General features: G+C 46.1%; 2 protein-coding genes, 1 non-coding gene and 1 pseudogene across 3 annotated transcripts in view; 2 read left to right on the plus strand and 2 right to left on the minus strand.

The window, feature by feature from the left end:
• Positions 1-802: 802 nt before the first annotated feature.
• LOC149328984 (atlastin-1-like) lies at positions 803-23951 on the plus strand. Its single transcript, XM_089562028.1, has 10 exons — positions 803-863; positions 14862-15189; positions 15246-15458; positions 15531-15749; positions 15799-15963; positions 16014-16070; positions 16126-16197; positions 16258-16404; positions 19367-19861; positions 23729-23951. Exons 2-9 carry the CDS (start codon positions 14869-14871, stop codon positions 19847-19849), a joined length of 1677 nt encoding a protein of 558 aa, XP_089418154.1. The 5' UTR covers positions 803-863; positions 14862-14868; the 3' UTR covers positions 19850-19861; positions 23729-23951.
• A 2796-nt stretch (positions 23952-26747) lies between these two features.
• On the minus strand, positions 26748-26897 carry LOC149328985 (U1 spliceosomal RNA; annotated as a pseudogene).
• Positions 26898-36775: 9878 nt separating this feature from the next.
• Positions 36776-36849, minus strand: TRNAT-AGU (transfer RNA threonine (anticodon AGU)). The gene has a single exon. It is a non-coding gene; the product is annotated as a tRNA-Thr (tRNA).
• A 32528-nt stretch (positions 36850-69377) lies between these two features.
• Positions 69378-71834, plus strand: part of LOC149328987 (phosphatidylinositol 4-kinase alpha-like) — a 22475-nt gene continuing 20018 nt past the window's right edge. The window contains exons 1-2 of the mRNA XM_089562029.1: positions 69378-69473; positions 70660-71076. Coding sequence (XP_089418155.1) covers positions 69378-69473; positions 70660-71076 — 513 coding nt within the window. The remainder of the gene's footprint in view (positions 69474-70659; positions 71077-71834) is intronic.

Below are 71834 nucleotides of genomic sequence, written 5' to 3' on the forward strand. Positions count from 1 at the left end.
TACCTGTGAAAAAAGCCCACTTCACGGGATATTATGCATAATAGTCTCATTTCTAAATAGCTTACAAGCAAACCTGTTGGCCTGGGGTATTTAACACGAGGGTTGTACAAAGTATAACTACCTTTTCTTGACAGGAAACAGAAATAACAGCAAAACAAATTGAGCCCCACACGTTGCCTCAGCATCCCCGATTATGTTCCTTCTGCCTACACTTACTGCATATGAAAATCATGCGCTTCAAGTGCAGGTTGAGTTGTTCGCCGTATGCGCATAGCAAAAAAGAATCATATGCATTTCAGCGGCACAGCCTATTGCCGCCATGAGAGCTGTTCTAAACATACACTCGCATATCCGGCATTGGGACACGCTATGGAGGCTCTTGATATCTGCCTGACCTCCCCCCCCCCCCCCCCCGCTTTCTTTCTTCACTCTTCTGCCATCTTTTTTTTCCTAAGCCGAACAGAATTGCGCAAATCTGCTCCTTTCGTGTTCGCGCGCCGCTTGAATGGTTCCCTGGTATTTTCATATCCTGGCATGTAAGCGCGTATGAACATGGGGAATTGTTCACTCTCTCCTTTCCGTGAAATGAGAGTCACTGCTTCCATTAGCATTCTTCTTTAATTTTGAAGGAGTTGTAGATTGCTTTAAACCCGTGATTTTAATTAAGCTGGCTACAAGCCGTATTTATGAACTTTACAGAGAACTATATCCTCCAGCGGAATATGGCACCGCCTAAGGTGCACAAAACTCGCCTCTCTTAAGCACTAACCCATCGGCCCCGGCTTGCACAGTTGCCGCCTGCTCTTCCAAGGAGTCGTCGCCAAGTGCGCGTGCTGCCGCGGCTGCGTCCATTGCAGCTACACGTAAGCCAACGCTGGTCGACTTTTGAACTATAGCTGGGCACCCTTGGAATGCTTTGGAGTGAACTTTGCGTGTTTTATTTAAACCTTGAGCCGAGTGAGGAGCGCTGAGATTTGGATGGGTGGAAATAGCTCGATTTTAGCTCTAATTTAGGGAAGGGGGAGGGGGGGAGATTTTACGAACTTTCATATACTGAGCGTCAGATTTAACTCAAGCGATGTTTTCAGTCTAGCATTCCCGCGAAAGCTCCGTCCTGTTAAGGACCTCAAAAGCGAGTGAAGTAATTTTGGAACTCTACAATATCCAAGATATCGAATATGTGAAGCTATAGGGGTAACACGTTGAGTTGTTACCCTTGCAAGCACGCTAGGAACGGGCGTACTTTGCAGAGCGTGCGATACGTAATTAGTACTCTCCTTTTTTTTTGTATTCCGCATTGTGTCAGTTTTCCAACCCCCACCCCCACCCCCACCCCCCGCATCAAGCCATGTGTGTATAAGGATGCTAATTGGAAGGACAAAGGTTTTGTTAGCAAGCGCTGTGTGTGTGTCTCTTCTGTCTGTGGCCGTGTCTTTGCGCTGCTTTTATTAAGAAGCATGCACCGCCAACTATCTCTCACGTCTACCCTTGTAAGCTGTTTTGTCGTGCATTGTAAATGGTGAGGTAATAGTCTGCAAAACCATTGACAGTATCATTTCCTCGAAGAATACGTGGGACCTCTGGAAGTTCCCGCAAAAGAATAAAAAACAGGATGCTATCCTATATAAGGCCATACAGCATTTCAAATAGTGTGCTGTATGATGTATAGTATTGTATAGAATAGTATTCTGTATGATATTGTGTTGGCTTAACAGTATGAACAAGGCTTACCATGTGCCACAGTGCAAGGCTGTATGCGATGCCGAGCATTTTCGCCTCCTATTCTTAATTCCTAAGTCTTAGCTGACTTTAGATCGCAGGAACTGTTCTCACGTTGCCATGGGGTTTTAACACTCGAAAGGAATAAAATACCTTAGCAAAATAAAAACTTCTGAGCGACTAACGCCTTCGGCTAAGAGATTTGTTGTATCAAAATAAATTGGGTTCACTCCATGCGTGATATCAGTCTTAAGGAAGAAAATCGCGCCGGAGAACAAAAAAAAAACAGGAGAGCTGAATAGAGAATAAATCCTATTTGTCACGATATATCAATTTTCTACTCCATGGTACTTTCTAGTCCAACCTTGTTCCAGTAAGTTTCCCGCGTACGTGTAGGTATCTCCTTGTGAAATCGAATGCCGCATCCATCCGATGATTATATGCGCCAGTCGAGCGTTGACTTTTCCTCCTGTTCTTAATACTTTTCATCTTTACGAAAGTGCCTTTGAGACACTTCAAACTTCTGTGCAGAAATAACCCCGGTGTTCATTCTTATGTGCAAACTAACTCTCTTATTCACATTAGAGATACTTGCACACGTTTAGACGCCAATCCTCTCGCCTTAAGGCGTAAACAGCAGCTAAACCGTGGTGTGTGCGCTGTCTGAAATGAGTTGTTTTTTTTTTTCTTTTCACCGGTCATGGGTAGGCCTATTTTGGTTGCGTACACGAATGAATGAAGTGCGTCAGAGTAGAGCTATTAGTGTGAAATGCTAGACCATGCGTGGGGCAAAACTAGCTAAATTGACTATCTGCTATCTTCTCCTATTTACTTCACTGCGAACTGTCCTCGCCGCGTCCCACCTTCTAACAAACGTAACGACCCCAAGCCATTCCCTGTTACTCATGCGTAACTGAGTTCAGGTGGTGAGCTGTCAGTGTCTTTATTGCGCTAAGCACTCATCGCTCATTCAGAAACAAAGCGCTATATTAGCCCTGTTTTCGGCTATGCATAATTACTTCGCGTTGTAGACGAAGCCCTTTAAACCAGTGCTCTTAAAGTTCTGAATTAGCCTACAGCATTACTGCTCTGGTCCTACAATAATTTTTACATTCCAGAGGTATATGGGATTAATATTATGGCGCTTTTCAAAAATAAATTACTGTTACATAACAGCACGTTCTACAGACAGCAGCTCTACGATATAGTGATCACAAAGTTATCATCTGTATTGAATCGTGTTCACTAGTAAAATACAGTTAAACCTGAATTTAACGAACCTTCATATAGTGAATTCCTTGATATAACGAAGTTTCTCAATTGCCCAATGCCGCCCCAATTGAAGCGCGTGTATTTGAGGCCTCCATGTAACGAATGCCTAGAGGTGGCTGATCTTGATATAACGAACTCGCTACGCCGAGTGTCTGTTAGCTTGTGCTGAGTTAAGAAATTCGTTTGAAAACTAAAACACGAACTGACCTGAGAGGAGCGTCAACAGTCGTAACGAGCGGCCGCAGTTGATACATGTCCGTCAGCGCATCTCCTTTGCTTTCGCTTTCGTAGAGGTCCTCGGAAACATGCGTTGGTGCGACCAAAGAACAATAAGGCTACAAATTAGCCTAGGCTTAATGAGGGAACAGAAGGGACTAGTAAAGCGGGAGCCCATTAACGAGTTAGCGTTAAGAGGGAAAGTAGGGGAATTCAGGGTATCCTTGCAGAACAGATAATCGGCTTTAACTGATGAAGACGGCCTCAATGTTCAAGCAATGAGCGATAATTTCGCAGCTATCATTTGGCATTGTGCAGTAAATGTTGGCGGTAGGCTGTTCCGGCAGGATACCGGCAAGCTATCTCAGGAGACAAAAGATCTGCATAAGAAACGCCACAGCATGAAGGTGTCGAACACCAGAGATAGTATAGTACTGGCGGAGCTATTAAAATTAATAAGCGCAAATTAGCCGGCATAAGGAAGTTAAATAGGGAGAGAATCGAGCATGCTCCAAAGAACGGATTCAGCCTAAAGGCAGCGGAGAGTAAGCTTAGCATAGGCAAAAATCAGATGCATTCGTTAAAAGACAAACACGGCATTGTAACCCCAAGTAACCCGCCATTAATGAAAGAGCGAGTAATTAAATTCTCAAGAACAACGAATAGAGAGAAATTTTCCGCTGAGGATCAGGTAAAAGCAGATCTATCGAAGTGTAGTGCGAAGAGTGTGCTGGGAAAAGTAGCCGCCCTGCACAAGCAGCATGTTAAGACCTCGAGCGCACCAAGCAAAGCCTATAAGAACGCTAGCTTCATCTTAATCCTTAAGAAAGGAGATGTCAAGGACTTAAATAATTTCAGACCGATAAGTTTACTGTCCGCTGATTATAAGGTATTTAATAAGTATATAGAGTCAGGACTACCTTAGACATCAATCGACCAAAAGATCAGGCAAGCTCTCATAAAGGGTTCCCGACAATAGGCCATATTTACACTATCAATTATTTGATATAGAAATGCGCGAAGTATACCCAGCCCTTATATATAACCTTTATAGATTACAAGAAATCATTTGACTTAGTGGAAACTTCAGGAGGCAAGCAGGCATTACGAAACCAGAGTGTAGAAGAGCCTTATAAAAAAAACTAGAAGACATATATATATAGCGGGTGCACAGCTACTATTTTGCGCTGTGTACACCTGTACATCTAAATTTCAAACATATATTTTTGCACTCCTCTTAACACGAACGGAAATAAGGCAAGGTATAATTTTCTCACTGACAGTCTGTTACCTGTGTTTTGATGCAACTTCCTACATTACCCCAATGAAGATGTGGTCTCGGTGCAAATACCCAATTCCTTCTCTTCAATTTTAGTTAATAAGGACAGAGAACTGGGCGAGTTGGTGGGGAACGAGGACACAGCGGAAGAGAATACGCGACAAATACACGAAATCCTCATTTCTTCGCGCAGTTTAAACCATTAATCCTTCTCTTCGGTTAATATCTCAGTCACGAATTTTGTTTTCTCGCTCTCTCGTCGTAGAGTCGATACAATGTTATCCCGATGAAGACGTGGAGTGGTAGAGAGCGGGTCTCGTGAATGACCCTGGGGCGTACTTCGCGACTAGTGATTTCAGACAGGAGTGCAGGTCTTCTGGCGGTGAGGCAGTTCGGATGCTTCCCTCAAGAAGTTATTTATTACAATATGTCAAAAAAGTATAGATCGAGGCATAATAAATGAATAACAAAATGAGCCTCTCCCGCACCACTACTGTATCGCGGGTTCAATCCAATCAAAATAAACGAATTGGCCCGTAGGCAATTGTAATTTCACCACCGAAGGTGGAAAGAAATCAATAAGGGATTTATTTATTTATTTATTTATTTATTTATTTATTTATTTATTTATTTATTTATTTATTTATTTATTTATTTATTTATTTATTTATTTATTTATTTATTTATTTATTACCTCAAAGGCCCCGGTTGTAGGGCATTACATGAGGGATGGGCGGATTACATGCAGATTATATAAAGATTACAGAGTACATAAAGATTACAGGATACATAAAGATTACTGATTACATAAGGACGGCCTCAATCTTTTTCTTGAAGTCGATGCAGTTGACGATGCGTACGGCTTCCGGCGGCAGATCGTTCCAGTCCCGAGATGATATGACAAAAAAAGAACGGAAATGAGATGTAGTTCTTGCAGCGGGTGGGTATACGGTCTTGATGTGGTTGTTGCGGCTAGAAGGGCGATGAGCTGTTGATATGATAGATGATCCTAAAGGTGAATGATAGAACTTGTCGAATAGGCATAGTCGAGATATTTTTCTTCTAGTTTCAAGGTTAGGCAAGGATGCTCTGGATTTTAAAGAGTACACGATGGTATAGTAAGAGTAGTCACAATGAATAAAACGGATAGCGCGGTTTTGAACTTTTTCAAGGATTATAGGAAGGTTAGATTGATGAGGATCCCATACTGCTGATGCGAATTCTAGTTTAGGTCGGACGAATGTTTTATAAGCTAATAGTTTGATAGAAGGGGTAGCAAAACGAAGATTTCGACGTAGGAAGCCAAGGGTGCGGTTAGCGTCGTTAGCGATGTTCGTGATATGCGAAGACCATGTTAGGGTATGAGTTAAGGTGATGCCAAGATACTTACAGGAAAGAACAGATGATACTTCAGAACCGAAAAGAACATATTTTGAGGGAATATGGGATTGCCTGCGATGAAAAGAAATAATACATGTTTCAGTAATATTAAGGGATATTAGCCAATGCTTGCACCAAGTTTCGATTTGGGTTAGATCAGTTTGGAGGGTGTCAAAGTCAGTTCTGCTGGTAATAGGGCGGTAGATTACACAATCGTCGGCAAATAATCGGATGTTCGAGTTGACGTTAGAGGGAAGATCGTTAATGTAGATTAGAAAAAGGATGAGTCCAAGCACTGCGCCTTGTGGTGCATCTGAAGTAACGGGGGGAAGAGTTGACGATGATTTGTTAGCGTAGACAAATTGCTCTCTGTTGGTCAAAACATTTTGTAGCCATTTTAACACCAAGTGGCTAAGGTTAAGACGAAAAAGTTTTAGTAGTAATTTTTGTGGGGTACCTTATCGAAAGCTTTTTCAAAGTCAAGGAAGAGCGTGTCAATGGGAATGTTTAAGTCAAGATGAGAACTAAGATCATTAATAAAAAGGACTAGTTGGATGTCACAGGAAAGTTTTTTTAGGAAGCCGTGTTTGTTAGGATGAAAAAACTTGACCGAAACTAAAAATTTAACGATGTGTGAATAAATAACATGTTCCATTAGTTTTGAACAGATGCTCGTAAGAGAAATAGGGCGGTAGTTTTTACATGAAAACGATGAACCTTTCTTGGGGACTGGAACGATCTTACCGATTTTCCAGTCTTGCGGAAGCACGCCTGATGATAATGACTGTTGAAAAAGATGGCACAAAATGGCACTAACCACGTTTTTAGTATTTTAGCACTTTAGAGTTCAAGCCATCAATGCCAGATGACGATGACACTTTCAATGATTCAATTAGTTTCCTAATACCATTGCTATCGAACAAAATGTCTGGCATAGCTGGATGGTCGAAGACAGGGAAGTGCGGTAATTCGCTGTCCGGTTCGTTAGTAAAAACTGAACCGAAAAAAAGAATTTAGAACGCGACAGACACCATGTTCCGGAATGAGATTATGATCCTCATCATGTAAAGTAACAGGTGTGTTGCATGAAGAATTAATGGATTTCCAAAACTTGTTAGGATTAGAGCGAAGCATACAAGGTAATACTGATGAAAAAAAGGAACGTTTAGTTCGGTTTACCAGAGATTGAAATGTTTTTTCAGCACAATGGTACTTTTTCCATGAGCAGTCAGTGTTCACACGTCTGGCTGTACGGAAAAGCCTTTTCTTCTTGTTATTAAGGCGCTTCAGATCGTTGTTAAACCACGGTGACGATGATTTTTCTGTGATCGTGATAGTGGGGATGTGCTTATCTATTTGTTGATGCATTTTGTGTATGAAAAGGGACCAGTTAGTCTCTACTGACCGGCTTGAAAAGTCATGGACGAACCACGCCCCAACATCGGCTAGTTCTGTGTTCATGGCAGCGTAGTTACCTTTGTCGTATAATGTAAGTGTTTTTTTTTTTGGTTTTCTTCAGGCTTGGGACTTGGAATTAAAATGTGCTTAGTGTAATGGAGTGGTCACTAAGTCTGGGTAAATGAAGTGGCGTAGAAACTTTATCAGCGTGGGAAGTGAGAATGAGATCGAGAATGTTGGAGGAATGATCAGTTTGCCTAGTAGGTTCTGATACGACTTGAGACAAGCCAAAGGTTAGGCACGTGTTAACAAAGTCACTTACAATGTTATTATTTATATAATGGTGGGAACATCGGACCAGGTAATGTCAGGAAAATTGAAGTCACCATAAAAAAGAATGGGTATGTGCTGATAGGACGTAGTTATCACGCGGAAGGCTTCGTGTAAGTGAGCAACAAAGGAATCAGTTAGATCAGGGGGCCGATAGCAAACACCAATGACAACAGGAGGGAACGAGGCATGACACTTAATGAAAAGGAGTTCGAGAGGGGAATCAAGTTTAATCTCGGAACAAGGATATGAATGATGAACACCTATTAGTACACCTCCTCCTCGCCTATTAATTCTGTCGCGTCTAAAGATATTGAAATCAGGAAACATGGAAGTTATTTACGAGTCCCCTACTGTTGAATTTAGCCATGTTTCGGTTAGTACAATTATGTTGATCTCCGTAGTGCGTATGAGACTTTCGAGGGAATCTAACTTCGGTACAAGGCTGCGAATATTAGTGTAAACAATGGACAAAGGGCGGAGGTTTGGCTTTTCGGGAGGATTACGTAGTAGCTATGGGGTGCGGGGAACAACTTCATTTGAAATATGGTCATAAATGTAGGTAGTGCTGCCGATGATTAACTTATTGTAGCGGAGTTTGTATTTTTCACTTTGTGATTTACCAAATGCAAGTAGCTGTTTCCTGGCAGAGAGGGTAGTTTTCGAGTAATCTTCCGATATACTGTAGGAACTGTTCTTTAGTTTGCTAGCAGAGGAAAGGATTTTCTCTTTTGTTTTGTAGTGAGCAAAGTTAACAATGATTGGTCTGTTTTTGTTGGCATCAAATTTTCCTAGTCTGTGAGCTCTTTCTATGTCTTTGGGGCTGATTGTTATATCTAGTTTTTCTTGGCATACCTTCGTGATCAAGTTTTCTGATTCAGCCCATGTTTCAGGGTTAGTGTCTTTTAATCCAAAAATAATACATTAGAGTGGCGCGCCCTGTCTTCGTAATCCACCAGCTTAGACATAATGTTTGATATTTCACCGGCATTGTGCTCCGCAAGTTCCCGAACATCGCTGATATCGGTTTTTATTGCGGAAATGTTACGCAATCATCTTCAATCTTCGCTAGTCTGGTTCTTATTTCACCCAGCGCTTTGTTGTTTTCAATTAACGTGCAACGAATTGTTTTCATTTCTGACAACAAAGATGCTTGGCCAGATCGCAGTTCTTGCAAAGCCTCCATTATGTCAGAGGTATCTTGCGGAGCAGCGCCGCGGGTGTTGGGACCAAGGTTAACTTCAACGTCATCCGACAAGATCAGCAGTTGACGTATGACGCCAAGACATTCAAAGGCAATTGCGACACAACACTGTGGGCTCGGCAGCATTAGCGGCCGCATAACGCGTACGCCGCGCAAATAGCGATTGATCATGCCTCACCTGCACGACAAAGAGGCGACGTAGGTGAGTGTACGTTGGCATCTTTGCAGTGCTGCCGAGCCCATTCACTATAGCGAATGGCTGTGGGTCGCTACTATAGCTACCCACAGCCGCGGGAACGGGCCCGGGGAGACTCGCCTGATCTCCCCTGAGAAGTAGCGGAAAGAAAAATGGGACATGGGAGGGAAATGGGGACAGCGAGGTTTTTGCTCAGATCCTTCGATTGTCTCGACTCCATTACTGGCCTGCCTGGCCAGGACAGGGAGAGCGTCGAGTTGCCCAATGGTGCGGCCCCACTCACGGGATGCCCGACCACCCACCATACGTAAAGGGCTCCGGCGCCGAAAACAGGAAAACCGAACACGGGGTCTGCAGCTACTCAAGGGCCCCTCCACTACTGGGTTTGTTCCCAACATGCCGGCTACCAACCGACGAGGGCTTTTCACGGTTTTTCAGACTCCGGAAGTATGTGTGATAGGTCCGGCCAGTAGAGGCCCCAGATCGTCGACCTACAAGGCACCACCGGCCCTCGGCCTCGGATCTGACACACTCCGTGGGGCCCATCTGTGCTTCCTACCATCCATCCATGCACTTATTTCCTCCCCTAGCTTGCTCGTCTCCTACTGAAGAGCGAGTGTTCAAGCCCGGGCGACCGGGCCACAAACCAAGAACGGGGCTTAGGGTGAGAGGACCGGGCCTACTCCGCCGTTACTCCACCACATCGCCGGAGTCACCGGACTGACAGTCGTACTCCATCCCCATTCCTCGGCGTCCCGCAAAGGCCATGACAGCCCTGCGGCCGGCCGTGAGGCTGCTTCCCCGAGGTGTCGCTTCAGTGCCTGGCTACTGTAAACACCCGCGCGGACCGGACAGAGTAACCGGTTTCGTTCCTTGGTAAACTATCTGTGTGATAGGCAGTTTCGAGCGGTGCAGTCGGACAAAGAGGGGTTTTTTGTTGTCTTATCGGAAGACCTTTATGCCGAGAAAGCCCGCCATACAGGGATGAAGAATTTCAGGACCGCCAAGGTAAAACCAGCACGTTGTAAACAGTTGCTCTGCTGCTTAAACTTAATTTAGAAGGGCTAGCAAAGAAGGTGAAAGATGCTGAGCTTGGGGTTCTGGAAATATTCTTCGCGGCCAAGACACATAAGCCGGAGATTCCGTTCAGGGCAATAGTTTCCGAGCATCGCTCTTGGAAGTTGGTGGTTTCCACGTACCTAAACAGACATCTTTCAACACTGCATGTGAATGACCCGTTCCTGGTTCGCAACTCAGAGGCAATTGTTAACTTTCTACTCAATGACAACCCTGGAGACTGTTCTGGTTTTAGCATAGATGTGGAAGATCTGTTCTTCTCCCTACCGCATGTGCCTCTCCTGCAATATGTACAGCAGTCCATTGAAGATCAAAATGACGAGCATGCTTTTCAAGATAAATGCGGAATTTCTACCGCATCCTTTCTGGAACTCCTCACCTTCGATCTCAAGAATACGTACGTCGCTTGGGAAAACCAAACAGTCTTGTAAATGGTCTGGCGTGTGTATAGGATCAGAAGTAGCCCCGGTGCTCAGCAGCATTTTCCTTAGTCATGTCGAAATGGAAGTGGCGAATGAATTGGCAGGTGGTTTTATACGCATTTTAGGTATGTTGATGATTATCTTGTGGTTGAGAAGTCCCCTCAGGCAGAAACCGTGTCAAGTGTTTTAGATTGTTTTGTAAAGAACGGGTCCGGGATGAAATTTACGCATGAAATTCCTCAGCATAACACATTACAATTTTTGGACTTACTGCTGGTCTTTGAAAAAGACCACGTGTGCTGGCAATCCTCCGCTCGGAGTGAGAAGCCCCTGTTGAACTATAGGTCTTGCCACTCGAAACTAGTAAAAAGCGGGATAGTAGCAGGGTGCATGAGTATGGCGTTAAAGAAATCCTGTTCTCACAAAATGAAAACTAGCCTCTGCGCCCAGGTACACCGCTGTAAGCAGGCCGGTCGTGTGCGGAAAAGATCCTGAAAAAATTGAAAACCCCGAACGTGACTCTGAGCATCGCTCCAGTGTGGACGATAGAACAAAGAATATAGCTGTAATGCCGTACGTACATTCCTTTTCACATAGATTTAAGAAAGTGGGGGCCAAGTATGGTGTCAACGTTGTGTTCTCGGCTCCTAATAAGGTAGGCAAGGTGTGGGCAGCTGTTCAAAGGAAGAGAAATGGAATGGGAAAGAAAACAGGGCGTAAAATTAACCATGCAAACAAGTTCGTCTCGTGTAAGGTTGCTGTGGTCTACCAGATTCCTCTGTCCTGTGGCCGTACTCATATTGGCCAGACAGGTCGTTGCATTAATGTACGGCTTTTGGAGCACCAAAATTCTTTGGTAAAGTGCTCAACAAACTTGGCCAAGCATTGTCACGAGTGTAAGTGCACCCCGTTTTTCGTTGACATCGAAGTCTTGTTCATACATAACGATCGTAGCACGAGGGAAGTAGCAGAGGCATTTCATATCTTGAGAAAAGGAAACAGATGTGTAAGCCAGCCTTTAGTAGCATTGTCCTCTAAGGAAATGAAATTGCTAAACAGTGGTTAGCACCGATAATCACACGTGCGATTACGAGACATTTTATTACCCGACAAGTATATTTTTACAAAGCGCATGCGCGCGCTTTCTTGACGCCCTGCCTTGAAAAGCAGCGCGTTTTTCCAATAAACGCAGTTGCAAGTTCAGCGCCGTGTGTGTCTTCTCTCCGTTCTCGTCCTGTGTCCTTGCGCTGTTTTATTACAAGACTATCAGAAAGTTTAATGATTGCTCGTTCTTTGGGCCTGATACCAGAACTTAGATGGATTAGTAGAAAGGAGTGATGATAATGCGTTATGTAGGAACACGCGCTTGGCTTCGTTGATAGCTAGTCGGTAAGTTCGGAGAACATCACCGTATGCGGACCAACGTTCCGCAGTGTTAGCACGTTTTGCAAGGCGAAAGAAGCGCTTCTTCTTAGTCAAAAGTCGTTTCATGGCGACGGTGAACTACGGTGATCAGGATTTTTTTGAAATTCGGTGGATTGGGACGTACTTATCGGCTAGTGACGAGACTGTATTCTTAAATAAAGCCCAATTTTGGTCAACGGTTCTCTCGAAAAAGGTAGACATGCAGTTATCTATGAAGAGTGCTAGTTCGTTATTAATTGATGTGTAGTCACCCCTGGAATAGTTTCTAATTGTCTTGATGCTACTAACTGTTTTAGTAGTAAGCGCCGTTATTTCGAAGTGAATAAGACAATGATCCCTCAAACTGGGCATGTAGGTTACACGGTGTAGAAGATCAGGAGCAGTAGTAAGAATTAAGTCTAACAGGTTAGATGTACCAGAACCAAAACTTGCAGGCTCTGAAACAAGCTGTGTAAGGCTAAACTGCATGCATATGTTGAAAAGGGATTGGCTGACTGCGGAAGTACCTCTGATAATTGGAAAGAGACCGGATCAATCAATTTGGAGAAAATTAAAATCACCCAGAAGAAATAAAGGCAGTGGAGGGAATTGTGTAACCAAAATATTCAGTGCATCGTGTAAGTCATCACAAAAAGATGGTGCCGCGTTTGGCGGCCTGTAGCACACACAGAATAAAGCATTTTGGTAGTGAAGGTTTTTGCGCACACAAAGCATTTCTAAGGCAGTAGGGACAATGACGATGTCTGATACGAGATAATCGGCAATGGCAATCAGTACACCCCCTCCGTGTTTTGCAGTCCTATCGTGGCGGTAGATGGTGTAGTTTTTTTCACAGTCAGGCAATTCTGTACTGCTTATCATGTTTGAAAGCCAAGTTTTCGTTAACACCACCAAATTGGCAGCGCATGCATCAATTACAGACGACAGATCATGGCGTTTGTTTGCAATACTCCGGATGTTTGTGAAGAGAAACGATAGATTCCGACGGACGACATTAGGGGCACGTTTTTGGGTTAGGATAAGCATGTATCTGCGTCGGTGCGGGTAATGCCAGACGAAGACCCAGCTGGACTGCTGTCGCTGAAAGGCCCTATTTCGCACACGCTGTCGGTGTCCGCTGAGTAAACATTACATTTATTGCCAATGTGAAGCTTGGTATACCGTACTGAAAATTTTTTTGCCGCTTTGACTACCAAAATCGAAAAGCTTTTTTCTCACATTTCTTGTCGCTTTGCAAAAATCTTCACTCTCGGTTACCTTGGAAGCTTTTAACTTGTTTCTTTTTAGGCAAAAATAGTTTTCCTACGTTTAAATGAGACAAATTTAACAATAATGGGCCGACATTTGTCGGGGACAAAGCGGCCTAGTCTATGGGCTCGGGATATGCGTTCGTCGCTCTCATCCAAACCGAAGTTAAAACTGGCATTTAGAACGAAGCAAATTTTTTGTTCGGATTCGGCCCATGTCTCCTGACAACTATCGCCGATACCGTGGAATATCAAGTTCTCTCGGCGTGAACGATCTTCTAATTCGTTCAGTCTCCGATCAAGTGCTACGACATGAGCAACACTTTCAGCCTGAGGCGCCTCAGAATTGAGAATACTGTTTTCCACTGCAGTGAGACGACCATCAATATCTAGTTGTGAGGGAACGGCACTTGTTCCTTCTGCGCTATCTTTTCATCATGAACGTTATCTAATTCGCCCAACTTTCGGCTTTGCTTTTCTTGTATATTGGTTTTGATGTTTGTAGTGCCGGTTTTGCACTTCATGTTTCTTTTTGCCTGTGCCCTTTGTATGCAAACCTGGATATGTTTACAGAATCCGCGTTTTCTTACAACTTTGGATCGTTTGAGACTGATGTACAGGACGGTAAAATTTTGCCTTTTAAAGAATTGTTTACATTTTTTCCCTGCTACTGGCCGAAGTATTATGCCTGAGTTCTGTTCGTTGATGCAAAAATTTGTACAAGGGGCCAAGGCCTCGTCAGGCTCTTAGCCTTTAGCCTTGGCCTCCTCTTAGAAACTGTCTGAGGAAGAAATATCTGCAATCTGCAGCTCCATTGAATTTTGGGCCACCTTAAGTTCATTAAATGCGGTCATAACTTTGTCGTGCCTAGAATCCATTTTATGATGTAAAGATTTTATTAGTGAGACTAATTCAATGTATTGCTGGGAAGACTCTACCTCAGGGGGTCCAGGATTCAACTCAACGTCACCGGACATTATTAACAACTTCACGACGTGAACGCAATCACAAGTCAAAGAGAGCAACACTTGTGGGCATGGAAGTACTAGCAAAACAATATCGTCAGATTTTTTTCAAAAGAGTTCAGGAGTTGAACCCACCTGCACCAAGAAACGAAATGGCGTTTGATGCATGTTCGCTGTTGCCGTACTTCCATGCCCACTAAGAGGATTCCAGGGGCGCCGACTTCTTAACTAGTGTGCCGGAGGTGATGCATCAGTCGATGCCGATGTCTTCTCCAAAGAGGGCTGCGGTAAGTAGTCTTCAAAGAATGGGGCCGTTCCCTCGCAGCGAAGCGGTCCGGCTGGCGATGAATCGAAAAGCTGGAGGCTGTTATCCGGCGTCAGCAGCAATGGACGCAACTGCGCAGTCGTGGCGCCGAGACAATGATTCCACGGGGCAAGCAGGATCAAGATCTGCACCAAGAAACGAGCGTTTGATGCCTGTTCGCTGTTGCCGTACTTCCATGCCCCGAAATGCTTACAATACGTTCAGCATCCTAGGCAGATTTATTCCTCATAATGAAAGACCCCCATTGCTGTAGCTATAAAAATGTAGTTGTCACGGGCAGCAGTTTTTAGTTTTTTTTATTTTCAGCGACAACTATTACTGCGGCATTATTGTTAATCTGTTGGTGGAAATCGTAACTTCTCATGCCCACTCCCTAATATCTTCTCATGCGAGTGTATATTCCCAGGTGCGCAATGGAGGAACAACCGAAAATTTGCCTTGAGGTAGGTATCTTCAATTCCAAGGACCATAAACAGCTGGAGCTCGATGTGGCAGCCTTGAAACGACTGTTACTGGACGAACGAGTCAAGGAGAAGCCCGTGGTTGTGATCTCGGTGGCTGGGGCCTTTCGGAAAGGGAAGTCCTTCTTGCTCAACTTCTTTATACGCTGCCTGCGAAGTCAATGCAGGGACAACTGGCTTTGCGAGTCCGACGGGACACTCGATGGTTTCACCTGGCGCGGAGGATGGGAACGAGAAACGCTGGGAATAAACCTCTGGAGCGAGGTTTTCCTGGTAAGCAAATCAGTCCTGCTAAAGAATGTCCGAAGAATGACTACGTATCTGTGCAGGTTCCTACACCTCAAGGCGAGGAGGTGGCTGTGGTCTTGATGGACACCCAGGGCACTTTCGACGGGAACTCCACGATGAAGGAATCTGCGGTTATATTTTCTCTCAGCACAATGCTGAGTTCAGTGCAGATCTACAATCTTTCGCAGTGCATTGGAGAGGACGACCTCCAGCATCTGCAATTCTTCTGCGAATACGGAAAGTTGGTGCAAAAGGTGCGTAGCATGGGGAAGAATCTCACTGGAGGCCACTAAAGCACTAAATTCACGAAGCCTGTGTTACTGCAGGAAGTGACTGACGCGCCATTCCAGAAACTGGTGTTTCTGATCCGGGATTGGAGCTATTCGCACCAGTTGAGCTTCGGTGAAGAAGGGGGCCGAGAATACCTAAAACGGTACCTAGAGATTTCGGAAGATACGCCTGAGGAGCTACGAAAATTGCGCGAAGGTGTTCAGTCCTCCTTCGAAGAGATGACCTGCTTTCTGATGCCTCATCCAGGAGCTAAGGTACGTCGTAACTCTTTCATGTGCATGCAGTAATCCACTACTCACGCAGGTGGCGGAGGACCCGAACTTCAAAGGATGCCTGTCGGACGCTTCGCCCAATTTCAGACAGAACTTAGGGGAATTTGTATCCAGCCTCGCGCACCCTGAAAACTTGCATCCTAAAAGGATCAATGGTTTCAGCATCACTTGCAAGCAACTATTCGCCTTAATTAAGGTATAGCTATGCATGCTGTTTGCGCGTGTCACAGTGAGCGATTGGTGCAGGTCTACGGAGAGGCTTTCAAGAAGGGTGACATCCCCACTCCTCAGTCTGCGCTTGAGGTGAGAAATTATATTTCGCACGTGGCAGTTTCAGAACTTTTTTTTCTATTTTTAGGCGACTGCTACGGCAATGAACGCTGCTGCTCTGGCAGAAGCTGGCGCGTTTTATGTGCGCGGCATGAGAGAGGTAAGCGAATCAAAGGAAAGTTCGGGAGGCTTTAGGCTCACACTCTTACGACGCTCTCAGATGTTCTTTGGGGGTAAGTGGCTGAGCGAGGAGGAGCTCAACAGATGTCTCGAGGAGCGACGCAAGGAAGCTCTTAAAATGTTCGACAGTGCCTTGAATATGGGCGGCGAGGACCTGAAGGAGCAATACAGGAAGACACTCCTAAAGGTAGGCTTCGATTTAGGCTTTTTTCCCCAACATGTTGCTGTTTTTTTTAGAGAAGGTAAGACGTGAAAATGTCATTATTCTGCAGTTCGTGATTTGAAACAATATTGTAGCGTCATATGAAACAAAATTTAATCAGCCATTAGCCGACCAACGTTGATGAAGAACAACCCCTACGTGCCGGTGAGACCTAACCAATCTTACCAACTAAATAAGCATATGTCTAGAAATATATACAGGGATAAATCACTTTTTAGGCTTTACTTCGGTTTAGAAGCATTATTCCACTATACAGCGCAAACAAATATACCATAGGATGTATTGTTCGTCTTTCACATATTTTTCCCTGCTTTAACAGTACTCACTGAAGGGCTGTTTTTTTAGATTTCCGCTGAATAAATATCTGTTGCAATACAACATGGCAGCATATGCATATTTTTGCACAGCTGAGTGCCAACCTCATAGCACAATCCCGTTATCAAGCATGGACAGTAAAATCTACCCAGGTTTGAGACCGTAAAAAATTATTTAAATGACAATGAGTCGTGAACAGACATGGCTTGGGGTATGTTTAAAAGGAACGTGAAAGCCGGTGTTCTGAGCCGCTCATATTCCACGCAGTTTGTCGCTACAGCCGCTATCATTCACTTTCCCTCAGTCGTAATAAGATGTAAGGAATGATTGCTTTATTTTGTTCATGTTATCATGAACGTCATTATTATGAACATCGTTATGTTATCATGATCATGTTATCGCCTGTGCTATTCACTGCCTGTTTACAGACGGTATTCCGGTGCTTGAGATGGGAACAGTTGGCATAAGAGTTAATGGAGAATGCCTACGTAGTCTGCGATTCGCTTATGACATTGCATTGCTAAGTCACTCAGGACATGAACTGCAAAGCATGATCAATGAGTTAGACAGGCAGAGCAGAACGGTGGGGCTAAAAATTCACATGCAGAAGACCAAAGTAGTATTCAACGGTCTAGCAAGAGAACAGAAGTTAGCAATTGATGGCACGGTGCTGGAAGTAGTAAGAGAATATGTCTACTTAAGGCAGGTAGTGACAGCTGCTCCGAATCATGACAGGGAAATAACTAGAAGAATAAGAATGGGGTGGAACGCATATGGCTGGATCTCTGAGATCATGAATGGCAGTTTACGAATATCCCTCAAAAGAAATGTAGACAACAGCTGCATCTTGCTGATACTCACCTATGGGGCAGAAACTTGGAGGCTAACAAAGAGGGTTCAGCTTAAGTTAGGGACAACGTAGCGAGCTATCGAATGAAAAATGCTAGGGGTAACGTTAAGAGATCGGAAGCGGGCGGGGTGGGTGAGAGAACAAAGGCGGGTTAATGACGTCCTAGTTGAAGTCAAGAGGAAGAAGTGGGCTTGGGCAGGGCATATAATGCGAAGGCGAGATAACCGCTGGTCCTCAAGGGTAACGGAGGGAATTCCAAGAGAAGGCAAGCGTAACAGGGGGCGGTAGAAAGTTAAGTGGGCGGATGAGATTAAGAAATTTGCGGGAATACGATGGCCGCAACTGGCGAAGGACACGGTTAATTGGAGAGATATGGGAGAGGCCTTTGCGCTGCAGTGGGCGTAGTCAGGCTGATGATAATGATGATGATGATGACTTTAGCTTTTGTCACTAGCAGAAGAGGAGGAAAGGCGGGTAAGGAAACCAGTTTGCTACACTGCACTGGGGGAAAGGGACGCATGGATATAAAGGTCAGGGAGAAAAGGGAGAGATAAGAAGAAGCAGAGGTGGAAAAGACTTGGGCAAACTGATAGGCTGTCGTGCAGGCTCAACACTCTTAAGAACTGCAGGACGGCCTGGCAGGCCCTCAACGCCGACGATCGCCGCGGCCAGTGTCCAAGAATCTTGAACTTCACAAGCGGGCACGAATCGATGTATTCCAGCGCATGGCGTAGGGGATGTCTCGAAGAACAGTTCGCTGGGCATTCACAAAGAATATGAGATATGGTCACATCGCGGCCGCATATGTCACATGCTTTTTATCAGCCATGCCGATCACATTAGAGTAATCATTTCTGAGTACGACACCAAGTCACAGGCTACACAACAATGTTGTTTCACGTCGTGGTAGGCCGGATGGAAGTCACAGCATCAGGTCAGGATCCAGAGAAAAAAAAAGAGTAAAAAGTATAAATGAATAATGTTTATTGTTCAAATAAATAAAATAAATGAATAATGTTTATTATTCTCGCTTAGTGGATTCCAAGGGAAGCTATACTAAAGATTCTTAGTCGAGGAATGAGCCGCCGTGGTGACGCAGTGGTCATGCCGCTCAGCTGGTGACCCGAAAGGCGCGTGTTCGATCCCGGCCGCGGTGGTCGAATTTCGATGGAGGCGAAATTCTAGAGACCTGTGTACTGTGCGATGTCAGTGCACGATAAAGAACCCCAGATGGTCGACATTTTCGGAGCCCTACACTACGGCGTCCCTCATAACCTGAATTGCTTTGGGACTTTAAACCACCATAAAACATGCACCTTAGTCATGAAACCCTGCCGTGTTCCAACTCGAATTGGCTACATCTACGTTGGCGAAGAAATGTAAAATGAAAATTGGTTTTGAGGAATGCAAATGACGCCGTAACTGCCTCACATATCTGGATGGACGCCGGAACAGTGTCATAAGGGAAGGGATAAAGGCTGGAGTGAAAGTAGAAAGCGAGAAAGGGATGCGGTAGTGGAGGGGTCCGGAATAATTTCGACCGCCTGGGGATCTTTAATGTGCACTGATATCGCACAGCACACGGGCGCCTTTTGCTGTTAGCCTGTATCAAAACGTGGCCGCCGTGGTCGGGTTCGAACCCGGGTACTCCGGCTCAGTAGACAAGCGCCTTAAGCTCTGAGCCACCACGGCGGGTAAGAAATGTGCAACCATTCCGCTTTGCAAACCAAAGCCAGCTAACCTCCACGAATTTCCTTCCAGGCCATCGAAGAATACTCCGCCGGATTTGTCGAAGCTAACACCGAGAACAGGAAGAACTTTGAAAAAGCAGAGAGAGAGAAGAGAGAAGAAAGAGAAGCCTTCGAGATGATGATTAAAGAGCAGAGGAGAGCCTTAGAGGAATCCCAGCAAAGGTGCAGAGAGGAATATGAAGCATGTCAAGCATCCGAGAAAAAGAGGAATGAGGAAAAAGCCCCTTATGAGAAATTGAAGCAAAAGATGAGAGAACAAAGGGAAGCCCTCGAGAAGAGGCTCTCACTACAAGTGGTCGCCTTCGAGGAAGCCCAGAAAAGGAAGGAAGAGGAAAGAGCACAGTGCGATGGAGAGACCAGAGGCAACACAGTTAAGGTCCTAAAGACCAACTTCGCGAGTATGAGGAAATTTTTGGAGTCATTGCCGTTTCTAAGCCCCCTCATAAAGTATGGCTTGGATTTAGGCCTCAGTTTGCTCGAAGAATGGATATGAAATCTCTCCATGGTGAGTACCAGTCTTTTGCGAGGTATTCCTTCAGTATCACAAGCATTGTTACCTGAGAGCATTTGAGCTGTTACAACTTAAGACAACATTTATCACACGTCTTAGAAGTTGTCCAACGTGATCTCTTTCGGAATCAGGTTGTGAACCTAAAGGCCAAATTTCTAAGGCCACTGAAAGTGTCTCGTATTTAAGTAAAATGTCAGTCAATTTGGGTAATTAGGCCAAATTTCGGATGTGTGCGCTAAAATGGTGTGTTTTGGTGCTGCACTGAACTGCAAGGTTACGGTGGTTGTTGGTATGTGTGTTCTTTCAGGCAAGAGCGAAAGGAGGACACGGCAACAGCTGCAATAGCACCTGCCTTGTGCCACTGCGCTATTGCTAAAAAGTGTTGGATGCCTAACCTGATGCACCCAGAAATAAAAGAAAAATCGCAGTACATAGCGCGGCAAAACTCCCGCTACAAAAGAATAAATTACGAGGACACTTTGGCAACTAAACTGTTGAGAGGCCAAAGCTGAGGACACTATGCCATGATGATTTCCGGTGAATAGGACGTCATACCGTTCCCGTGGCTGTATCGATACCCAAATTATACATCTTTCGGAGATCCCAGGTGGTAATTACGCTTAATTACACATCTCTCTACCTAATTTGGCACAAATGCAACGTTTTTCCGACCATCCTGTGTTAACTTTCACTATGCCGTGACGACTTCCGGTGGATGTGACGACACACCATTCCCGTGCCTATGACGACGTCCGCGCTATTTCGGCGCAATTTCGACATTTTTGCCTATGATTAATTAACTAATTAATGTACAGTTATAAAACTTGACTTCTAGGTTCATTTTTTTCATCCCGCATCTGAAGCAGCCATTGGTTTTCGTCTATCATTTTTAGTTGCAGAGTTAAACGCATGTGTCACGCTTTGTTAACGGACGACAGTATGCGCCATTAAAGGCTTTCGCCTTGAAACAGTGTGCTGCAGCTCCTTATTTGCCCAGCGCATGTGGTTCAAGTGCCATCGCAGAAAACTCTGTGGAAGATTCAGGACCACAAACTACTCATGAAACAGTTCACAAAGAAAGTCACAGCTTCTGGATTTGTGGAATGGTCTCATACGTTTAACACAGGGAAACCTGAGTAAATTACCATTTAACGATTCAGTAAGCTAGAGGGCGTCTTCCAGTTACAAGTCTGAACAAGCCTGTCTACCTCGCCCTTCACGAACACGGCCCATATTGCCTCCAATATTGAACCTTTCCTATTTAACTCGGCATTTTACGTTAGTGTAAAAGTTCAGTAAGCCGTAGCTGGCAACTTTGAAGATGGAAATGAAGTACCTAAAAGATGGTAGCAGCAGCGTCGCCGAACAGGCTTCGGCGTGTTGCACATACATATGGAGTAAGGTAAACCCCGAAATTTCTTAATCTCATCCGCCCACCTAACTTTCTGCCGCCCCCTACTACGCTTGACTTCTCTTGGAATCCACTCCGTTACCCTAAAGGACCAGCGGTTATCTTGCCTTCGCATTACATGCCCTGCCTAAGCCCATTTCTTCATTTTGATTTCAACTAGGATGTCATTAACCAGCGTTTGTTCTCTCACCCACTCCGCCCACTTCCGATCTCTTAACGTTACACCTATCATTTTTCTTTGCATAGCTCGCTGCGTAGTCATTAACTTAAGCTGAACCCTCTTTGATAGCCTCCACGTTTCTGCCCCATAGGTGAGTACTGGTAAGATAGAGTTTTTGTATACTTTTCTCTTGAGGGATATTCGTGAACTGCCATTCATCATCTGAGAGAACCTGCCATGCAACAAATGACATAATATTCCTTTCAAAGCTTTAATACCTCATTCCTGAATCATGAGCCCCATCTGAGAGCAGCTTTTTTAAGTGCATGTTGTAAGACCCAAAAGAGCAGTAGAAAAAATATCTTCGTCACACAAAAAGCGCCCAGGGCTTACATTTCCAGCCGCAGCTACGCTAGTTGATCGTCCAAGTACAGTGTTACTGGGCATCGTTCTTAATTGTGAGGAAACTGTGATATAATGCAAGATCCAATTGAAAAGTATTGCTCACAGTGGCCTAAACTTCCGATGCGTTGAAAAATATTGCTTCCAAATTTGGTCCTTTGCTCGCACCGAGTAGTTGATCACCGCAGAAAACCAATGGCTTGCGTTTATAGCAATAATTTTGAGTCAAATGTGGAATTTTGTCAGAAGTTGTAATGGTGATATCGAAAGGAGTGGTCTAATGTTCCAATTCGTAACAAAATCTTGCGTTTAAAGGTGGCTCGGCGCTTGAACCGAGTAGTTAAGGCTGGCACAGAAGCTGCAAGCTTGTAGTGGGTAGATATGCGAATATATTAATTGCTCCGGTGTAATCTTAAAGCGACAATGAAATAGTAAATACTTAGATTAGAAAAAGCGCGCGAGCGATCGCTATTTCATCACTCCTCAACGCACCGCAAAAATTTTTAAGCTACCTAGTAGAATCTAGTAGAAGTCGCGCTCGATATTTGCATAAAAATGGGGAGAGTTCAGGCTAAAGCGGTCGCAGTGCAAACCTTACAATAATATAGTTATAACCACTTTTTAACGGTGCCATAAAAATTGTACAGATCTCTGTATGGGGCATTTACGGTACAATGAATTTCTTCATGACATAATGATAATTTCATTTTGTCGCTGTTCTCCCCACTAAGAGTGCTTACATTAGCTATGATCAAGGAGGGAAGTTTTGAGTAGCACTTCTACGCTGAGGTATTTGATCCGAAGCTTTATTTTTAAATACTGAAATGATTTTCACAGTTATTTTAGGAGCGCGGTATTTCAAATAATATAGTTAAATCAATATGTGAGCGGTGTAGTAATCATAATAAACATGGATTGAGTTCTATTCATTTGACATTGAATGGAATTTTCGGTGTGTGTTTATTTTTCATTTAATTTCGATTTTTAAGTATTTAATTTGCGAATAAAAGTGCGCAAAGACTTCCTGTGAGCGCCACCTTTGGCTCTCTAACAGGAGATGGCGTACTTACCGTCATTCCTGATATCAAAGCTGTACTTTGAGACAGTGATACCAGCAATTTCATTGTAATAGTGTAGGGTAGATTTAAATGCTTTTACAGTGAACTGCATGCTGTACAGGTACTAACATGCTTGCAGTCAGTAAACGCAGTTACTGTAACAAAATTTAAGAAAAAAATATTTGGCGTTTAGCTGATCTTAAGAAGTGCAAGTGGTTCTCGTATGTGTACATCTCTGACCTGTTGTCGCTACCATTTTGTTTTCTTTGCTGACAGTAAAGAATGTTCATGGTCCTTCAAAGATTGGTCTATGCGGAGACTCTCTTTAACACTTCTTAGACACTTATCCGGAAAAGAAAGTTGGTGTGGAAAAGTGGCCCAGCGAGACTTTTGGAGCAGGGTAGTCGACTGACTGAGTTCCTGGGGCTAGCAAAATCTGTTCCTTGTCTCTGGCGTAACTTGCCATCAGTGGCTTATCTGATACATAAGCGGGCATCTTTCAGTATATTATTTCTAACCTTGCCTTACTGGAAAGACTAGGAAGTCCACAAACATAAATCGACGACTTTGTAGTCGCATGTTGGTTCTGTGCTTCAAATTCTGGTCTTTAGACTGGCGCGGTCGGGGGCAGACCGATTGCTGTACTGCACCTTGTGGAGGTCTATAAAAGGGCTCTAACGTCAAGAAAGGTGAAAGGTAGTTTAGTTTTCAGGAAATATATATTTACCTTCTAGACCGGTACCATCAAATAGTCAGGAGGCTCGCAAAATGGAGTGCCTGTCTTGTGGCCGGAGGTTCATAAGGTGTTCCTGCGGGGCGGTGTCTTTCAGCGACGGGAAATCCCTGCTGACTCCTGCTACAAGACGTCGACCACACCCACTTTTGAGAAGCTACTGCTAAACCAGCCTGCTGCACCCGTGCTTAGAAGAAGGAAGACAGCGTCCTCCCATCATGGCCATCGCTGGATGAAGTCAGCCCTTGCTCTAAGGCTTAAGCACGTTCTATAAACCCAAAACATTTTGTTTTTGAAACGTAACAGTTTTTACACCCTTTGCACTTTTTCTGCTTCTTTCGTTTATTCTTTATGTATCAAGTATCCTAATATTCCTGGTACAATTAATTAGTGTGGTGTTTTCAATGTATTTTTATGCATGCTATCCGTCTGGGGTACTGGTGCACTTCAAGCAGTATATGACAGTACTCTCCATATTACTGTGTATGTTAGCCTTTATCTGTAATCAATAAATTTGATTTGATTTGACTGTGGTATCTTTTCTTCCTGCTCTTATTCATCCATATGTGCTAGAACATATGTGCTAGAATATTTTCGGTATTGCAGTAGCTATATTGTTTGTGGGAAATGGTTGCACATTCTTTTATTTTAAGGAAATAGTTTAACAGAGAGCAAAAGTAAGCAATATGTTTTACCCAGTATTCTCCTACACACTTAATAAATAATGGTGAGGAAGGAGCTCTTAGGAGGGATAAATTGGCAAGCGACCTAATTTGGCTGTCAGAGATGTACAGAGAGCAAAATGCTTGTCTAGAACATGTTCTTGGTGTGTTTTGGGCTGAACACGCGATATATATCGATAACATTTGGTTAAAAACGCTCTGGATGCAAGGATGTGCAGTTAAAGTTATAGAATTTCGTTGTATCCTAGTTAAACGCCTTTGGGAGGTGCGGAACAGACAGTTCGCTTGTTCTAGACATGCGTCTTGCCCTCTGTACATGTTTTTCTGCACAAAAAAAAACGATAATACGGAACGAAAAATAATACCAGCAGTTGCGATTAAAATCTTCTTTATTGCAACTATATGCAGTTCTAAGTGCTGCCTCATGAAACATGAAATGATGATTTCTGTTTTTTTCGAATACATGCAGGGGATCGAAATTTTTTTAAGAGATGCCGCGGCGCAAGGTTTATAGTTTGAGATGCAATGGCCCACGCCATTTGTATATAACGTCCCGTAGTGCTTCAAAACGTTCCCAGTGGTCTCCTCGCTGAACTTCCCATTTTCCAGTGTTATTCCAGCCTGCTATACGGGTAAGACCTGGAGCATTGATGACAAAGCACTAACTTTCAACAGGTGCTTTCTCGTAATGACTTTTGTTGACTTGGTCATTGGCTTGCTCTTTGCATGTCGCCCCTCGCGTTCGTCACGGCGTGCCCGGTCTTGCACCCGTGATCAAAAAAAATAGGCAGTGGTTTAGCTCTGGTTAAACCGGGTAAATTGCGTTAGCAATGGTGCGTGCGTTCTTCTGGCGATTCTTCTGCGCGTTTCCTTCGCCTGGTAGCATTGCGGCCTTCAAAGACGTTCTTTACGCTGTTCTGGCGTCTCTTGTGCACGTTGCCGCTTTCTCGCTTCTTCCTGCAGCTGCTACTTTTCCTTAAAGGACTGCATAGCAAAGCATTCACGCCAAGTCAAGCGAGCATTTATAGACGCTTTACAGCGCGGGAGCATGGCCGCCGCCATATTTGGCCACGTGACCATTCCGCCACGCTGCCAGGGAGTCCACAGAACGCCATCGCCCGTTCGGCTGTACGCCTTGCTCGTCGGTAAATTGGTTTTTGAGGAAAGGAAATGTATCTGTCTCGCATATCTTGGTGGAAACCTGAACCTCGCCGTAATGGGAAGGAAGATGGGAGTGAACGAAGACACCGTATTCACTAGACGCGCCTTTGTTCATTCCAAATCATCGAGCTGGCATGACGGAGTGGTTAGTCTGCTCGTCTCGCACACTGGAGACCCTGGTTCGGTTCACCAAATCGACCAATTTCCTCCTCGGTGTTATTTATTTATGCGGTGTGACTACAAATTAGGCTAATTGCTTAACCGATATCATTCCAATGTCATCGACGCACTACGCGCCAATGCTGCTAACGCCGGCTTCGAAGGCCAGAACTGGCGGACCTGCTACTGGCGCCATCTGTCGCAGACAGAGCAAACTGCTCATAGCCGCTGCCGCGCGACGCGCCGACGGCGCTGCCATCTGGCGGAGTGTGGCTGAAGCAACGCTGTTCAAGGTCATCCGTTCCTACCGACCCGGGCTACGCGACGAGGCACAACCTACAGTAGTATTGCTAACGCAATAAAAAAAACTTCGGAAGAGACACTTAAGACTGCTTACTTGTGAGAAGGCGAAAGCCTGCCCGCTCACTTCGTGAACGCAGTCGGTCACTGTCCATAGCACACGATCACACAAGTGGTGCTGATTACTTGCTTAGAACTGACGTGGCAGAGGGAACCACGTTGCCACACAGACGGCAAAGTCCTACCTCTACATTGCTGTTCGAAGCCACCGCTACGGCGCCGATGCACCCCTCCTGCTCCACGTACTGCGGCGTGAACGGAGAGAAAAAAACTTTATTTACACAGGTATTCGGGGCACGCCCCAGGGTCCCCGCACGACCCCACTGCACTTAAGTGTTTATGTTCCTGAGGTCCATAACACTGGCAGCACGGCCGGTGGCGATGGTCTGCACGGCCGGGTCCTCCGAGCGCAGCAGGGTCTCCCAGTCCTCCCAGGTCTTGAGGTTCTCTAGGTCCCGCGGGGGAGGGTCCGCCGGGCAGAGGGAAAGGATGTGGAGGGAAGAAGCGAAGGGTTCTGGGCATAGGGTACATGCGGGAGTGGGAAAGGATGGATGATAGTGGGCTAGGTTAAGGGGTCAGGGTAGAGTGTGTGTCAGTAGTCTGCGCCACAGTGTCGCGCGTTTGTTATCTAGGGAAGGGTGGGGCGGGGGGTAGAGGTGGCGTGAGGCTTGCCACGCACGTTTCATCGTCATCAGCCTTTAAGACCCCTGAACACCTGGCGTTGTGTGTCTAATTTTTGAATTCGATAAGGTTTAGGGGGATGCGCGCACGCAGTCCCCCACTACCAAAAATTACATGCCCCATCTAAGTGGCAGGGGTCAACACGGGCGCAGTGCAATGCCCGCGTCTCACCCTGGAGGCTCCTCCATCCTGACCAAGGATGCCCCGGCACCAGGTAAGTATGCCGAGCAGATGTTCAAAAACAAGATCCCACGCACAGGGGGCCTCGCAATGTTGCCAGTGAGAGTAGCTTGAAAAATAGACAGGGAGGTATATTAAAGCGTAAATATCGTGTGATGTTGAGTTCGTTCGTTAGTGTGACCCTTTTACTACGGAAGTGTTAATTACTCCACCGCTTTACATAAAAGGTACAAATCGTATGACCGTATTTTTAAAGGTTTAACATCTCATTTTTAGAATCAGTGTTTATTTATTTATTTATTTCAGGTTCCTTCATGGCCCTTGGATGGCATTAGAGAAGGCAGTGAGCAGTTTACAAATGCGTACAAAATATATATACAACGGGTTATTTAAAACAATAGCTAACGCGCGTATTTAGCAGCATCATTACACAAGATTTCGAAGTTAAGAGAATACAAGTAAACAATATTGCAAAAAGTATGAAACGCGAAAAAACTTTAGGTTTGAGAAACAAAAGTATACAAAGTAGTGTTAAGGCATAAGGTCATTTAGAAATACTCATAACACAAGCTATAATACAAAGCAATGACAACACCGTTAGCAGCAGTAAGCGGCAAGAATAACGAAAATGCATTTTTAAAATTGGCGAAATCGCTGTATACAGGATAGCAACGTGAAAATAAATAAAATGACCATTTTATCTAATCTACGACAAAATGATCCCGCTACCGTTTTTTAAATTCTTCAATGTTGTTAGTAGTAAGTAAGGCTGCAGGTAGGTGGTTCCACTCCGATGACGTCCTGGGAATGAAAGTTGCCAAGCAAGCAGTAGTGCGGCAAAGTGGGATGCCGACCTTCTGCGGATGATCAACGCGTGATGAAATGTATGTAGGTGGTGTGAACAGTGCTCTTTTTAGGTATTCATTCTTGTGAAAAATTTTAAAGAAAAGGCTCAGTCGTGACACTTTTCTGCGCGTCTCAAGGGGTGGTAATGACAATCCATTTTTCATGAGTGTCACGCTATGTGAACGATTATAGTCTGAAAAAATAAAACGGGCTGCTCGATTTTGTACAGCTTCAAGAGCTGTTATCAATGATTTAGTTTGCGGGTCCCAAATTGAAGAAGCATATTCTACCTTAGAACGCACCAAGGATTTATAGAGTGTTAGTTTGACAGAAGAAGCAGCAAGAGAAAAATTTCTTTTTATGTATCCCAGCATGCGATTAGCGTTGGCGACAATGTGGCTGACATGATCATTCCAAGTGAGGTTTGGGGTTAGATACACACCAAGATATTTAAACGATGTAACTGGTGCTAAAGATGTACTGTTAATAAAATAGACTGGAGTATTAGCCATTTTACGACGTGAGAAGCGCATCACTTTGCATTTAGTTTCATTAAGGGTCATTCGCCATTTAGAGCACCAGATAGAGACTGCGTCCAGGTCAGTTTGTAGCAATTCAACGGCGTTAGAATTATTAATCACATGATAAACAGCACAGTCATCAGCAAAAAATTTCATAGAACAGAAAAGGTTGGAAGGTAGATCGTTAATATAAACAAGAAAAACTAAGGGACCGAGCACCGATCCCTGCGGCACACCAGATGTTACTGCAATTAACGAAGAGTTGTGATTGTTAGCGTGCACGAATTGTGATCGGTTCGTTAGAAAGGATTTAATCCACGCTAGTACGTTAGGGTCAATATTCAGTTTGCTGAGTTTATAAAGAAACAAGCTATGGGATACTTTGTCGAATGCTTTACAAAAATCTAGAAAGATACAGTCGACTTCACAACCGCGGTCAAGAAAACATTGAATGTCATTAGTTAAAGTGAGAAGCTGTGTTTCGCAAGAAAAAAATTTACAAAAGCCATGTTGCATAGGGGTGAAAAATGAGTTGTTTTCAAGAAACTTTACCAAGTGAGAATATATGACATGTTCCATGATTTTGCAGCAAATGCTGGTTAACGATATTGGGCGGTAGTTAGCTGATGAGTGCTTGTCACCAGATTTGTGGAGTGGAACCACCTTAGCTATCTTCCAGTCTTCTGGTAACCTGCCGAGCTCAATCGACTGTTCGAATATTTTAGATAATATGATAGCGGTGTAAACTTTAGTGTTCTTCAATATTTTAGTGTTAATATTGTCAGGGCCACAAGATGAACTCAGTTTTAGGTTGTCAATGATATTAATCATACCAAAAGAATCAAACCTTATCGGATCCATTGGAAACTCAATGTGATATTCATAATCAGGGAACGTTGCATTGGAAGTGCATGAAAAGGCTTTACCAAAAGTTTCATTTAGAATATTAGCACAATTAGTAGCTGGAACAGGATTTGATTGGGAGTCGTGAAGTGAAATATCTTATTGGTCTTGCTTATTTATGATGCTCCAGAATTTTTTGGGATTGCTAGTCAACATTGAAGGCAATATCACATTAAAAAAGTTCTCTTTCGTTTCCTTCAATGTTATTTTGTAGCTTTTGCTAATTTCTTTTAGCTTCGACCAAAGCTCCGGTTTACCGGAGGACTTCGCTTTCCTAAAGATTCGTCTCTTCCTATTATCGATACGTTTTAATTGTCGGTTATACCACGGAGAATGAAGGTTCGTTGTGATGTTTATCTGTGGGATGTGTAAATCTATAAGTTCATGCAGTTTATCCCTAAACAAACACCAATTAATGTCGACTTAACGTTGATCGAAGTTTGTTAGAAAACTGTCGAGAAAATGCTCAAGGGCCTCATTTATAGCTGAGAAATTAGCCTTGCCGTAATTTTATAGAACTTTCTTTTTACTTCGCATTTTGAATGACGGTAAGTTCAATTCAACTGCAAGTAGAGAATGGTCACTTATTCCTGGCAAGTAATTAATGTTGGAAACTAAATGTGGCGCATTTGTTAGCAATAGGTCCAATGTATTGGATGTGGAATCTGTCAGTCTTGTTGGCTGAGTAATTACCTGTGTTAAACAAAAGTCGGAGCAGACCGATATAAAATTTGATGATTCTGAAGTACTGGCTCTTGGGCTAAACGTGGTGCATGTCCAGTTAATATCAGGAAAGTTCAAATCGCCAAATAAAAGAATAGGAAGATTGGGAAATGTAGTGGTAATAATGTTTAGGGTGTCGTGAAGATCTTCGCAAAACCCGGAAGGACTCGACGGCGGTCGATAACAAGCACGAAATACTAGCTTTTGAAGACCAACTGTGATTTGAACACAAGTGAATTCGATCGGAGTGGCAACATCGAACTGCAAGCATTTCAAGTCTTCAGAAACAGCAATCAGTACCCCACCCCCTCGCCGAAAAGAACGATCACAGCGAAATACCGAAAAGCGTTTTTTAGTGCAAAAGATTTCTTCGTTTCGAACGGAATCACTTAGCCACGTTTCTGTTAAGATAACGATATCAGCGCAAGTAGTGTCAGTAGCGGAGGACAGTTCATCGCGATTTCTAATGGCACTGCGTATGTTCGTGAAAAGGACAGTGACGTTATTAGGCCCTTGTGGTCGTTTGTGCGATTTATCTGTTATGAAGAATCAGTAGAATCAGTAGAATCAGTACGAGAGTTTGCGATCTGTGCAGCCGAAGCATGTGTGTTACTTTGTTCTCTGACACTACTGGTGACTGGACAGTACACGTAACATTTGTTGTTTAAGAGAAGGTTGTTGTAGCGAAGCTTAAACAATTTTCCTGCGCGATTTGCTTAGCAAATTCGATTAGTTTTTTCCTAGCGTGTAAAGTGGCTGGGCAGAAGTCTTCAGAGACTACAACGTCGGACTCTTTCAACTTTGATTTAAAGCTAAGCACTTTCTCCTTTCATTTATAGTTTGTAAATTTAACAACAATTGGCCTAGTTTTATCTGGCTTAGCTATACCAATCCGATGTGCTCGGGAGATATCACTGGCAGCAGTATCTAACAACGATTCCTGAAGAAGCACATTCCTAATTTTATCTTCGGATTCCTTCCGTGTTTCACCTGCCACATCTGGAATACCGAAAAACACCAGATTGTCCCTCCGGGATCTATCCTCAAGAGCATTCAATCTGGCTTTCAATGCTTCATTTTCTTGTTTTAGGGCGTCGGTAGTAACTGTCAATGAGGATATGTCATCCCGACAGGAATGATATATTTGCTCTTTGGTTGCTCTTTTGTTTCTCTCCAATTGCGACGCGGAGTGCCCAAGTTCAGTGAAACACCTGTCGAGAGTCGCCTGGCTCAGTTCGTCTAGGTGGTGTTGGCTCAGGCTGAAGTAGTATTTTGCGCGAAATCACTTCTGTCCGCATTGGAAAGTAATGTATCCTCGAGCTATCCTGTCGGCCTCTTGATTCCCTGCCACCCCCGTGTGCCCCGGTACCCACACAATTTTGTGTGTGATGTTGTTTTGTTCTTCCTGGTTTTCGATTCTGTCGCTCGCTGCGAGGAGTATACGTTGCGCGTGACGACCTATCCTGCCATTCATGTAATTTCGGCAGGCTGTTTGAGAGTCCGTGAGTATTGTGAGCGACCGCCCGGTTCTATAGCCCTCCGCCAACGCTAGAGCAAAGGGCTACTTCCTCGGACTCTGCAGCTGTGCAGCCTCGGAGAGACGCGCTGGTCATTTCGCGTAAAGACGAATCGACCACCGCCGCCATAGCGATTTTGGTGTCTCCTCCTCTCCAAGACGCGTCTGCATACACGGTCGTGGCTTGAGGAGCGTATGTTTTCTCGATGAATTCGGCCCTCGCTTCTCTTCTGCCTCGATGAAGGTTGGGATCCATGTTTTTTTGGTATTGGCGCTACCTTGAGGGTCTTGCGAAGCTCGTCGGGGATCATTGCCGTCCTCGTCATTTCTCGCATCTGCTCGCGGTATCCGAGCCTCTGAAGGAGCGCTCTTCCAGTCGTTGTTTGCAACAGCCTGAGTTTTTGCGACTCGAGCTGCGCCACTCGTAGCTCCTCAAAGGTGTTATGTAATCCCAGGGCCATGAATCTTTCTGTAGACGTGTTGCGTGGCAGTCGGAGCCGCGGAACTCTCGCCAACACCCAGGGAATACTCGGCCATGCTACAAAACTACACAGGCAGAAGAATGCGATATCCCCCACCGCACAAATCTCTCAGCAGAGAGGAAGCTGTCATTTGGAGATAATTACAAACAGGCTCTTTCCCAAACCTACATATACTAAACAAAATCCACCCTACGATATACGCGGACAAATGTCCCTGGTGCGGCGAGAGAGAGAAAAACTTTATTTGAAGAGGAATTCGGGGCACGACCCCACTGCACTCAAGTGTTTATGTTCCTAAGGTCCATAACACTGCCTACTCTATATCACATCACATGGGCCTGCCAAAGCATAGTCGTGATCCCCAAAATACAAAACCCGAGTGCGTAGCAATGGGAGACTCTGCTGTCCAGCGACCGCTCTGAAGACCAACAAGGGCTGGTACAGCGAGCTCAACGGGCGGCAGTGGCCAGCGGAGCCCTGGACTGAGGGCAACCGACCATTGATTACAGGCGGACTTCGACAGAGAAGGCTCCTGGGGGGGGTAGAACCAAGTCGTCTCTGAAGATGCCCCCAAACCGCAGTAAGAAGCATTAGTGCAAATAAAGTTTTCCCTTCCTTCCTATCCGCACTGGCCTTGTTTCAGCGGTCTGTGTTCGCCTCTTCCACTCACGTCCTCTCTCTCTGCCCGGCGGACCCTCCCCCGCGAGGCCGCGAGACAGATACTGGTAGGCATTTTCTTGTTTTTGAAGATTTTTACGAGTAAAACTGAGCCAACTGAGAAACGTTGTCTTTTCAAGCAATTTTAGAATGCGAAATTTTCTCTTTTTTTTTATAATTCGCGCAATTTCCAAACTACTGAAGAAAGAGAAGGTCACAAATAGGCATTTATTTTTCCTCTGAATGGAAATTTAGGTGACGGTATAAACCATCACTGGTGCTGGCGCCCATATTTTCAATTATTTTCGCGCTTTGAGCTCCATTCCCCGCATTTGGGGGTAAAGGCTTACTATCTTCCCGCATTCGATGGTAGCATTTCTCGTGTCCTATGGGTCTTTCCAGAGCCAAATACCATATAGCCGTTTTGCTCTCTATTTAATGTCTCGCCACTTTGCTCCGCGGCTTCAAGATCTCTGCAAGGTTTAGCAATACATGTCTTGACTTGGTGGAAAGATATCTTTCTATGCAGCAACAAGAATTCGTAGAAGAAAATTTGCGTGGTATCATGGCCTCTCTAGTTTCAAGCCATTACCTCATTTTAGTGGTGAATGAAAATCAAACACACCCTGTCGCACAGACCGTTCGATGTAGTCCCACTGTCATCGAATTTAAAAATAATTTCCGCAGAAAAAGGGAAGTTATTTTAAGGCGAAAGCCTTTAATGTCTCATCGTTGTAAGCAGCAGTTGTCGACAGAGAATGTCACGCTTTTCAGTTGGTCGAAACGGTCATGACGTCACAGTGCGCCAGTTTCAAACGGGGCCAATTGTACTTTGGCTAGTAACCATGCAACCAATTGAAGGGACCATATAGTGATGCTCCAAGTAAGTGGGACTCGAGCTTAGTTAATTGCTTAATTACCAATTAGCCTAATTAACTTCTCTAGTCAGGCCATATAAATAAATAAAACCTGGTAAGAAATTGGTCGAGCTCGGGAATCGAACCCCGGTCTTCGGAGTGCGAGACGAGCATGCTATCCACTCCGCCATGTCAGCTTTTTTTTTTTCCTTTATTGCCTGTCTTTGGCTCATGACATTGCAAAACAAAAATACACATAACGCTATATACATACGACACTGTCGTGGTCAGCCAGCACGAGACTGGCTTCGTCAGCTTAAAATTCCCGCAACATACACAACGGCTCTAGTCTTGAGAGCCACTCGGGAGGCTCCGCAGCTGCCCTTTGGATTGCAAGAAACCAGTCCATGCTTTCCCGAAAATAAATTCGGGCCGGTCGTGCGTCTTTGTCACAATGGTAGCCTGCCATTCTGGAGCGTCATATACAGTGGAGGCCCAAGAGCATTATGAGATCAAAAGGTGCCCCATCCCCATTATCAGTGCTAAAATAGCGAATTCCATGCGCGTCAAGTGGTAGCTCTTTCTTTATGGTCCTTTGTAACACGTCCCAAAAGTAAACCCCTTCCCAGCAATGCAAAAAAACATGGTCTATTGTTTCAGGCTGTTTACAAATTAAGCAGTTCGATCCCCACGGTAAAAAGAAATCCTTTCCCTCTAGAAACTTTTTAACTGGTAACATCCCGGTGTGCAACTTAAAAAAGAAAGTCTTTACTCCTGGTGGCACCTGCATTTTCTTCACCCTTTTTAAAACATCCCCTCCCGGGCCTCCACTGTACAAGGCCCTGTACATGGGCTCTGAGAAAACAATATCACAAAGATCATTGTACAACTTTTTCCTTTTGCTTTTCCACAAATAATCGGTGGAAAAACGTGCCGAAAGAAACCGAACGCTTGCTACAATCTCTTTGTAGTAACCAAAAGTTCCACCAGAGAGCTCTTCTGTGGATACCACAAACTCCGACAGCAATCGCTGCAGCTTCACTTGGCACACGGTGCGCAAGAACGGGTCTGTGACGTCGCGAAAAAACAAAAAACGGTTCACCAGCTGCCTTAAAAAGAGGTGCCCTAGCCCTAGTCCCCCGTCTTTTACCCTCCGGAACAGGTTCGTTCTGCTACAACGTTCCCATTCGGACGCCCATATGAAAACTGCAAAAATCCTGTGTAGCTTCTGAACGTTCACACGCGAGCAATGCAAAACCTTCATCACATACCATAGTTTGCTAATAAAAAAAAGATTGCAGACTGTAGCTCTTGCGAAAATTGAAAGGCTGGTGCCTTTCCATTTCCCAGCTCGGTCACGTGCGTCTTTCGTTTGCTCTTTCCAATAGTCCTCGCTATCGCGATAAGCATCGAGCGGAACGCCCAAATACTTGCCCGGGGTCGTCGCCCACGGTACGTTGGCGAAATGGTCCGGGTGGGATGGCCACCATCCATGCCAGAGCCCCTCCGCCATGCCAGCTCGATGGTTTGGAATGAACAAAGGCACGTCTAGTGAATACGGTGTCTTCGCTCACTGCCATCCTCCTCCCTTCCCTTCCGGCGAGGTTTAGGTGTCCACCGAGATATGAGAGAGAAATACATTTCCTTTCCTCAAAAACCAATTTACCGACGAGCGAGGCGTAGAACCGAATGGGCGATGGCGTTCTATGGACTCCCTGGCAGCGTTGCAAGACGCTCTCGCGTTCCACTCTCAGAGGCGAAGCTTAACATCTTAACCACACATCAGTGACCACACTTTAGGTCAAAAAAGTGCACCCCCCCCCCCCCTGAATTTTGACGGGTGTCCACCGAGATATGTGAGCCAGTTACTGCGTAATTTTCTTTCCTCAAATACAATTTTCATTTTCTTCATTACGGGCCATCTTCGTCTTTCTTCTTTCACTCCCACTTCCTCCGTTCCTCTACGGTGCGGTTCAGGTGTCCACCGAGATGACAGAGATTTACTGCGCCATTTCCTTTCCTCAAAAACCGTTGCGTTGAAACGGCAAGGCATCGCGCCGAGCGGGTGGTGGCGTTCCGTGGACAACCTGGCAGCGCTACAACACGCTGTCGCGTTCCACTCCTAAAGGCGAAGCTTAAGCTTAAGCTTAATTAGCAGTTAATTAGTATTCAGGCATTAATCAGTAATTAACCTTTAATTAGTGATTTGTCATCACTTAGTAATTAGTACTCAATTACATGTGACGCCACCAGTGCCACAGAAGCACTGAAAGTGGTGCGGAAAACGCTTTCGCCTCTACGCACTTTAGACAGTCAAAGTGCCCCCTGAATTTTTTTCTTAATCTTGGAACCTCCACCTTTTTTACTTAAAATGTTAACAACAGTGGGTGCAGCACAAATGAACGGCGGATACACCAATGTGGACTAGACCAACAATTCGGGTTTTCCGCCAAGTTTTCGGCGTGCAGTTCTTAGACAGCTAGTTTGAGTTGTTACCAAGTTACATTAGGTACCTTAGTATGACTTAGGAGCCAAACTGCGCTAATTACGCTGGCAAAGTTGCTGCTCTGTTTTCTATTGAAGCTCTGATCGAAGTATTCATATGCTTCAGGTGGTATAGTTAAAGTGTGTCGAAAAGCCAAGCAAAAAGTCATTTCGAAATTCTTCAGGCATTGCTAGTTATCCTCAACGTACACACTGAAAGGGCTTCAGATGCAGAAAGTAGTTAATGCCACTCTGGGGAGTTAACATGCACGAAGTTTTGATCTCGTATTGTGCTTGTAAATTTCTGAAATTACTCCGTTCAAACAATACAAAACAGGCGTAACGACTTCGCCTTACAAAAACAGAGGATAAATAACGCATACTTGGTACGTTGCTTGACAAAATGCACTCCGTGTGGCACTTTTCTTAGTGTAGCAGCGTGTCTTCACAGTGGCACTTGACGAGGAGAAATGCGCTAGGTACGTCTGAAACCTAATTTGCCAGTACAACCGCATCTCTCCTGCGGAGACGTCCAGGGGTGTACACACCGTTGAGAACGCGAACAAGAAACGAAAGTATTATTAGTCAACCGTAATGCAGTAAAGATATCAGGCTCACGAGCGCAGTATAAGGCAAAGGCATGTAAAACCATGTGAGCATATCACACAACAGGGATGATGGGCCTTTGTTTCATGGAGCGTATGCTGATTCCACACATTTTAGTTCAAAACTGGAATATTGCGAGCGCATGTCACTCGTCTATTGCAGAGGGCATGAGCGTTTCCCGAGCGCGCCGGCTCCCTATCCATGCTAAATTTAAAGCTTATAATGAATGAGTAATTACTCATTGGCATCAACCCAATCACAGCCATACGACTACAAAGGAAAGGTATACAGCTTCCTCAGAAACTTCGCAGTTAAAGAAAAGTACATCCTGGTCCGGGGTTCGAACCCGGGACCACCGCTTCACTGGAGCGGTCGCTCTACCAACTGAACTAACCGGGACGGCAAGCTTATGGTATACGGCGAGAGCGAATTGATCAGTGGGTATAGTGTTGGTCAAACTAACGCTGTTTTTTTTATTTTACCAGCACTGTTACTATCAATTAGCTCTCGCCCTACCATAAGCTTGCCGTCCCGGTTAGCTCAGTTGGTAGAGCGACTGCTCCGGTGTAGCGGTGGTCTCAAGTTACTTCGAACCCCGGAACAAGACGAATTTTTCTTTAACTACGAAGTTTCTGAGGAAGCTGTATAGCTATCCTTTGTAGACGTAAGACTGCGCTTGGGTGGATGCCATGAATAATTACTCCCTTATTACAAATCTACTCCACCTTGGGGGATTCCCCTAAATATTTGACCAATTTAAAGCTTAAAAAGAACTTTCGAGATACCGTGACCAAGGTGTCCACAACATTCTGGAACAACGTAGAATCGGCTCCGCTTGGTTGCTATCAATGGAGATAAATCTGGTCGCATATTGCATCACAAAGTAAGCGATAAGTCGCGTGCCGGCAGCTTTGAAGAATGAACTACACAACCATTCAGAAGCTTTGCGTCAGTATCATCTGGTTAAAAAATTACTTGAAACTGCACAAAGAGAACTTTCTTCTGAGGAGTTTATCTTTGTTCTCCCTAATCACTCGTTCACGAGTGATTGACAGGTTATGTGCATGAAATGTTCATCTTCTTTACTCTCGCCTGATGTGAATGAAGTAAGGTGTTCGTGGCTGCACAGTGTCCTGCTGCCTTCTCGCAATCACTCGCCGTACACATTTTTCCTCCTCGTGTAACGGGCTGTCAAGTGGCTCCACGTGCGGGCACCGGGCCTCACTCGAGTAGACGCAGGCTTCGCGGTGCTTTGGCGAGCGGTCGTCGCAGGTTCCTGGACCATGAAGCAAATCGGTAGTGACATCATTTGACTTGCGGAGGAAGTCTGGTGTATGTAAGTATGCATTTCGGCAAACTCAGAAGCCCACCGAAAGGCATCCGCTAGGCAGCATATGCACCGAAGCCACGGTCTCCCTCTCTGCAGTAACTGCAACGGTGTACAGTACGGTCCACTGTTAAAGGGAACATGCGATTGCGTTACCTCCGCGCTTCGCGAAGCCCTGCTGCCTAGACGAGGCTAGAATTGGCAGGATCAGACGCATGAGCTGAAAAACCAGCCGCCATCCTTATTGCGCATGCGCCCTTTGCCGTCAGTTCCCGCAAGTCCTCGGCGGGAGCGCTTCATCAAGTGCGGAGGCCACGCAATCGCATGTTCCCTTTAGCAGTGGACCGTACTACGTTGAGTGTATCTACAATAAACGATCATACGATTCGCATGTAACAGCGAGCGCGACAATATACGGCCCGCACAAACAACTTACACTCTATCGAGGCAGCTTTTGTGCACTTCTCCACAGTTGTAGTATGAAACTAAGTTATTCACCTGATACAAGGGGGCAGTGATCTACAACTAGCAAACTACTTATCCTTGCGTTCTAGCGTCCTCATGACGTTGGGCTCTCCTCACTAGTCTCTCTCTTCTGTCTTTGTGGCATTGAAATCTTCGGTCGAAATGTACAGCACTACGTCCAACAGAACAGGTATTTGTGAGAAACATGTGGGGCCTACGCTGTCGAACTTGCGGTCTCTGAATAAATGTTTTATTCTCGAATGTAAATACCATTAGTGTCTATATACCTCCAATACACCCTGTACGAACACCAGAGCTGTGTCGTAGTGAATAAGATTCCTACACATACGCCTGGAAGGTAGCAGACGGGTTGGAATTCTCTGCAGTACCACTTGTGATGCACCCCAGGTTGGCATTCCACCCCTCTCTCTACCGAAAGACTGTGACGGTTACTGAACACTGGCTCCCTCGCCTGGGCGCTGCCTTGGGCGAGGGTAAGTGAGCATAGCTTGTGCCCCGCGCTGCACAACCACCCGGTGTGTAGATACACACCCGAGCCAAAGCTGTGGCCAGTGGGTTGTGCGGTGTGGCGGGCGTTGTACACCCGTTGCACTAGAGCCTACATGTCCGTCGGGGTCACATGACGGGAAGCATGTGGCGGGGATGAGAACGCCCGTAAGGGTGCTCGACAGTCTTTTTTGCTCTGCACCGTTAGCACATGAAGACGATCCTTCGCGGTAAGGTGAATTTCGGGCGGTGTCTCAGTCAGCGCTCGCGTCGCCGACGGCGTCATAGCGGTTCGAAAGTGAAAATAAAAAATGACTGGGCTTTGACTTTTGTGAAAAGGTTAATTAAGGCAACAGCTGGGGCCGTTCTAACCAATTATATTGGTAAAAAGTTGGAGCGCAGTCCGTGATTTCACAAGCCAGCCATATCCTGCTATATTCCATATTATGGCACTAAAAAATGGCTGTGCTCCAGGAGCAGATGAAATTAAACCGAAACCTCTAAATGCTGTAGGTGAAATAATCAGTTGCCCGCTCTTTCACATTTGCAACATTATTTTATCTACGGGCGTTTTTCCGCAGAAAATGAAACTGGCCAAAGTGACTGTTGTGCACAAGGGTGGCCCCGCGAACGAACTAACAAATTATAGGCCTATATCAGTACTACCAGTATTTGCAAAGGTAGCCGAACAGGTTATAAACAAAAGATTCGTCCGATTTCGCACCGCGCAAAATATTATAGCCGATGAGCAATTTGGCTTTAGGAAAGATAGATCAGCCGAAACCGCACTCCTTGGGATAAAGGAAAAAATTCTAAACAACATTGAAGAAAAGGCACACACCCTGGAAATTTTCCTCGACTTCAGAAAGGCATTCGACTGTGTTCAGCACGATGTTCTAATAAGAAATCTTCCATTTTACGGATTCCGTGACGTGTCGTTGACCTTAATTGAGAGCTATTTAACATCAAGAGAGCAATTTACTGTCATAAATGCTGCAGCCTCACACGTAAAAACAATAAAATATGGTGTGCCTCAGGTATCTATTCTCGGACCTGTACTCTTTATTTTATACCTGAATGATATCGGGAATATACCAGGCAGCGAAAACCTAGTGTTGTACGCTGATGACACTAATGTCTTTTTCTCAGGTATTGACCCCTACGCGCCCGAAAGAAAGGCTAACTATTGGTTGACCGGCTTGAGTACATGGTTAAAACTAAACAGGATGCAATTAAATGCGAATAAGACCAAATACAATCTCTTCACAGCAAAAGGTGTAAAAGCTCCTGACAACCTAAACTTAAACTTTGAAAACACTCAGCTGAAACAGTGCTCGCAAATTCGTTTTCTAGGTGTTCTGTTTCAAGAAAATCTCTCTTGGAACTCGCATGTTGAACAGCTTCGGAGTGATCTTTGTCGGGCGGTTGGCATTTTAAACAAATTGAGATATTATCTCCCGGCGTCAATAAAGCGGCAAATATACTATTCATTAATACATTCCCGTTGAAGCTACTGTTCCCTTGTATGGTTAACGACGACACAAACAAATCGAGATTCCCTCTTTGCAATTCAAAAGCGGGCATTACGAGCTATTGGGAAAATATAGTTATTGCACAGCTGCCGGCCTTTGTTTAGGTCTTATGGAATACTAGAAATAAGTAAACTGCACACATAAAAACTATGTCTGGAAATATTACGCCAGTACAAACTAGACAAAATAACCTTCGAAACCACCCATCACACTAAACTTAGCACATACGAACTTCGGCAACAATGTATGGAAACACCTCGTGTACGCACAAATTACGGTTTTCAGAGGTTAGGATGGCAAATTCCTGACTTAATTAATCAATACCCTATTATTCTGGATACTGCACCCAGCACTCCCTCTATACGTAAATACAAAATGTTAATTAAAGCACTGCTCATAAATGAACCTTAAAGATGAAAACTGAACGTATACCTATCACTAGTGTATGTTTTGTAAATACTGCTATGGTCGAATTGTGTTTTGAAGTATGCTGTTTGTTTTTTCCGCCGAAAGCCTGTGTTTTGTAAGGATGTCTTATGTATTGTGTAAAAAATATTGAATGTGTGTTCTGTTATTTAATGCTCTTTCTTGGTTTTTGTAGCCAGTGGTGCCGCCTGTCATCCGGGTGGCGTGGCCTCGTCAGGCAAAGTATGCCTTTTGCCACGTCACCCTGGACAACCTCTTCGTTGTCTTAAATAAATTCTGAATGAATGAATGAATGAATGAATGAATGAATGAATGAATGAATGAATGAATGAATGAATGAATGAATGAATGAATGAATGAATGAATATCCGCTCATTCCGTGTTGCTCGTTTAAAATCATTCGTTTCCACGCACTAGTCAAAACACTTCCAAATACTCTTCTGATGAAGGTTGCCTCTGCCGTTAGCGTAGACAGAAGTGCACTCCAGCACGATTCCGCTGATTTCAATCATCTTAACCGAAAACGAGGTGCACCAATTGTCTCCAATAGTTAAGTAATCCGACAAAAAAGTTCCCTTCCACGCTCTCGTTGTTGCAATACCATTTCCGTCTACAAAAGTAAAGGCAAGTCCATAAATCATTGCACTTGGCATTCACCGCTCTTGTAGTCAATGTAGAACGTTTACATTGTGGGGTCCGAGCACTGCAGTGGTAGGGTCTTGTTCGCTTAGCTCTTAACCACGCAGATCGCCAATGTGTTCGTCATGGTAGTTTTTGAAGTAAGCGCGCTGCCCAGAATATCTTTCGTACAGACATATTTATGTTACCAACCATGCAACACGTGGCCAAGTGTCACTGGTTTTATGCGTCTAGTCAGGGTAGTGGCCAGCTAGTGCTCCGAGATACTCACATTGTTTTGATTAAATTGTTGCGCAATGACCATTGCTGTGGGTTGCAGGATGCCGTTCTGAAAGCTACGGTTTCTTTTCTGCTCACCAGGGTGCTTCATTTCTGTTGGCACCATTGCTCCTGCGTGGTCAGAAAATCGATTAGCTAGCGAAGCGATGAAGATCCACTATTTTGATTAGTGAGTGTGGTTTCCTGGCATCCTCATATTTTACGTCTACTTCAGAAGCCAGTTGCCTTTGGTGATCATCACTCGTCCAGCAAGCAGCAGGACACTCTTGAGGAGCTGGAGAGCGCTCTGGGTGAAAAGACGTCCGTGGCAATGAGCAGGCAGCGGACGCTTGTGCAGGCGCGAGTTTGAGAAACCGGTCTGGACGGATCCAGAGAGTTTTTTGAGAAACTTAGATGCTCCTAACTGCGTCACCGAGTCAGCATACTCAATATGCCTCCACTTTCCGCTCCACCGGATGTGTTTCATGCATATGACTTGTCACCGTTATCTCCGTAATCAATCTCTGAGTGTGGAACCCATCTAGGGAAATTTGATTCTGTCGGAAGGGCCGCTCTCTATGTCAAAGCAGGCATTCATGATTCGGCGCCTCTTACAGATGCAGCTCGCGGCAAACTAAGAATACTGCACAGTGCTGGCACAACGTCCTGCCCAGTGATCAGTGCATCTGAAAAGACAAGTGACAAGTTTGGAGCTCGAACATTCATTTGGCCGCCCATGTTTCTGTACTCTGCGAATTTTGTGCTTGAATTTCATTGTGTAAATCCTTTCCAGGGTATTTTTGTCCAGTTTCAGGTCGTCTGAGAAAATCCAACTACATGTTTATGTTTAGTAATTGCAGCTTAGTTATGTAAAATGCTATTTTCCCCAGGTCTAGAGTTGTTATTGTGGATCGGTTTGGTTTGGTTTATGGGGTTTAACGTCCCAAAGCGACTAAGGCTATGAGAGACGCCGTAGTGAAGGGCTCCGGAATTTTCGGCCAACTGGGGTTCTTTAACGTGCACTGACATCGCACAGTACACGGGCCTCTAGAATTTCTCCTCAAAAGAAATTCCAGCCGCCGCTGCCGGGATCGAACCCGCGTCTTTCGGGTCAGCAGCAGCCGAGCACCGTAACCACTGAGCCACCGCGGCGGCTGTTATTGTGGATCTTATGACCACTTGATGTTTGTTTCTACGGCTTTCTGAAACCGGGATTGGGGCAAGACTGTGCTCCAGGTGTTTTTTCGTTGGGGGCAAGCGAGAAGTGGGCATTTTCACTGGACTTGTGATTAAGGTTGGTCGGTTTATTGGGGTTTAACGTCCCAAAGCGACTCAGGCTATGAGGGACGCCGTAGTGAAGGACTCCGGAAATTAATCCGCAATGCATAGTAACACTGGTGGAATGGCGTTTCGCCTGGTAGATTTCGTATAATGTCACTTCTGGTTGCCATGCATTCTAGGATGTCCATTTCTGAACTCATCAGCACCAAAAAGTCTTAGCGAAGAGCACGTGTAGGCACTCAAATATCGCTGCCCTATCCAGAAACACTTCCAGTAAATTTTCTTCTGGGGCAACAAATCTTCCTGTACTATTCTGGGACCTGACAACAAAATGTTTTGCCGTAAAAATAATTTCTGTACTATTTTAAGGTCTCCTTTCCTAACGACAGAAGACAACCTCGCAAACTGGAGAAAAATCTGTCTAACGAAAGGGCAACAAAATTTTGTCTCTTATTTTGGAACCGGCTGCGTAGTATTTTTGTCTCGGAGGGACCCGCCGCGACGGCTCAGTTGCTTTGCCGTTTGGGTGCTCATTCCAAGGCAGCGGGTTCGATCTCAGCCAAAATCTTCCACTATACGATGTCTCTCAAAGCCAATGTTTCGATTCGGGCGTTAAACGTGATAATTACAGTTTATTTGCTGGGGAAAGTCATCTTTTTCAAAATCATCGCCTTCCTTAAGTTTCTTCGATTCCTCTTCAAGTCCTCTATAAAAGAGGTCGGAATTGAAACTACGGCATGAGTGTGCTTAATGCAAGTTGTTTTTCACTATTATTACATTCTGTGAGAGGCATAATTATCATTGTTCTAAATTACAACAAAAATGGTTTGGTTCGGTTCATGGCGTTTAACGTCCCAGAGCGACTCAGGACTATGAGGGACGCGGTAGTGAAGAGCTCCGGAAATTTCGGCCACCTGGGGGTCTTTAACGTGCACTGACATCGCCCAGTACACGGGCCTCTGGAATTTAGCCTGCATCGAAATTCATCCGCAGCGGCCGGGATCGAACCCGCGTTTCTCGGGTCAGCAGCCCAGCGCCATAACCACTAAGCCACCGCGACTGCTGTCTACGACAAGAATCGCAGGTACGAACCGATGTGAATTTAAGAGAGATTTTTTTATTAATTTTGATTGTATTTCACAGTATTTCAAGTTTGAGGGCGAAACGCAGAAAAACCTGGACGACATCCTAGCAAAAACAAAAAGTAAAATCGTAGGTGGCGTACAGCCCGAGATATTTATTTAGTCAAGCTATTTCATAAACACAACCACCAAATTCTCAGTATATTTCAAACCCTACATAAACGCTTCATATAACAAGTATATAACACCTGCCAATCTAGTATTTTAGGCAAATTGCAGCAAATATGCATGCAGGCACCTGCAAACCATTGTGATCCAGCTTTGCTATATATGAAGATCAATACGAGTATCAATAAAACAATTACGCACGGGAAATCTATACTTAATGTTCTGGCCGACGTCAATGTCATGTGTTGTGCAACTCGAAAGCGTATCTTATTTTTGGCGCCCTAAGTGGGAGGGAGGCCTTGTGCCAGCAGCGCTGTGGCGATTGCCACGGCATGCTGTGGCCACGCGAGGAGGTACTGGCTGAGGCTTCCGTTCGGTGCCGGCAGATGGCGCCCCTCATGCCGTCCTGGTCAACGTTTTTAGATCCCTTTCAGTTTGCAAGCTCCCCCGCGCCGCGCCCGAGAAAGCGGCCCCCGTCCGCTTCCACTCACCACGCGGCGCTGCTGTCGCTGTCGGCCCGGAGGCGCCGGAGCGCTCGCGCTTGGCAGTTGCTGTGACAGCCTGTTCTCAGCCGCGATAACATTGGGAGCTAACACGTCGAACTCAAATTTGCTGTACTTTTGGAGCTGTCACGTTGAAACTTCAGCCTCAAGGTTAAAGAAATGTTTCACCTGGCTAGTAAGGGTGAGATAAAGAGCAGGCTGATGCCAGTTCGCAAAAAACCAATCGTTTGCATTGCGCTTTATCGCATCACGTTTGCGACGTTTAGCGCTGATGATATGCGTATGTTGGAGTAGAGCTACCAATATTTCTTCGGAAGAATGCACGAAACATTAATGAAAGGATAAAACTAGCGATGTTCCGCTTCTAGATCAGTCACGAAATTCCGCGCTCTATTATCAACGAAGCACCGCACATGCGAGCAGCATTTTGCACGTTCTTTAGAATTCCAATTTCAGAGAACACAAGTGTAAATGCAGACACAGTTAGCTGCATGCAGGGAGGGAATAACTATAGAAGAGCTTTTTATTTGCAATGATAGCACAGACAGGAGCAGCGTACTGCACTTTCATTTTTATAATGTTAATTTCATTGAACACAGACAAGCATTAAATGCAGACACACTAAGTCGGAAGCACGGAGGGAATGGCTACTTGAAGGCGAGCTTTTTTATTTGCAATGACAATATTTCTCTGTTCTCTAGCCGACGGTTCACGTCTCTCGCCTAGAAGTCGATGCGTGTCACTATGACAAAATGCAGCACATATGTAAAAGTGGCCATATGCTCTGCGCATCCAAGCCGAACAAAGTTTTGCAATTCAAGCTCGTCTAGCAGCTCCCAAAAAACGTCCCCTTCAAAAACGGGACCTTCCTTCAAAGAAATCGGGATTGCTTTGTTTACAATGTTGGTAAACTCTAGCATCTTTTTGGTGGGATGCTTTAAGCACCCTTGCTTGAAGCTTTTGTATACTGTAAGATAAGCGTCACTGCCAATAACTGGCACAGGACAGCTGATATCTTCCATGCTGATAAAACGGAGAGTTGAGCTAGTTGGTACATGTTTCTGATATCTGCTGGCTGCTCCAAATCAGGCGGCGGCGACCATGGCGTAGACGCGAAGGGCCACGCTGGTCGGGCAAACAGCGTGGCGAGCGCCACCGCACGGAAGGAAACGGAAAGGCGACAATCCGCGCACCGCAGCTTTCAAACTGAAAGGAATCTAAAAACGTTGGTCCTGGTAAAGCTTACGTCCTGGTAAAGCCCCTCAATAAAGCAGTTTATTGAGGGCATGAAGGAAAAAACTAAGGAGGGAGCGTGACGTCACGTGGCCAGTGATCGCAAGCCGAGTGTTTATGAAGCCGTTTCCTCCCTCAGTTTTTCGCCTTCCCAGTCCTTTATATTTTGGTTCTGGTATGTTTTAAGCGCGTGTATGCGCGGTTTGTGGCGCGAGGCGTCTACAGAAAGGTGGTTGATGTACAGTTAGTTTGCCGCGCTAATCGGCGCATGCGCGCACGCAGCGGGGCTAGATTCTACCGCACGCTATCACGTGGCGTGATCACGGGGGGGACAAACTCTCTTTTTTGCTATATCTTTACTTGTTAAGACTAGGCTTCAAGGCCATCGCCGGACGGTCCTCCTCAGTTTTTTTTCCTCCATGATTGAGGGTCAACAAAAATAGCGCAGGAACAGAACAAGGACAAGCAAGGACACACACGAGCGCTAACTTCCAACAGTTTATTGTGAACCGCAGGGCGGTAAATATATACGACGTGGCGATACATTGCGCAGGCGCAGGACAAAAATTTTCAATAGTTTCTCAGATAATGTAGTTCTTTTCGAGATAATCCAACAGACGGTTTTGCGATGCACAAGTCACCTAGGTTATCTATGGCTTTAGCTTCAATAATTTCACCGGTAAGTTTGCTAGGGTTCTTGGTGATGACATTGCATGGTTCATAGATAGGTACACAATCATCACAGTGTCTGCAGTGAACATCAAGAAAACCCCCTCTTTTTTCTTTTACATTGTAACGATGCTCTCGAAGACGTTCGTTCAGGCACCTTCTCTCTGACCTATATATTTCTTTCCGCATGTCAATGGTATGCTGTACACAGTTGAATATTCCATACATTCAACGAACTTTGTTACATGCTTCGTGGTACACCCACTCTTCCTGCGCTATTTTTGTGGACATGTGTTACCAACAAGCCTAAGCTGCCACCTTAATGATTGAGGGCCTTTACGTCCTGGTCCAAACGCTGTCACACAAACGCGGGTAGGGCTCCCACGTGCAACAGCGATATAGGCGGGTCCATTACCGCACAGCAACAGGGCGGTCTCGTTGGCCAGGGGCTCTTCCGAAAAAGACAACACTGTCGCCACCCTGTTTCTGGACGTCACATTGAAGGAAAGATGCAGAAGAAGCATTTTCTGAGGTGGCTGTGAAGCACAGCCACAATTCAGGCACCAGAACATGCTCTAACACAGTTATTATCATCGTCAACAACAGCCCGGTTGTGTCCATGGGAGGACCAAGGATTCTCCCATTTGCTGCAAGTCATTCTGTCCTACGCCGGCTGAGGCTAACCTACCCTCGCATATCTCCTAATCTCTGCACCTCCATATCGCCTGTCTCTTTTAAGCATGAAATGCTTTTAGCCCCCGTTGTCGGCATTGTGGTGACGTCACGCCGAGACCGAGAGCCATCATCCGGGCACTGAAATCCACTCATCCGGGCATTGAAATCCACTCATCCGGGCATTGAAATCCACTCATCCGGGCATTGAAATCCACTCATCCGGGCACTGAATTCCAGTCATCCGGGCACTGAAATCCACTCATCCGGGCACTGAATTCCAGTCATCCGGGCTCTGAAACGAGAACATCCGGGCACCGTACGAGACTTAACGAGATTTAACGAGACTCTCTAAGCCCTCCTACGCGACCGGCATGCAAGCAACGGTTGATCTCCAAACGAGTCACAAGAAATAACTGCTGCCAGTGCCTTCTCAATGTTTATCAAGATATCAGTCGCGCTGTGCGTTTGATAATGCACGGAATTATAATTTCCGATTTCTAATAACGCTTGCAAAAAGCACATAAATGCCACGTACACTTCGTTGTCATACGTGATCTCTTAGGGGCTTCGCGCATCGAAGCAAAGCCGCGCAGGCGCACAGGGGCCCGGGAGAGAAGCGCTGCGTTCAAAAGGCAAGGCATCGCGCCGAACGGGTGGTGGCGTTCCTCCCTTCCTTTACGGTGCGGTTCGGGTGTCCACCGAGATGGCAGAGAATTACTGCGCCATTTCCTTTCCTCAAAAAAACCTTGCGTTCAAATGGCAAGGCATCGCGCTGAACGGGTTGTGGCGTTCCTCCCTTCCTGTACGGTGCGGTTCGGGTGTCCACCGAGATGACATTAGGTCCGTAAACATTTCATGCTTACTCTACTCTCGGTTACGGGAGAGGAAGAGATTTTTTTTCTCTCTCTCTCTCTCTAATTGGGTAATTAAGCGATTAACTAAGCTTAGTCCCACTTGGAGCATCACTATACGATCCCTTCAATTGGTTGCATGGTTACTAGACAAAGTACAATTGGCCCTAGCCAAAGTACAATTGGCCCGGTTTGAAATTCGCGCACTGTGACGTCACGACCGTTTCGACCAATTGAAAAGCGTGACATTTCTGTCGACAACTGCTGCTTACAACGATGAGACATTAAAGGCTTTCGCCTTAAAACGTGACACAACTCAATGCACATCTTAAAGAATTGAACCCAAAGTAGTTAAGCCATCATACTGCCGTTGTTTTCAACTTAGCGCACTGCAGACTCATAACCATGTTTGAAAACATGCATAGGTGCCTCAAGTGAACTTGTATTTGCTTTCTATTGCAATGAACTGCTTCCCTCGCGAATCCAAGCTTGCTTTAATCGCATTTTATTTACGGGATTGCGTGGAGTTCTTATCCTGAATTGCATTACTGTTACATAAAAATATCTAATTTGATGATAAACCGTTGAGAATTACCAAGAAAGAGGAGAGACTCCAACCAGACACGACAGATCCCGAAGATGACTCTGAGAAGAGAACTGTTTTGAGGAAAGGAAATGGCCAAGTATATGTCTCACATCAACGTGGACACCTGAACCGCGCTGTAAAGAAAGGGATAAGAGTGACAGAAGAAAGGTTGGTTGGTTAGGTTGGTTTATGGGGTTTAACGTCCCGAAGCGACTAAGGCTATGCGAGACGCCGTAGTGGAGGGCTCCGGAAATTTCGACCACCTGCGGTTCTTTAACGTGCACTGACATCGCACAGTACACGGGCCTCTAGAATTTCACCTCCAAAGGAATTCAACCGCCGCGCCCGGGATCGAACACGCGTATTTCGGGTCAGCAGCCGAGCACCATAACCACTGAGCCACCGCGGCGGCCGAGAGAAGAAAGGGAGAAAGAGGTACCGTAATGGAGGGCTCCGGAATAATTTCGTCCACGTGGGGATATTTAACGTGCTCACATCCAACAGCGCTCAGGTGTGTTGGAGCCTTCGGGCTACGGCCGCTTATCTGTTTTTTCAGCCAGCGTCCGCTTCGGCGGACGCGGTTGTTGCGACGCGCCTCTTCACTCTCTCTCTTTTTTATGTTTACATTTCTCTCTGTCCACTCCGATACCCTCCCCTACCATCGGTAATCGCTTCTCTACATGACATGCCCTGCCCACGTCTATTTAGAGTTCTTGATTTCCCCTGAGATATCATTTACTAATTTTTTCTCGATTGACCATCGCACTTTTTCCATGCCTTTACACTGAGTGGCATATATTGGTGAATTGTCCCAAATAGTTATTAGGTTTTAATACATAGCTTCAAAAAACAGGCAACGTTTTCGATAGCTGCATGATATATACAAAAACTGGTTGATTAAAAACACCCTGTTATATTCATTTCCATGAACTATAACAAAAGGTTTGTAAACATGCTTCCGACACTGTCCAATCTGAGCGCTGCTGTTGAAACTAGCGTTGTTCGAATTGCAATGGCGACCTCACGGCTTAACCTCTTCCTGTCCAGTCAAGAAGCAGAACAATCGCGGTTTTGCTGAAGACGTCAGAATAACGAAGACAGCGATAAAATTCATTACCGCCTATAAACAGTCGTCCGACTTCCTTGTAAATCTATGTATCTTATTCGGGTATGCGTTAAAACACTTCTCCTCGTCCGTGAACCGAGCCCACTCCTACCAGTTTTCCGGAGAGGTTATACATTGCCTTGTCAACAGAGTTGAAGGGGGGGGGGGGGGGGTGGAAGGTGGAGGGAGTGCTAGCGCATGGTCAAAGAAACCGAATCTGGAGAGAGAGTCACTTCAGCCTGCTCCGCCTTTTTTTTCCCGGGCCGTCTTCAACTTGTTTTCTTCATCAGCTTGCCAGAACTTTCCCTGCATCGTTACCCGTGAGAGGGCAAATCTTTTTCTCTTGGGCTATTCTGAAAGCAGCGGCACCTCTATGAGGACATGGGCAGCTGCGTTCGGGTGCGTAGTTATTGTACGTAGAGATGTAAAATTTCAAGAAATTTTGAATGGCATGCATGAAAAAAAACGTTATTTTCAGGGTTTTTTTCATGAAAAATTGGAAATTGTGCAAAACGTGACAAAAACTTATTTATTTGCAACAGCACAACGATCAATAATAATGCTCCGAAGTTCAGTCAAATATGCAGTTATAGATGTCATATTGCGAAACGAACTTCTTGTTCTATTGCACCGAGGAGATAAATAATGATTTGCACTTCAGGCGAATATGGAGTATAAATATCATATTTGTGGAATGAACTTGTATTGCACCGAGAAAGGGAACATTGAAACTGATCTATAAGTCACTCGATATCGCACTCAGAGTCACTGTCGCTAGATGTGGCACTACGCGCAGCAGCACGGATTGAAGCTGTGTCCACAGCTAGGTTCGACTGCACATGCACAAGCTTTCGAACGCGTTCACCTGAAAGCCTGTTGCGAATCCTTGTATGTACGTTTCCGAAACGGGACCAGTTTCGTTCGCAGCTGGCGGATGATGGTGGTATCTGCAGCAGTCGGTAAGCCATTCGAGTTAGCGGCTGGTTGGTGCAAAGGCCTTGCCACCAGGTAGATGGGGCCACGTGCTTCGCTGAAGACGCCTCTCCTGGACCAAATCTCTACGGATGTCCTGTACTATGCTACGTTGGAAATCAAGAAGCTAGGCTTGTATTTGGCTAAAACCGCTTACGTGCACAGCAGCCTATGTTATTTATGCCGTGTGTGTAGCGCTGTAGAATTTGCAGCCATTTTGTTCTACTTCAGCCGTGAGTTCAAGTATTAGTGTATTTTTAAGTCAAGCCCGGATCTTGTATGTGACATGATCTTCAACCCACGTACTCGCAGCACGAACGTTTTATAAGCACTACCTGGCACCGGCGATGACGACTGCTCTCCAATCGTTCAACGATGCACGCTGTAATGGTTTTCAAAGTAAAAACAGAAACCTAAACTGAAAGCAAGCAATCATAAAACCTTGAAATTGCATTGTGAAATTTTCGAAGTTTATTTCCATTTTTTCTCGTCTAAAAAAAACAAAAGAAAAGTTTTTTTTCCAAAATTGCTGTTTTTTTCAGGCCTTCACATCTCTAATTGTAAGTAGTTGCCTGTTTGCAACACATTTTAATCCTTAAATGTTTCCTTTAACTTTCCATCACGATGCTACTGAGCACGAGGTTGTTATTCTGTCATAGGTTAAGAATCGAGCTGCTGCATGCTGTTCTTTTTGCGACCTCGGTCTGATCGGCTACAAAGATATTTTCAAGTGCAACACAAGTACAAAAATATAAAATTTCTACACTTTACCATCTGGCTATTCTTTCGACAAGTAGTCACCATTAAATGTTCTTGCAGTATTTGAACACGGAAAGGTGCTCCGAGATCTGCACATCTCTCCCTTGAGGCCCACATTCGTATAATACCTTGCGATGTTGAGGAAAGCTTCGAGCATTCACAGGGCTGTTTTTCACTCGCTCGATCACTTCTCTTAACCAAGAATATATAATCATCAAGCGCGAAGTGATTCTGCATGTTCACATGACCAGCTCGAACTGCACATGCGTTCAGGAACGCAGTGCAAGAAAATGATGCGCATATTTCGATCCTGCAAATAAGCAGTGTATGCCAGCAAGAAACTTTTTTTCGCTTTCCTGTATGCTACTAAAGCAAACCACGTTAGAAATTAGTCGAATGCTGATTAAACCTTGAATTTAATTATCACGGACGAATGCCTTCAAGTCTACAGACCGAGTTTCTCGCGTGCATTTCGTAAGGTTAATTTGTTTTCCTTGCGCTTGATTTGAGTCACACCTGTAAAAGGACGGCCATGTTTATCTGTCATCATATTGAACACTATAAATAGAAAGGAGTGAAAAGCGAGTAAGTTGTCCTCTTAGCCAACATCTTTGTATAAAAAGTGCGCTAGAGGACAACTTACTGCTTTTTACTCCCATATATGCGTATTCATGTTTAGAGTGCATGGTCTTTGAGCAATACAAACAACGTCTCGCTCTCCAGCTACGTCGCCTGTTTATACTGAGTATACATTGCTTGTCCAATGCAAATTTTATGCACGAGTAGGCACAGTGTGCCAGCAACAGCAACCCCAGAAAAGTATTTATGTCAGAAGAATATGCTCAAAAAATGGGCCACAACCTGGAAAATAAACCCTACAAAGAACCAGAGTTACGTACCACCGCAAGCGAAAAGTATTGCTGAGCCAATCGCATCCAAGCTTCAATCGCCGTCATCGAAGGACCAGTAACTAGATGTAGCTGCTTCTTCAACATGGCGGCACGCACGAGAAAATGGTGTATACTGTAGGCATTGTAGTGCCGGCGCCCACATTTCGTTGGCTGGCCTCTCTGGAAACAAGCGCTGCGCGCCCGCCGTCGCTCAAAGTAGGCCCAGACTCTCTCGGACATGTCGCGACGTGCAGCGTGACTCCTCCCGCCAGGCCGGCGCCGACACGGACCCTTCCTCCTCCCCTCCTCTCCGTCGGTGCGGGCTCCTCCGACGCGTCGCCGGCCGTCTCCTCTCGACCATTGGTCTAATTTGAACGGTGGCCAATGCCGTGACCTGATTGGAGGATTTGAACTGCTGGCTGCCGCAACCGACAGCGGTGGCTTTAAAAACGGAGCCGCGCTGAGCCCGAGCAGCAGACGGGCAGCAGAAGAGCCATCACGCCGGAGCTACGCTCGCCGCCGGGGCCGCCCTTCTTCTTTGTGCTAGCCCGTGGTGCTCTTGGCCCTTGCATCATGTAAAAGCCCTTGTACATACTGTACATAAAAGTCTCTTTGACTCACCGTCGCCTCGGCCGTTTCCTGGCTCGGACTCCCAGTCCCAACAGCATTCAAAGGCGGTCAGCGTACCGTCGAAGTCGTCACCATGTATTTATTGAGAGTATCCAGAAACGTTTTGACAACCCTGACTTTACCAGGGGAGGTAGTTATTTATTAATAACCGTTTTTTGTGTCAGCGGGAGGAGAAGGTTTGTTCAAACGCACTATAGAAGGAAACAATGTCATATGATTTCTACGCCATTCTGCCAGGAACAGCCAAGTAAAATACGCGGTTTTCGAGCTTAACAACCACCGGGAAACAAAAAACAAGACGGATCGAGTAGCGGCTCACACCATTTTTTTTTAACAACGCAGAAAAACGTATGTGGAAGCACAAAAAACACCCGAGACAGGAATGATTCGTGGCCTTTTCCTGACTATTCTCCTCAGCATCTAATACGTATGTCCGAAATAAGTGCTCTTTATTCTGACATACCTGGGACCTTAAGACATACTACATCACCTCCGAGCTAAAACCGGAGGAGAGAGTTGACAGAAGGCGAACGTGCCAGATATGATTGTCTTATCCAGTGGCATACTAGAAAGTAGAGACAATCATGATATGCATGGCACCAAAAGGTCTAGTGTATTTAGAACCGTTGATAAATTGTGGTAGAGGTATTTTCGCTGCTTTGCTTAACGTGCACCGGCCTTCACTGGTTTGTGTTCGTCAAGCCGGCCACCGCGTATACCGCGGGCACCGCGTTGCTGCTTTCAAAGTTCAGGGAGCCTCGGGCATCAGCCTCTTTTCTTAGCTGCAGAGCACCGTCCGCTTCCTTCGCCACTTTTTGTTTGTTGCGTGCTGCCGCGGTTAGGAGTTCCGGTCTACGCTCTCGAAGTCTTTCGCCGCTTTCGTTCTTTGAAGTGCGATAGCCATCGCCCGCTTTCGAGCGGTCTTATGTCTGTGTGCCATTGAAATTATTTGTCCAAGCATACTGCATTCCATCGAACAGAGCAGGGATTTGTGACCAACTTAGGTCGCATACACTTTATAACTTGCTGCCTCTGAATATAGGTTGTTTTATTGCTCTTCCTCTAGGACGAATGTAAATACTATAATTGTATATATACCTCAAATACACCCTGCATGACCACCAGAGCTGTGTTGTAGTGAATAAGATTCCTCGACTCACGCCTGGAAGGTAGCAGATGGGTTGGAATTCTCCGCAGTGCCATATGAGATGCACTCCAGGTTGGCATTCCACCACTCTCTACCGAAAGACTGTGTACGTAGCTTGTGCCCCGCACTGCACAACCACCCGGGTGAGGATACACACCCGAGCCAAAGCTGTGTCCAGTGGGTTGTGAGGTGTGGCGGGCGTTATACACCCGATGCACTAAAGCCTACATGTCCGTCGGGGTCACACGACGGGAAGCATGTGGCGGGGATGAGAACGCCCGTAAGGGTGCTCCACAATCTTTTTGCTCTGCCCCGATGGCTCCCGAAGACGATCCTCCGCCATAAGCGACGCAGTGGCCGGTGACGTCGCAATCGTTCGCTTCGTAGATAGCGTATGAGTAGGTCGAATCAAGACTAAAAAATTCACCCGGACGTTTACGCTTGTGATAATGTGAATGCCCGCAACAATTGGATCATTCGAAACGCTTGGCAGCCGGAGTGCTCAGTGTCTGTTCACTCTGCCCCCCCCCCCCCCCCCCCCGCCACGCTTTTACAGCGCATTCACTTCGCTCCGCACAGTGGCGTTTCTCAGTTGGACCTCCATCGAAATATGGCCACCCTGGCCGGCAGTCGACCCCGGGACCTTGAGGTCATCAGCCCCGCGCCATATCCACCAACCTGCTGGTGACGGTGAGAAGTCACGGATGAGGCTTAAATTTTACAGTGCGCACATGATCGACATGTGCGATCAATGCTGGGGCCTTACCAGGACATAGTACGAGATGACGTGGTTGCCATTCCTGGCGCACTGCACGATGATGCCGACGCGCGTGCTTATGTGCCCCAGATACTCTGGGCACATCGCAGCAGACAGATTCTTGACCGACTTGGGTGACTTTCGAAGGACGCTGACGTTCTCCCGTCAGCATTGAAGAAGCGTAGCTTGTTGGCCCAGTTGGTGCAAGGTAAGTGGAAAACCGGCGGACAGGACGCGTTCACAAGCAGGAGAAGTACACAGGACAACGCTGAAAACCAAACAAACTAATGACGTCCTGTGGCGGACGATCGTTTCTTACGCACTGCGAATAAAACCGGGCTTTGCAGGAGAGGTAGGCGATGGGGCTAACACAGAAGGCAGCCTGGTCAGAAGGAGGCTGAACATGTTGAAAGATGCCCAAAAAAGAAGCATAGTATTGAAGAAGCGTCAGCAGTTCACTTCAGGCAACAATTGGATCCCCAGCTTCGCAGCGGCTCTATCTAGCCTGCCAGAGACCACCGCCAACCGAACAGATAGTGTACCCGCTAGGATCTATGCTTGGACTGATCAATTAAGATATTACTCATAATGTCCATGCAGAGCGGCGACGATGCGTTCTGCCTGCCAACCACAGCAATGAATAGTCTGTCTTCCCCGCAAGCAGCCTCGTTACTCTTGGAAAGGCGCGACACAGACGGCATGGAAAAAGCTTGTATTTTACCTAAGAACTTCCTGAGAAATATGTTTCAGTTTTTTGGCGTTTATTCAGTTTTGTGAACAAGGGATGAGTCGTTCCTTTTCTCAGCGTTCAAAGACCGTGCTCCTGCACATGACTTCTGTCATTCGAGGTTAACAAAAAGGTTGATTGTTTAACGTCGCCTTGAATCGGCGCTCAGGAAGCCCTGCCGTCAGAAAATGCCGCCAGTGAGTACGAGGGACGTTCCGAAAGTAAGGTTTTTTTTAAGCATGAAATGCTTTTAGCTCCCGTTGTCGGCAGTGTGATGACGTCACGCCGAGACCGAGAGCCATCATCCGGGCACTGAAATCCACTCATCCGGGCTCTGAAACGAGAACATCCGGGCACCGTACGAGACTTAACGAGATTTAACGAGACTCTCTAAGCCCTCCTACGCGACCGGCATGCAAGCGCCGGTTGGTCTCCAAACGAGACAAAAAATAACTGCTGTCAGTGCCTTCTCAATGTTTATCAAGATATCAGTGGAGCTGTGGGTTTGATAATGCACGGAATTATAATTTCCGATTTCTAATAACGGTGCAAAAAGCACATAAATGCCACGTTACACTTCGTTCTCATACGTGATCTCTTAGGGGCTTCGCGCATCGAAGCAAAGCCGCGCAGGCGCACAGGGGCCCGGGGGAGAAGCGCTGCGTTCAAAGGGCAAGGCATCGCGCCGAACGGGTGGTGGCGTTCCTCCCTTCCTTTACGGTGCGGTTCGGGTGTCCACCGAGATGGCAGAGAATTACTGCGCCATTTCCTTTCCTCAAAAAACCTTGCGTTCAAAGGGCAAGGCATCGCGCTGAACGGGTGGTGGCGTTCCTCCCTTCCTGTACGGTGCGGTTCGGGTGTCCACCGAGATGACATTAGGCCCGTAAACATTTCATGCTTACTCTACTCTCGTTTACGGGAGAGGCAGAGATTTTTTTTTTTTAAGAGAAGTTGGTATACCATGTGAAACAAGCAATTGCCATAAGGATTCACACCCGTTGTTGGTTCAACGACGGAAGTGTCAGCGGAGGAGGAGAAATGACGCATGCGCAGAGCGCCGAGAAGAGAGAGCAGCAGCAGAACGGCGTGCCCGAGGTTATTCGAGCACAAATCACGATGGCAGACAGACGTGTGCTGGCAACGTGGTTGCCAATGGAAGTGCATGCTGTTATCCGGTATGAATGGGCACATAGAACTGGTGTGTCTCCGTCATCCACAAACGCCTACAATTCGTGTATGATGAAGTGGTCATGTCTCGTCAAATGGTCGGTCGTCAAATTAAGTGCGTCAACCTCCGCAGGAAATGTTATGGTCAAGGTATTGTGGGAAGCAAAAGGTGTGAATCTCCTGGATTTCCTCCTTAAAGGGACCATCAGTGCGGTACGCTACTGCGACGCCCTCGCCAAGCTCAGGACCGCCATTCGACGAAAGAGACCACGGCTCTTGAGCGGAGGCGTTGTGCTCTTGGACGAAAACGCAGAACCACACACAGCGAGGGTAACACGAGATTCGTCGCTTCCGATGAGAGAGAGTGGATCACCTGGCCTACAACCTCGATCTTGCCCCAGCTGACTTTCACCTGCTCCCTGCATTGAAAGCCGCACTCTCCCCAGTGGGCACAGGAACTCCCATGGATGTCCTGCACACATTCTGAACGTCCGCAGGATGTCCATGGGAGGATGTCTACAGGACGTCTATGGCAGTTTTAATCCCCACTGGGTCGGGACGTCACGTCCAAAGCAATGCTGAGGTGGAGCAGGCTATGCGACAGTTACTTGCATCGCACGGCACCGTGTTTTACCAGAGGGGTTATTTCAAAGTTATGGCACGCTACGGCAAATGTCTCCATGTAGGTGACAACTATGTCAACAATAGTGCAAGGTGTATAGTTCATGACGCGATAATGTATTTTTTTGGGAATGAATTTCCGCATGAAAATAAACGACGAAACTTACTTTCGGAACGTCCCTCGTATTTAAAGCCAATTGGCTAGGCTGTCTTCAGCCGTTCTCCTAGTTATCAAGTGTTCGAGAGGAGTTCAGACCTGCCATCGTGCCGTTATGCGAACAGAATGGCCCGCTATTTAAAGTAGGCTGCGAGCAGGCATCGTGTCCCGGTCGTTGTAAGACAGTGAACAAGGCTGTTGAAGGCCCATAAGAGATCACATGTCATGTCCTGAACGAGTAGGTTTTTTTTTCTAATTCACTTCCCATGCGGCCACTCCTCTAGAGAACAAACACGCGTTGTGTCAACGAGCCAGTTAAAAAAACATATACGCTGCAACAAAATCACAGCAAAATAAGGCGGATGCACATCTCCCCAAGCACATTCAATCTTGCAGTTCCTCCACTTGCGAGCCAAGTGCTTTACTGGCGTACGAATCTTTCGAAGCACGAACATAAAGAGCGGATCGAAACTGATGAAAGCATTCCTTACAAAGAGGAAAAACAGCTTTTGTGCAAGAAACGCGCTACAGTCCACTCGCTATAGAGAGAAGGTTGTAAATCATCCAATCCTAGTGAGATAGGGTAGGCGTTGTGCGAAACGTCGAGTCAATCTGTTTAAAACGAGCGCCCCCCATACCACACAAGAAAGCCTATCTGAACGTTAGTTTCGTATAGTCCTTTGTAGATGGCGCCACCATCTCCATTATATAACCTTAGCCGGCGCATAGCACAGTCGGCAAGCGCCTCCCGTTGCAGCGGAGTGTCCTACCATCCTACCATCTGGTGCATGGCGTTGCTTGGACTCGGTTTTTTAAAACATAATTTTTGATGCCCGCTGTATATCAAGTAGTTTCGAGTGCGCTTAATAAAACTGTCGATTGGAAGATAAACCATTTCAGAATGATAACTGCACATCCATTTTTTCCCACGTAAATGAGTTCGACCTAATTGGTGACCTAGTTAAACGCAGCCAAAAATTCCACATCGAGAGTGGTCTGGATGAAATTTGGTAACAATATTGCTTGTTTACCTCTGATAAGAAAAGTACTGCCGCACTACCAGCCACTTTGGTGGCGCCGCCATATGGCCGAACTGTACTAGCTTACGCCCGGGTTGCCTGGGTATCCTTATTCATGCATTGAACAAGCGAATTTGTCTTCCTTCATTAGAGCTCTCTGCCTCCCCGCGCGTCCCAGCACGCCCTAGTAAACCTCTGAGTCAGACGTTTTTCGGTGACAGTACGAGCAGCCTGCATTACAAACAAAAATTCATTCCCACTCTCTTCACTCTCAGCTAGTATGGAGGAACGACAGGTATGAAGTTAACACATGTCAATCCCCAACCTCGTTAAGTGCAAAACTCGACGTCAATTTCAACCGCATCAAGTAGTGCAGCATTCTGAAGAGCGCCGGCTACACATGTTCCTTATGGCTTGGGTACACCTGGGAAACATCGTCCCTTGGCAGAGGATGGACTCGGATATTCTACAGCGAGAGCTATATCTGCGATGTTCCGCGAAACACACGCTGAAAGAGAGAGAGAGAGATGAAAACTTTTATTTCGTAGGCTAAATGGCTTGGTTGGACTTTCTCGGCGGTCTAGCCTTGTCAGGTAGCCTTGAGCTCTTAGTGCTCGGCGACCTCCATCGCTGATTCCCCGGAGTTGGACCTCCAGGACGGAGCTCAGCAACGCACTAATCCTCCCGCTGCTCAGGATTCGAAAGCTGAGAGCCCTCAGGAGGTTGAAAATTCATGCAGTATCTCTGGCAGTACGGCTTTAGTGTTCCCCCACATTATACACTATGGGGGGAAGGGGGGGGGGGGGGTAAACTCTCCTGGTACACCATAGAGTAGATGTAGGGACATTGGAAAGCGTAAGTTTGGAACTGTCGCCATGCGACTTGGTTGTTTTTTTAGAACTGGTAACTGGTGCCTGGTACCCGGGACGATACCTGGTAAACTTGGCTATCGTTACGATAGCGCCTTAAAAGTTAGTCCACGATAACGCGACCACCTCCTGCCCGTGCATCGAGTTAGCTTTTGTAGTATTTAAGTGGCGCGCCTGCTCACCGCTTATCACGTGACCACGCGTAGCTCTTCCCCGCAATCAGGTGACCACATCGGGCACGCAGATCGTGCGACGCGCGTTGTGCAACCTTCATAGTACAGTAAGAACAACATCCACGACGCCGATTTCAACATCTGCGGTGACGCCGCCGAGCCGACAGAAGTGTCCCTCGCAGAGGGTTCGAAGTAAACCTTGCGACAGAGATGAGAAAGTTATTCCGGCTGGTCCTCTCGTACTGTTACCGCCATACTAATGCAGTCAAGACTGCGCTGAATATCTGGATGTTCAATTTTGGACAAAGTACTGCTTGTAAAGTGTTCGAGCATTTCACGGAAAGGGAAATTAATAAATTTTTATGCTCGGACGAACATTTTAGTGGTAGCGCCTCGCCCCCAGTTATGACATCTCAAGAATCTATTCGCTTTTACTCAGTGGAAACGTGTTTACTGCTATTCGACTTATCCAATGTTACGCAGGGATGCGCGCCCCCTGTTCAAATTACCTTCATGCCTTCATGCGAATTGTGGCGAGGATGGCGGCTATGGTGCGCGAAATTGCGAGACACGCGCACAAGTTCACGGAACTTCAATTAGCTTGCGATAGAGAGTTTCCGCAAAATCGATATCTCACTCGCAAAGGCTCCAGAGTTCTCTTAATTCGGTCATAAACCAGCGTAATCACTGGCATGGGCCATAAATACGAAGACCTTTAAAGGTAGAAGGTTAAAAATTGCAAAATTGCCTGCATTCATAGAGCACTCCATTCGGACGAAAAATATACTGCTCTCCCCGAAAATATAGTTCTATAAGCTAGAAAAAAATTTAAAAATGAAATACAGATGTCGCCATCAAGGACTGATTTCGCAAGTAAACTGGATGCGTCGACAGATAATTTCAATGCGAAACCATTAGAAGCCCCATAGAGCCAAAATACGACGTCGGGTCATAAAATTCGCCCATTGCCTTGATTAAGTGACGTCACCAGAAAGGAAGTGAGGTCACTTCTGGTAAGGGCTTCAGCAGCTCTCTAATGATTCACAATGGGAACAAGTAGCAGAATTAGGTGTCGCTGTGAATTTTTTTTTTTTTTGGGGGGGGGGATGATCTTAGTGGCCATGCAACAGTGTCATTCACCTCAGAAGGGCGGAAACCAGTCCTGCGTGTGGACGTGTAGAGTTTGAATCGAGCGACGAGAAAATGTTTTTTGGTCAATGTCATCAGCCATTTATGCGCCCAAAACTACCGGAGAGACGTCAGCGCAGTCAGAAAGAGCCGGTTAATCTATTTCTACCGAGAAAAGTGATTCGATGGAATTGTCCTTTCATGAAACTCACATTTATTGCCGTTGTTTGTTTGGTTTGGTTTATGGGGTTTAACGTCCCGAAGCGACTAAGGCTATGAGGGACGCCGTAGTGAAGGGCTCCGGAAATTTCGACCGCCTGGGGTTCTTTAACGTGCACTGACATCGCACAGTACACGGGCCTCTAGAATTTCTCCTCCAAAGAAATTCAACCGGGATCGAACCCGCGTCTTTCGGTTCAGCAGCCGAGCACCATAACCACTGAGCCACCGCGGCATCCTCTGTTGTTTGTTATTTGTTATGAACGAAAAAAAAATGTTTCTACTTACGGCGCAAAAACTGATGGTCAAAAGCGGCAAACCGGCTGTTCTGAAGACGGAACCTACATCCTATTGAATAATTCCTTGTTCACTATTACCGTTACCTGAGAAATTATTGCAACCCACCTTCCACGCTTTTTACAAAACCTGACGGTTCCACGACCTGCCTTCGCGATGATGGTAGATAAGACGTCGGATCAAGTTATTTGAAAACTCTATTCTATTTTTAAATTAACTATTATACCTTTCGGTTTTGTTTGCTCGATATTCGAGAAACGTGAGCGGGATGCGAATGTTTGTCAAATTGGCTGAATCTGGTGAAATTCTAGGCTCTTTTTCAGATCCCCTTTTGGTCCCTCCTTGCAAGTATCCTTACCAAGATGTCATAATCACTAATTGTCAACGTACCCAACAATTCTGGACAAAAGATTATTGAGCCGGAAACCATTCATGAACGCAGTATGTTCATACGATGTGAGATTTCACTTTAACATTAGATACAACCGCAGATCACCTGACGGCAGGCTTGCATTTTTTATGCTATTAACGTTTCTCCTATGGTAAAAAGCGTTGCCCATTGGTTTTCTATAGCACTCTTAACTATTCGATGCGATCGATGGAAACAGTTTAAAAGAAAGATTTTGATACTTATCGGAAGAATGGTCCATTACATCCAATATTTCCAAAAGAGGGCCGAACAATTTTTCAATATTCAAAATTTTTGTTCGAGAATGTATGACACGAGATTTTTGTGTCATTATATTCGACCCCTTCTAGAAACCTCTTGGTTCCACGCTTCCGAATGTTCGGCGCCATGAGTACTGCCGCCGTAGTTGTGCAATGAAGCCAAATGAGTCAAGAGATCGAAAGGATGTCACTAGCTGTGATTCCAATATCAGATTTATGTAGCCACACACAAAGGTAAAGAGGCGGCCAAGGAAGTCGAATAGCTTAGGAGGACCGCTGGACTGCGGAGGAGCGCTACGCCCCCTCAGACAGTGAAAACGGTGAGGGGTGCTAAGCGCGCTGCCCAGCAGGAAAAGAGAAGTGGTGGCCCGTAAAGCACTAAAACAAGGGAAGGGACAAGAGCGTGCTGTCTAGACGGGAAGAGCTGCTGAAGAAAAGAAGGTGGGAGCTTATTCAGCAGTCAGAGGACGTTGCCATTACCAGTCGGGCTGTCACTACCTATGAGCCGAGCTAAAATATGCTACCCTTTTTCTGCAAAGCATTTTGTGCTTATACTTTCTACGGGCGACGACACAGACTTCATTGTTTTAATAACCACTGCAGCGGGAGGGAAAATGTGTAAGAGGGATTTCTCCGTCCTCGCTCTATTTCGGTCTAGTCGGTTTTGCACCAGTCACACAACATTCGCTAATACCTGAACCGTGGGCATAGGAGAAAATTGTGCATGGTATGGTATGGTATGGTATGGTATGGTATGGTATGGTATGGTATGGCATGGAATGGCATGGTATGGTACGGGGCGGAATAGTATGGTATGGTATTTATATATGTTATATGGTACAGTACGGTACGTTGTGGTATTGTATAGTATGGTATGGTACGACACGGCATGGTGTGGTGTGGTATGAAATTGTATGGTGTGGTATGGTATGGTATCGTGCGGGACTACTTGCTATGGGCCGTTTAACGTCTCGATGACGAACCTAGGCAGGTAAAAACGCCACAGGGGAGGGCTTCGAATTAATTTCCACCGTAACAACAGTTCTTTATCGTGCGCTGATACCGCATAGCGCGCAAGACTGAATTTCACCCCCATCGAAACGGGGCGCCGTTACCCCGATCCCATATCTCGAATGGATGAACCACCGCGGCCGGTCAGCAGTTGGTTATTTATACACATGCATGCAAGTAACAAACTGCTCAAAGGTAAACACAGCTCGCACAAACTAAAAAGCTAAAAAAAATTCACCTACTAGCTGAAAGGGCAAACAGGCGAGTAGCGGCATGTACCACTTGCAAACAGACATGCCCTTTACGTTACGCAGACGTACAAACGGAAAAACTCTTGAACCCTGGTCCTACAAGTGGTGACCACATGGTAATTCCTGCGGGTAAACATTCACTGCTCAGTTGTTAAGTACCGCTAATGGAACGCCAAACCTTTTAACCAACCAGCTAACGGATCCCTTAGAACGCTGTCCTGCCTATATTACAAGATATATTATAGACGAAAATCCTCCTCCGTTTAATATTTAATGCATTCATTTTTTTGAACACTTATCGTTTATAATTTGCCACAACAAGAGGTGCTCCTTTTTAAACGTGGCACTACTGCAAATAAACCCCTCATTCAGACACCGTTGTAACCTCCTTTACTTTGTGGTAGTGGGCCACCGCATAATGACCGTTACACCACAGCTTCGAGGTTTCGTAACATCAGCAACGGCAAATTCTTAATCCATGAAGACAAGCAAATGATAAAGAAGTCGACAAAAGGCACTCCATGACTGTCCTTTAGCACGCAACGCCCGTCTGTCAGCCGCCCAGAATTGGCGGGGACACGGCGATGGTGGCGCCGCTCCCCGGAATTCGCACGGTGCTCCCCCTAGCGTGTAAGAGTGCAGATACAAATCTCTACGCACTGAAGAGTCGAAGACGATCCACCAGACCCGTTACGCCCCATCCTCTCTTCCCTTCGCAGCTCCTCGCTTTGACCACGTCATCCCTCTTTCTCCACCGTTCGTTTACGGGGGCCGCTCTTTTGTCCGCTCGAAGCCGCTTCTCGAATTCGAAACGAGAAAAGCAAGCACAGCTGGGCTTTCGCCGCAGAAATCGTTGACGGTCGTCTAGTGGTGGACACGACTTCCGCTACGAACCGGAAATTCCTCCACACTCATTGGCTGCTCTTCACTTATCGCCTTTCTGTTTTCATATCCCCATCGTTTTTCTTGTGCTTGTAGACACTCCGTGACGCCGGACCACTGTACAACAGTGAGCTGCCTAACATTCACAATGACGGACCGCGTCATCAAGCGTGACGTCAGTGGTTTGAGCTTTCTTGCAGGTGAGTCGTAACGGCGCATAATTTCTTAAGAAAAAAGCAAAATCCACAAAAGGTAGCGTGACGAAGTCGGATGCGCACCAGCAAAGCGTAGGGGATAAAACGGCATCGTCTGCCATGCAGAAAGATGCGCGGCTAGCAGACGACACAGTCGGATGTGACAATAGGTGTGGCGAGACGAAATAATTTGGTGAGGTAAAATGAGTCTATCGAGCGCAAAAAAAAATTATTGGTCCGATGTGGTCGATTGCGTGCTCATTTGAGACGTACAGCAGGAAAAGAAAAAAAAACAACTTTAGAGAGGATGAGAGACAACTCTGTGCGCAGGTCAGGTCAAACCGGAAGTCCATTCATGCCCGCCCACCTGCAATGTACTCACAGAGGGCGGACGTGACGTCATGGTTGCGTGTATCTCGAGAAAAGCGGGTCACGCCTATCGTTCGCGTTGGTCGATCGGTAATTGGCGATTAACGGGGTCGCGTCACGGTTTTGTTACTGCTTATAGCGAAGTGTCCAGCCAAGTGAAAACAAAAGAAAGCTTTGTATACTGCTTTTGATCTTGTTTTTTCTGCTAAAGTGCGTGGGTGCATTGTTTTAAACTTCTTTGTTTACTTCTCCTTCAACTTCCAGGAAAAAGAAAACGACCTCGACCACTGCAGAGAAGTCCATTAGGAACGGAAGTAGCGGCATTCATTCGAAGCGGTTGTGCCGACGTCACGTGCGTTTCCATCGTTTCAGGAGTATTTGATTGGACACAAGCGTCTGTGCGTCGTCTTTTCTAGCCGGCTTCTCGGCGTCACACACCACCTCTTGCAAGGCTGCGCAGCTGAATGAACACCGACAGGGCATTAGAATACAGGGAAAGCCAAGCAGCCCGGTTTGAAAAGCTATTACTGTGCCCATTACCGACTCATGCCTCAGCTACTCACCTCGGAAATATGAAGGCACTTGAGGATAAACCGTCCTTTCTGGGCAAGAAGTTCCGAAAAAAAGGTCTCTCATGCAAAAAACGACGCAATCACTGACATTTCTCAATGCGTTTCTCCGCAACTATAATATTATGTTTTAAAAATTCCATACTCACAGACTTCGCGTAATTATTATTAGCTTTATGGATTGTTCTGTTCTGTCTAAAATATCCCAGATGCATGAACGTAAGGGCAGGTCACAGTGAAAGCTCGACTTTTGCCCCAATATTACCTTGACGATTAGCTGCACAAACATTTTGAAAGCGTGCAAGCGACAGTCAAGGCAGTCAACATTGAGCGTTAATGAGAAATAGAACGTTAATCTAGAAAGAAAGCGAACAGCAGTTAATCGTACCAATCCCCAACGCGTAGCACCAACGCCTTGCAACTCTTCATGAAGCGAATACGGGAATTAGTATTCCTCTGCGATATTCGCCGGAACGCTACATTCTGAAACCGAGTGTGCGGGCAATGTCAGCGAAAAATGGACAAGAAAACCTGCATAAAATGAATAAACGCCTCATTTTCTCTTGCGAGCTTTCTGAAGCAGGTTATGTTCTTAAGGACGACTTAACGCAATTCGCCATTTCGGACTGAGACTGCAGGTTAAGATGGGCAAGGGATTATCAGATCACTGGTATTTTAATTTACTTGCGAAATGCAGAAATAGACAAGTCCCTGACAGGACGGTCAGTGCAACATCGCATTTCCACTACGAAGATTTGGGAAGGGTAGCTTGACCACTGGTCCCTGCTTCTAGTCCTGTTTGATTTCTGTTAAGAGGGATTCTAATGACTATCGTCGTTACAGTCCTCATTATAGAGCCAATATAATAAGTCTTGCTTCTGTAACAACGGCACCCATCGGTACCCCCTCGTTTTCCAGGGAAATGGTTAGGTCACAAACCTAACCTAATTCGCATATCTCTTCAATAGCGCATTTGCTGTCAAGACATCTTTCCTGGCACGTGGCACCGCCCTTACGGCCCCAGCGGGGGTTGGTCTTACTTCCATCTACTCATACTGGGAAGCACGGCATTGTGGCCATCCTAAACAAACTCATCGAGCTTAGCTCAGAGTAACGTCCCAAGCAAGGTCAAGTAAGCCTTGTGTACCGGCAGTAGTGCAACGATTAAAAAGAAACCCGCTGTCACGGTCACATCCGCCCACTGAACCACGTAGTGCATCAATGCTTATTACGCGAGCTACCGTGGTGTGCTTGCGACAAACAAAGCACGCGAGTACGAGTCAATTTCCTGTCTGTGCTAGATGCACCGTGACATGCAGCTGGTTACAGTCTCAGCTCAAAAGGTCCCAGAGTCACACTGTCGAGGAAGAAGGCGTACTTTCACCGCACAGCGGGCATGTCGTCAAGTGAGCCGTGGAGACGCGCTTCCCTCTAAGCGTTCGCGTGCTACCTTCTCTCGGCATGCAAAGAGCGCGCTTCGCTTGCTTGCTGCGTAACGTTCTGCAGCGCTTTCTTTCACCCCCCCCCCCCCCTCATCTCACCACCAGACTGCTCGGCGGTGGTAAGCACACCTGCGCAGACTAAATTGCCTCCCGTGTCATCCCTCGCATCCACCACAATGCAAACTGCTTCTACGGGAATGACGGACCGTTGCTTTCCCAGTCGAATCTTCCGTGCAGGAGTATAACGGAAGCGCTTTCCTTTGGCGATGCTTACGCTCGCTTCCGGTCTTCTCCAGCATGCAATGGCTTGTGATTGCAGCGTAGACGACACAGGCAAAGAAAAAATGGCGCTTTTTTAACGTTAAGTGTTTTTCTTTTTTTAGGGGGGCACGAGGTTATGAATGTAAATTGTCGAAGAAGTAGCGAGGATAACTGCGTGAAGTTGTGAACGCTGATGCCCATGGTGATTACTAAACTGATGTTTTGATTGCTTTCACATCCGGCGGTTTTCTGTCAGCAAGGTGCAGGTTTTCGGAGCTCTGAGGCTCAGGCTTGTCTGATGTTGCACGCTTTTGTCTTTACGGTCCATCGAATGAATTACAGTAAGTTCCGCGATAAAATGAAAAAAAGAAATGAATTTTACCGCTGATGTCTGCCTACGAATTAACCCCTTTAAAGTGATCTGCAGATATCGCTGTCCCTTGTTCACGCATAAGGAACGTTTCTTTCTTTCCTTCTTCCTTCCTTTCTTTCTTCTTTCTTTCTTTCTTTCTTTCTTTCGCAAGGCCTTACACTGCCTGACGCTCAACGACAATAAGAGTTCTCAACCGTGCCAAAAACCGTGCGCCATCTGACACGCACAGAGTCTTTGGTGTCCCCTTGACTCCAGAATCGACTGCTGCTGAATGGGCACGAAACTAACGGCGTGACGCTAAGACCCCTTTACCAACAGGCACCGTGCTAGCAATACGTGCCATGAAAAAATCAAATGGGTTCCGAACCGGGATCAGGGAGTTAGAAACAAGAAGTTCACGTGTTATCGCGTGACGCAGTCAGGTAGTTGCGCTGTAGTTCACTCCTATGGCATCTTCTTAAAGCGCCAGAATATGACGGACAGGAAGCAAAAACTGGAGCCAAACTCTGTGTTTCTCTGTTTCAGGAAATGGGTGTGTGTTTTTGTTCTGGTTTCGGTTTGGGAAATTGTCTTGTGGCTTCTCTTTGTAAATGTGTACTTTGTAACTGGCTATAAGTGTCAAGTGATTGAAGTGTATATATGCCGACGTGCTCGTCTAATAAAGTGTCTTTAAACCTGGAAAGCGCATAAAAAACAACGGACAACAGAAAGAGACAGACACACGAGCGCTTACTTCCAACTGATTTTTATTTTCATGCGAGAGCAGAATATATGTACACTTCAGATCACCTGCGCATGCGAAGAAAACTCAAACAAGATAAAATAATTATCTGGCTGCACATGCAAAAGAAGAAAGATATGCAATCTCTTTCTCAGACAGCAAAATCGACGCACCACTTACACATTCATCGCCAGATCGTGCTATCTCACTTGCCTCAACAATTTCACGCGTTGTTTTACACTTACTTTTATACAGAACTTTACATTGATGAAAGAGAGGACGACAATTCCTGCTTTTGCACTTGAGGCAATGAATGCTCAAATGCCCACCTTTTCTGTTTTCGACAACGTAATTGTGTTCACCTAATCTCTCATTCAGGCATCTACCTGTTTGGCCTATGTAATATTTACCGCAAGTCAAAGGCAACTTGTACACAACCCCTTCTGTGCATTTTACAAATGGTTTTTGGTGCTTGATCATGCAACCTGACTTCAGCCTGTTTTTTGACGTGCTCTGTTTGCTCTGTTTAACATGTCTAACCAACTCGCCCAAACGCAGCCATTATTGAAAGTGTCTTTACTGTTCTGTCTACCATTCGACCCGGAGACTCCTCTCCGTTCCCTTGGGGGCCCTTCACCCCCCTGCACAATTCCGCAAAACTTATGCGAGGCTTGTGGAGAGGTAAAAAAAATTAAGGTTTTCTTACTCTCTCGCCGATCTGAGATTCGTGCTTCAGAGACGGACGCATCTACAAATCCCCATTGCAAATTTCCGACCGATTTCGTCGGTACCGCTTCTTCTGTCCATCGGTGCGAACGCCAGAGGCTTTGCGTTGCATCAAATTTGCGAATACCTTTACGATTACACAACAGCTACCGGCCGACTCATTTGCTAATTGTATCCAAAATTTTCAATACTTAAAAGCGCTCGGAATTTTTCTTTCATTAAATTCTATGACCTTGTCTCCTACTTTCTTTTTCTATCTTTAATTAACCTTTTTATAACACGGACCGCATTCATTATCTTGCAACCAGTTTATCCTCTTCTTCTGGCCCTCCTCACTGAACCTTGCCCCATCCCCTTTCATGATTATATGCCATGCCACTTAGGAAACAACAAGAGCACATGGAGCCACGTTCCAGGCAGTGAACAACGAAGAAGATTGAGAAGGCGGGTGCCACGTTGCGGGCACGAGACAAAGAAGAAGACTTGCAAGCGCGTGCCACGTTCGCTGCCACGTTCGATTCCCGCAGAACAGCAGGCCGCGCGGAGCGTCCGTCCAGGGTCCTGCCCAGGACCCGGTGGCGGCCAAGGCCCCCGGAGGAACCACAATGGCAGCCCCCGCCATGCTGGCCCAGGAGCGGGAGCGCGCGGCGTTCCGCCACAGCCTCATGGAACTGTCCCGATGCCTGGCTCGCCTTCAGCCAACGCCTTGGCCCAAGGTGAGAGGGCAATGTTCTCAAGAGTGGTGGGCGACCGTGGTGGATCGGAAGCGCCACGATGCTCTAGCAGACGCCTGCTGCAACTACCATGAAATTGTTTCAAGTCATGACATTGTCAAACCGGTGCGATAACTGAGATCAACCGGGATCATGGTTTCCGGATTCAACTTTGGACAAGTTATGCTTTCCATGCCACACACGTTGCAGTAACCATTGTTAGCAAGTTAACCGCATTGCAGTTTGCCGTGTAGCTATACACTAGAATTCAGTAAACTGTAGTTACTTAGGCTTGGTATTAGGCCTAGCCTTGGGCTAGCTACGCCGTTGTCAGTTCTTTGCAAGCTATGTCGTGTCGGTAGAAGCCAACATTGTATGCAGCTTTATCAGATGCTGCCAGGAGGACAGAATAACCAACTCAAGTGCAACTCACGCATGATCGCTTTACCCAGCAGCCGCGAATGCATACAGCTGGTTTTGGGCCATGGCAGTGATGCCCTGGCAGCCTCATGGCCCTTGGTAGTGAGATTGTCGTCTTTGTGCGCAGTGCTTCAGCTGCAGGAAAGATACTTCGCGTTGTTCTACCCACAGGGTAGCGCAGCTGGAGTGAGAACTTGCACGGCACTGTAACGATGGAATGGAATTAATGCCCGACAGTTACGTGAGGGATTTCGAGTTGAGTCAACGGCGTGGGCGTCCGGTGGTCGTATGCAGTTCATGAACTCAGCGACAAGTGTACTTTGAAGGAAGCAGTCAAACAAATTGTGCCGATGTTTCATGACGACACTGCGGTCAATCGCCTTGCTGCTGCCAGCGATCTGCCATGCCACGCTAGCAGGCGCAACACGATCACCCACGACGACCTGACAATGGGTGGACGCATTCGCTTGTTGGTCCGATTTCAGGAACACGTAGTCGAGAACTTCAGCGTTCATTTTCTGCCCGAATATAGTTTCCGATGTGAGCCTCACAGGTTTGTGGCCAGGGCAATTGGTGCTCTTGAAACCGATATCTTGGGCCACGTGGTCTAAGAGGTCCCGGGATTGGGTGAAATCGCTGACGCATGTGGCGTAGAATAGGGAAGGGGATGATTTCTTCTTAGCACTTGCTCCTAAGAGCAGGCGTAAAGTTTGGCTAAGGGTCGTCAACGTCCCCGCCATTACCACCACACGTGCTCCTATGCCCGCAGGTGGCCAAAGTGATGTCCGCCTGCCCCGTGGAGATGTCCCGCGGCGTGTACCGCATCGACCAGCGGGGCCAGGACGCCGTGATCGCACTCAGCGTGTACCTGATGGAGTCTGGCTTCCAGCACCGCGAGCGCATCGTGCCCTACCTGATGAAGCTGCTGCGCGGCCTACTGAAGGCCAACTTCGCCGAGGAGGTCAAGTACGAGCCCGACGAGCGGATCCCCGTGCGCGAGCGCTTCTGCTTCCTGCTGCACACGGTGCTCTCGGACGTGGCCTACCACTGCGAGGAGTTCAGCGAGGAGATCGGCAACTGCCAGACGGAGTTCCTCGGAGCCCTGGTGCGCATCTGCGCCAGCGCCCAAGCCGCCAGCACGGCGAGCCCCGAGCCCTCCAGTACCGCGGCCACGCTCAACGTCAAGGCAAGTCCCGAAGTCTTAGGCTTCTCCTATAGTCCGCGGGGCATAATGCGCGTGGGTGTTGAGGGAAGGTAGTCTTGCAGCTTCTAGATGAGCTACCAATGGGATTGTACAGGTTACGACAGGATAGCTGATTTCCGGTTTGCTTAATCGTAGTGTCCTTATTGCTTCTTCCTATTTATGCGCGGTCGTTGTGCCTTGAATGCTTAATATCATGAGCCATATGATCTAACACAGTGTGTGTCGTGGTTCTCTATACTTTTATCGTGCTTAACGTCCTGAAGCTGCTCAGACTATGAGGAACATCGTAGTGGAGGGGTGCGGGTTATTTCTACCTCCTGGGGTTCTTTAATGTGCACTTACATCGCACAGTACACGGGCCTCTAGAATTTCGCCTCCGTCGAAATGGGACCGCCGCGGGCGATATCGAACCCGCGTCTTTCGAGTCAGCGGCTGAGCACCATATCCACTGAGCCACCGCGGCGGTTTAGGTTGCCCTCTTGAGCGTGTTGTCGTTGATTCTGAGAATTTTAACCTTATTTCTTTAAACTACAATTGGTTTACCATTTGTTCAGGGCTGACCGTTTCGAAGGCTTGACTGATGTATGATGGTCCTCAAGCAAAATCCAGACGGGGCACCGTTCTTACACTACCCTTTCCTGTAGACTCTGTCCTTTACACTTTCTTCCGTGTTGTCAGCCATTAGCTGGGCATAAACCTGAACATACCATTCAGCAGCAGCTAGGACTCTTTAAAATGCT

The sequence above is a fragment of the Amblyomma mixtum genome, chromosome 9 (genome assembly GCF_055824585.1).
Source record: "Amblyomma mixtum isolate Tamu chromosome 9, ASM5582458v1, whole genome shotgun sequence".
Lineage (NCBI taxonomy): Eukaryota > Metazoa > Arthropoda > Arachnida > Ixodida > Ixodidae > Amblyomma > Amblyomma mixtum.

Excerpts from the sequence above, each read along its gene's own strand:
- LOC149328984 (XM_089562028.1), top strand. The coding sequence starts at position 14,869 with ATGGAGGAACAACCGAAAATTTGCCTTGAGGTAGGTATCTTCAATTCC. Across the intron at positions 15,459-15,530 it reads ACGGAAAGTTGGTGCAAAAG|GAAGTGACTGACGCGCCATT; the intron begins GTGCGTAGCATG and ends GTGTTACTGCAG. Across the intron at positions 16,405-19,366 it reads ACAGGAAGACACTCCTAAAG|GCCATCGAAGAATACTCCGC; the intron begins GTAGGCTTCGAT and ends ATTTCCTTCCAG.